The sequence below is a fragment of the Bufo bufo genome, chromosome 6 (genome assembly GCF_905171765.1).
Source record: "Bufo bufo chromosome 6, aBufBuf1.1, whole genome shotgun sequence".
NCBI lineage: Eukaryota > Metazoa > Chordata > Amphibia > Anura > Bufonidae > Bufo > Bufo bufo.
Genome location: NC_053394.1, coordinates 165,961,838 through 166,033,926, shown reverse-complemented (window position 1 = coordinate 166,033,926; position 72,089 = coordinate 165,961,838). Strand labels below are relative to the sequence as shown.

Here is a 72,089-nt window from a genome sequence, read left to right as displayed (position 1 = left end):
TAGAGAATATCCTTATCTCAGTGATAAATCTATAAGGAGACAAGAACGACTCTTCTCAGACTGGTACATCTACAGAGAAGAAATTATATGAACTGTGTCCTCTCCATGAACCTCTTTCGGCCTACTTTAAAATACATGCAAAATGGTGAATATGTCACAATACGGCCTCATATATAATCAAATCCACTATAATTATGATATTTAGATATAAATGTTATATTCCTTTGAAAAAGCACAACAAATCCCCCTTTCATTACTATCTAATCCATTGAAATAAATTGGTTTATATTGGAATGTCAAAAGGGCTTTTCATACGGGTTCCCCAAGAACTGCGATGTTTGTAATGTTTCAGCCAGAGCTTTTCTTTGCTAAAATTTGTATCCCACTTTGTATTTCATCGTGATAGATCTGTGTATGGAAATTAATACGCTCCTTTAGGAATATAAGTTCTTGTTTAAATTGTTTGTTACTCTCATGAAGATTTATTAAGTAGGTCAATAACTTTGAATGCAAGTTGTTGGTGATGATAGTGTCCTCCACAATGGAATATAAGTCCGATAGATGTTCTTCTGATTTTCCATCTCTGCATGAATAGTCATCAGATTTATTTTTAGCAAACCAATCTCAAGTTCCAATGTCTTAATAGAGATGGAATTAGCAGCCGATACACCGGTGGCAACGATAGCGCCTACTACGCCAAAGATTAGGGCAGCTGCAATCGCAGAAATGAAAGTGTTGCCTTCGGATGAAGCTGGTCAAATAAAGTCAATCTGGATGTCTGACCATGGCATGGACATCCCTCTTTTCATCAGCGGTACCCGACTAGTGGATGCTTGTGGCTGGAATTGAGGACAGATTAAATATCCTTGACAATATGTACAAACGTCTTGCAACATATGAGGCCAATAAGCGTAATCCTGTAATAGTTCATACGTTAACTTCTCATCTCGATGACCAGCCATTGGGGCTTCATTGGTATGCTTTTTCACAGTCATTGAACTTTACCTCAACCCGTGATAAGGACTTGTTGGCATAGGCTATGATCTTATTCAGGTTTCCCTGTTTCTGGAAGAGGACTGCACTCAAGCTTTTGTCGGTGAAGCCTGTTTCAATGAAGAAAGGTTTCCCACCTTCTGGGTAAGCAAGGCATGGGGCTTGAGTGAGTCTGGCTTTAAGCTTATTCACAGCTTGCTCGTGACGTTCACTCCATTCCCATTTCACCCCTTTCTTCAGCAACTGCAAAAGAGGTTTCGTAATCTCTGCATAGTTGTCTATGAACTTACATGAATAGTTCATCATACCCAGGAAGGATATCAACTCCTTGAGATTGGTAGGTGACTTCATATTGGTCACTGCTTCCACCTTCTTTTTCTGCAGGTTGATTCCATCAGCAGTGATTTCGTAACCTAGGAAATTGACTTTGGTACCACACCTTTGCCTTCTGCAAAGAAAGTTTCATAACAGCTTTCCTCAGTTGGTTTAGTACATGCCTCAGTTCCGCAATGTGTTCCTTAAAAGTCATACTTTTGATCAGGACGTCATCCACATAATATAAGGTACCTCGTTCAGTGGCATCAGGCATCTCCTTATGCATGAACACAGCAAACACTGGTCAATATACGGCACGGGCCATCCGGACATATATACCCGTTTATTTAACTGCCTTAGGTCCGAACAGAGGCGAAATTGGCCATTGGGTTTGAAAATCTCAAGTATAGGATGCTTGAACGAGCTGTGCACCGGACGGATGATTCCCCGCCTCTCCAAGTTGACGATTTCCAATAGCGACTCGTAAGCTGCCAGCGGAAGTCAATACTGTTTGACATATACAGGGGGTGCTTTGGAATCCATCTGGATTTTTGCAATGTGCAGGTCAGTTTCCCCACAGTCATAAGAGTCCTTAGCAAACATGTCCTGGAATTCTGCGAAGAGCCCCTTTAGCTGTTGACGCTCCGACTCATCGGAGCATGCGTCAGCTATAGAGATTTGCTCTTCCACCCGTTCCAGAAATTCTGGAAAGATTTCAGGTTGACTTAACGCGTAAGCTTCTTCAAGCTCACTAGTTAAATCGTTTTGTTGTTGTTCAATTTCTTTTATTCGAAAGAGCCAAGAAAAGAACAATACATCAAGAGACGTAAACAGCTCGTTAACAAGTCGTAGCAGTGTACAAGTAAATGCATACAATCAGATGGTCATAGATATGAAGAGTAATAAGATGCACAGGAGGGCGTATCCAGTAATCAATTCTTACAAATAAGTGGCACAACATAATCTGAATATCATATGCCTAGGAGTAAGCGCTCTGATGTATACATACAAAAGAAACAGATGACATAGACGAGGACATAGACAGAGAAACAGATGAGGGGGGAAGGGGAAGAGAACTCCTGATCACAAACATAGAGAAACAAAAAAAACTGCAAAATAGATTTCAACTGAAGTGAGCCAGTCTAAAAGAATAACATAAAAATATATACCCAGTTCAAAAGGGATTAATTTCTAGATATAGGATAGGGGATATCCAGGGAAGGGGCCGATATCTCCTTAGGGACTGGCACCATCTTTGTTCAGCCAATTGATAAATTCGCTAGAACCCTTAAACATAATCCAGGGAGTCCAGATTTTCAAGAATTTGGTGGAAGTACCCAAGTCCTCCGCCCAGAGTTCCTCCATTCTATAGATTTTCTCAAAGGTTATTAGCCAGTCCCTAAGGAGAGGGGCAGATGTGGCTTTCCAGAATCAAGGTATAACCAGACGAGCGGCTTGGACAAAGAATCTCAATAGGCCTTTTCTCAGGGTGGAGACAGAGCCAGGGAACATGGAAAGTAAAGCGCCCTCTGGCGTCCATCTAGTAGACCTGCCACAAACCAAATCATAGAGGTCATTGATAGCTTCCCAGAACGGTGTAATTCTGTTACAAAACCACCAAATATGGGACATATTGCCCTCCTCACTACCACATCTCCAACAAGTGTCAGGGCATGTGGGAAGGAAGGAATGCAACAAGGCCGGGGTCCTGTACCACCTAGATAACACTTTAAAATTATTTTCCTGAAGTCCACAGCTGATAGAAGACTTATAAGATAGCTCAAATGCCTTCTCCCACTGGTCAGCAGGAAATGTCTTCTCCAGTTCTCTCTCCCATACCTTTACATAGGGTAAAGTGGAGATGGTGTCGTCTTTCCCCTGGAGTAGCCCGTAAGTCAGAGACACTAAATGTGTAGGAGGGGACGTTTGAGTACACAATGATTCAAAAGAGGTAAGATCTCTAGCTAGAGCTGTCTTGGGGCCTAAAGAGGATATGTAATTTTTAAGACTATTGTACCGAAACCACGCCCCTTGCGACGAACCCTCCGCAAAGAAGGATAGCGGTCGTAAAGTACCCTTCTCCATAACTGAAGATAAAGTAGGATTACCTGCCAGTTCCAAACCCAGAAACGACTTACTCTTCATGCCCAGAGGGAAATCAGGGTTATTAAAAAGAGGGGTTAGGGGGCTAGGGAGTTGGGTAAGGCCAAGTGGTATTGCAATTTTATCCCAAATCTTCAGAACACCTGGAGGTCAAGAGGGGGAGATGCGGGGGTCTTTTAGACCGAGAGGTCCATAGCAGGTTATGGGCTGGGAACCCAACCTCGTGTTTCTCAAACTGGATCCACCTCTTAGATTGACCGTTATGAAACCAATCCAGTATGTATGAGAGGATGGACGCTTTGTGGTAATTTGGCAGGTCTGGGACTCCCGCGCCCCCCCCCCCCCCTTGATCTGCATCTCACCAAAAAAAAAAATCTCATCCCTATCCTAGGAGAAGATCCTGCCCAGATAAATTTAAGGAACATAGATCTAAGGGTTCTGAAGAAGGTGCCCGGAAGAGGTATGGGGATAGTGCGGAAGAGGTACAAGATGCGAGGGAGAATATTTATTTTGAGCGTATGAATCCTACCAAACCAGGATAATGGAAGCCCTTTCCAGCTCCTTAAGTCCTTTTTGATGTCCTCTATAAGGGGGGTAAAGTTCAGGGGAAATAAATCTGCCAGGTCGGAAGGAATAGCCGTGCCCAGGTAAGATATATGGCCATACGCCCACCGAAAAGGAAAAGAGGTTTGTAAGTTGTTGACCAGATCCTGGGGTAAGGTGATATTAAGGACCTCCGATTTATGGAGATTAACTTTAAAATTGCTGAGGTCTCCGAAGGTCGAGAACTCACTCAATATATTTGGAAAGCCAATTAACGGGTCTGTACAGTAGATAAGGAGGTCATCTGCGTATATGGCTATTTTCGACTCCAGGTCTCCCATCTTAAGGCCTTTGATAGACTCATTAGCCCTAAGAGCTCTAGCTAAAAATTCCATGACCATAATGTACAACAGAGGGGAAAGAGGACACCCTTGTCTGGTGCCATTATGGATACGGAAAGGAGTCGATGAAGATCCATTAACTCGGACCTGGGCGCTAGGGTCACGGTAGAGTGCTAAGATTCTATCTATCATACCGGGGCCAAACCCAAACGCCTTCAGGGACTCATGTAGAAAGGACCAGTCCACGCGATCGAACGCTTTCTCTGCGTCGATCGATAAGAGACACAAAGGAGACCCCAATCTTTTAGCTCTGTTAATGATGGCCATAGATCGAATGGTGTTATCGCGTGTTTCCCTCCCCGGGACAAAGCCCGCCTGGTCCACGTGAATCAATGATGATATAAACGGTTTAATTCTGTCCACAAGAATTTTTGCGTATATCTTCACATCCACGTTGATCAGGGATATAGGGCGATAATTGCTACATGCTAACGGGTCTTTCCCCAGTTTTGGTATAACACAAATGTGGGCCATTAGGAGGGAAAGACGAGCCATCTGCTAGAGAGTTACACATTCTGGTAAAAGGAGGGGCTATCTCTTCCATAGAATGTTTAAAAAACGAGGCTTTTACCAACTATTAATCCTCTGATCGTTTTGTGAACCTCCAATTCCGTTATCTCTCCCTCTAATTCCTCTCTATGATCAGAGGATAATTTAGGGCCGAGTAATCCAGCCATATAGTCCCTAATCTTTTTGATTTTGGATTCATTGGATATATCTGCAAACTTCCCTCTCAGATTATACAACTCCTCGTAGTAAGAGCGGAATTCTTGGAGTATATCCCCAGTTGCGTGGATACGTCCCCCTGATCTACGATTTAGGGCAGGAATAAATGAAGCGTTCGTTTTGGGCCGCAGCATTCTCGCTAGCAATCTACCGCTTTTATCCCCGTGGCCGTAGAAAAGTTTCTGCAGCTTGTCCCTAGCGCCCAGGTATTTTTGATCGATTATCTTCCGGAGAGCTGTACGGGTCTCACAGAGCTCCTGGAAATCCTCACTAGACATTGACCTCTTATGCTTCTGTTCCAGACCCGCCAATTTCAGCAGTAATGCTTTGATCTCCCCAACTCTGATTTTCTTAAGTCTAGAAGCGTGTAGAATAAGTCTACCTCTAATCACACATTTTAAGGCCTCCGATTGAATGGTCGGGCTAGAGGGGTCGGATTCATGGTTCAGGGCAAAGTCAGAGAGGGCGGATTTAATGTCAGCTGCACAGACAGGATCTCTAAGTATATTATCATTAAGTTTCCAGGAACTAAATGATCTGGAGGAGTCTCCAATGTCTAGGGCTACCCAGGTCAGGGAGTGATCTGAAAATAATGCAGGTTCAATGCCCGCACCCGGGTGCGAGTCAAGCAAAGAATGAGAAATAAAAATATAGTCTAAGCGGTGGTACGTGTTGTGGGAGGCAGAGAAGAATGTGTAATCCTTCGTGGTGGGAAAAAGTATGCGCCAAACATCTATTAGTCTGAGGGATCAGAGATGTCTCTTAAAACCACGGGCCACCCCAGGGAAAAGAGAGGACCTACCGGAGGAGGCATCCAAGGATACATCAAAGGGGAAGTTAATATCCCCACCTAGGACGATCGGCAAGCCATCAGCGAAGTTGGTCAGTGCAGAGAACATCTTGGAGGCAAAGCGGGAGTGCCCTGTATTGGGAAAGTAGACATTAGCAATTATTAGGAGTTTAGAAGCTAGAGAGACCTTAATGAAAAGAAAACGACCAGAGCTATCAGAAACCGTGTCCAATATTTCACAGGGTACTGATTTGTGTATGGCAATGGACACACCCCGGGATTTAGACTCTGAGTGTGTGCAGTGCGACCAGGTCGTGTAATACCTATTTTTGCAGGATGGCACATGTCCAGTTTTGAAATGGGTTTCCTGCAAGAGAGCTATCAAGATCTTTTGTTTATGCATGCTATAGAGAATTTGGTTACGCTTGGCTGGCTCATTGAGACCGTTCACATTGTAAGAGCTGATTCTAATAGACGCCATATAGAATAGCACATATTAAGAATCTATAGGTAGGTTTGTCAGGAATGGACAGGGGGAGGGAAAAACAAAAGGGAAGACTAGACATGACAGGGTAGACAAAGCAGAAGCACACATTAAACAAATAAAACAGTAACCAGTGGCGTCCAGCCTGAGGTATTAACATCTCAGGGATATCTTCAGCCACACTTAGGAGATAGAAGCGATGAAAGCCCAAGGTGAGCCAGCATCCTCCCACCACTCAATACTAAGGTATAACTGATATAGAGCTATTTGGTAAACGTGGTCCTGCCCCTATACTAGCCCAACCAGTGGAACTAAGGACAAGGGCAGAGCCATAAAGAACTAAAAACTTCACACAACACCCGCAGGGGTAAAAAGGCTAGTGGCTTCTAGTTATGTACTAGAGGTAGAAACCGAATACATGAACCACAATTAATGCAAAACGGTTGCAAGAGACCCACTTAGAGAGTAGGCACAATAATGTCCAGCACAGACTAAATATACAGAGCTTCTCACGGCGTCTTCCTCGCTTTCGACGAACGTGGTGAGACTTGCGTCCACTGCGCTCTATCTGGCAGCTGTGCAGGGGGTGGCATCGCCGGCCAGTCTGGGAGGGAGACCTTGGGTAGCGAGAAAGTCTCTAAGAATTTAGGAAGGTCTTCAATATCACGGAACGTCGCCATCTTGCCGTCCTTCTTGGCGTGTAGTTGAAAAGGGAAGCCCCAGCGGTATATTATGTCCTTCTCTTTTAGCAGGGCAAGAATAGGGCGTACTGCTCTGCGGAGCTGGAGTGTCGTTCTCGACAGGTCAGGGAGAATCTGGATTTGAGCCCCCTGATAGGATAAATCCTCAGATTGCCTTGCGGCCCTCATAATGTCCTCCTTAATTTTGAAGAAGTGCACGCGGCAAACTATGTCGCGCGGTCTTTTGGGGTCGACAGATTTGGGCCCTAGAGCCCTGTGCACTCGATCAAGCTCAATGGGGGTATCTTCTGACCTTTGTAACAGAGAGCTGAATAGCGCCTGGACAGTGGCTTCCAAGTCAGACGGCACGACGGACTCCGCAAGCCCCCTTATCCGAAGGTTATTCCTCCGGTGGCGGTTATCGATATCATCGATATGAGATAATATTTGGGAGATCTGCGTGGAGTGCGCAGAGATCACTTGCTGGTGGTCTGCAAGGTGTTCAAATACTGCCTCCTGCGTTTTCTCTGAGGCCTCCACCCGGTGACCCAAATGAATAATTTCCCCCTTTAGTACCTCCATCTCCGATTTATAGGTTTGTTCAAGCCGGGAGACCGAGTGAGCTAAGTCCTCTTTTGTAGGGAGCGCACGCAGCTGCGCTTGTAGGTCCCAGCCGATATCGGAGGCACTTGAGGAGGGGCTCCTGGAGTCGGTGTCCGAGGGAGCCGAGCGGGAGCCGCGGTCTGGAAGCGGCGTGGAGGAGCCGGCAGCCATCTTGGGAGCTCCTTGCTGTCCCACTGTGTTCTGCTGGGAGCCGAAAAATCTCTGGATTCCGGCCCCGTCACCTTGCTGGTCGGTCTCTGCAGTGCTCTTTGCAGTTTTCCTGCCCATTTTGATCGGGTTATGGCAGCTTTAATAGCCGGAAAATAGCTGTGTAAGCTCGAGTGGCGGGAGAGCTGCAGCGACACACGTCCTACTCAGCCATGAGCAAGCCACGCCCCCCCTAGTTAAATCGTTTTGAGTATAGAGTACTTCTCTTTTCCTTGTTGGCATGACTCCTACTCCTTCTCATCGATCTCATGATTGAAAACCAAAAATGATTCTTCGATGTGGCATGTACCTTCTTCAGGACTAAAAGGATAAACAGAGTGGATATTGAATAACCCCTCAGGTGTTGAGGAAAAATGTTGTTCCACTACTTGTTCTTCTGTCAAGTATTTATCAGGAATGAGTCCAATGACATAATTCTGGAATCCAAAAGTGTAATACTCCGAATCCATACCTAGACCAATTATTGTACCTTTTTGTAAGGATATGCTATGGGGAGCCTTATTATGAATTACCATATGCAATGGCTTCTGATAGATGTTTACCACCGGAGTGGGCTTTACCTTCAGGCCGAGTTGCTGTATCCGGTTAGACAAACAGATCAAACCATCTGCATTCTTCAATTTTTGCCCCTTCTTTACTTGAATGGGAAGAAGAAATGACTTGCCTCCTTCAGGAATTTTAACCTCATCAGTAACCATGATACTTATGGCATAGGTCATCTGTTGTCCCCATCTCAAGGCTTGCTCTCCTCCGGGTTTCCAGGTAATTTGGACTATAGAGTACTGTTGACCAGATCAATCTGCACAGCAAATCGGTGTAGAAGGTCATTACCTATGTACATCTGGTACTGTGGTTCATTAAATACAATGAATAAATGTTCTGTAGTCTTATCTCCTATGGAAATAGACAATAGACATCTTGCAATCACATAATAACTCTGAGAATCGCCATCCAGATCATTAATCCATTGGTCCTGTGGAGAGGAACCTTTAATCACTTTAGGGCTAGCGACCTGTTTTAAGAGACCTAGGCTTATATAACTGGCTTCAGATTTTAGATCCAACTTGGCATATTTCACCCGGGCTATATGGTTTACCTGTATGGGAATCAATAGGTTATCACTAACCTTCTCAATCCATACCATGTATTGAGTATGCTTGGTCAGGTCGGCAACTTCATAATTTCCCCCTTCAAGAGAAATAGTTAATACATCTCCATCCAAGGTTACCTTTTCAATTCTGTCCTTCTGGATGGTTATGGTATGAGCGGTGCCATTGACATCTTCCCCAGGCTTACCATTTTTCAGGATTGTGATATCAGGCGTCTGGTTGTTCCTAAAACTAACTTCAACAGAGTTAAACCTTTCTTCAATCACATGACAACTACGTTGGGGTTGTGCATTGCAAGAGTACTCATAGGCAATAGGTGCCTTTACCTGAGTCCAGATTGCTTAATTGATGAAGTCTACTATGGAACTTAATCTTGTCAGGAGGTCGATTCCTATGATCAGCCGATCATAGGGAAGGTCCACAATGAGTGTGGGATGTCTAATTTCTTGCCTATTTGAAATTTTAACCATGCTGTACCTCTTACCTGCAAAGCGTCTCTGCCTACACTTCTCAAAGAGCCATCAAACGATTTCAATTTCGGCCTCTTTGCTATCACATCTATAACCTGTTGGAAAAAACTATATGACAATATAGTAGCTTGTGATCCCGTGTCAAGTAAACCCCTAATTGGCCCGATAAGTTCATCTTGGAGATAAGAATTAACAAAATATCGGCCTTCAACCTGTAACAAATCACATAAGAAATTAGGATGTTCACTCATCTGACGTTTTCTTTTAGGATTTAATCCTTTTGCAGCGATGCGACTTCTGGAGAAATCCGGACATTCTTACTGCATGCGGCAGCATTCCCCACTTTTGGGGAAAACTGGATTATATCACAGTTTACAGACGGCAGCTCACAGATTGACGCTGAGATGATGGGATCACTCATTGGAGAAAACACATTAGTGCACAAATCTACATGGTTAGACTGCAAGATAGACAACACGTTAGACACCTCCTCTTTGGCCTCAATTTTAGGGAACGCTGCAAGGCAATATAGGATTAGGAATCACATTACATTCTTATACAACCAGCTCAGTAGCCTTGCGTTGGCCTGGGATCTGACCCCGCCATGCCTGCTTTATAGGGCTGAGCTGGGACCTGCAGCAGCCCCCAAAAAGGCTCAGGTTGTTTTTCGATGGACACCTGGGACATCTTATTAACTATTTTGCTTAATTTAGCCACTTTATCTGCCAACTGATCAAACCGATCATTTGATTTGTGCACAGTTTGGTTTTGTGGTGTACCCTTACTAGAGGTGGGTGACCGACTTCTAGATGAAGTAGAGGGTTTAGGCCTACCTTCCTTCCGTTGTCTGGGCCTGTTATTCCAGCGCCTGTATCCAGGGGGACTCCTATTGTAATATTGGGAATGGTAGTTAGACCTCTTATCACCATTATTATCCCCCTCTGACCCGTTGGGGCTATGAGACTTTGTTTGCTTGGGTCCTACCTGTTGTCGCTGGGTTTCGTTGGAAAGGTCCTGTAGACGGAGGGAACCTGCGTGTCTGCGTTTCAAATCCCAGGTTAGGGTTTATTTTAGATTCTGCTATCTTTTGTTCTGGGGACCTTTTGTATCTTCTCTCACCCGTAGCATGGCACTCACTGATGTTATACAGTGACAGCTGTCACCAATCTGTCCAAGGGAGCTTTAAGATCAAGATCTCTAGCTAGGCTAAATCTAATTTGCATAGGCAATGCATCATGAAACAGATTCCCCAGATTCCCAATTTGGGGACCTATACGCTAACCCATAGGCATTTTTAAGGATAGAGAGAAATTCCTGGAGACTTTGATTGGGTCTACATGTGAGTTTATAAATATCACGTTTTGCAGCAGTAATAGTCCGGTAAGGGCCGAATTCTAATTTCACCTCGTGCAAAACATCCTGCCAATCCCGGATCCCCCTGTCTCTGAAGGAAGTGGCGATACTTATTTTCAAATGCCCATGGTAGGAATCTGATCCTGTCCGCATCATAATACAATTTTAAAGAATCCATGGAGGACTGGTACAGTTCTAAGTGATCAGCAATTTCAGAAGAACCTCTCTTAGAGAATTTAGGTACAGTGGCATTTAGAAATTTTATGATACTCGAGGAACTCTGATCCCCTTCTGAACACTGAGCATTTTTCTTTCTAGAGACCACCTCAGCATATGACGGTCGCCTGGAACTCTTATGCCTGCGCGGTAGGGAATAATTCACACGCTTTTCCACATCACGTCATAATTACTCATACTCCGATCACTTCCATCGTACCCACTTGGCAAAGGTGACTTAACCCGAACATTCCTCTCTAGAGGAAGGTGTGGGGGGACACTTCTGTGGCCATGTGTGTCGCTAGCGCCTAGTAAGGCGGTTACAGCTTTAAACACCTGACTTAATTGGGTTAATGCCTCCTGTATAATCATGCCATCAACCTCGGGTGGCTTAGAGTCTCGGATGGATTTCGCTTTAAGAGCACGTGATGATGACATATCTGTATTTTCGGGTGTGAGAGCTGAAGGATCCAAAAATCTCTCATTGTCAGACAGATCACTTTCAACATTGACTATAGTATAGCTTGGTCCGTCTGTTTGCTGAAGTCTGCAATAACGGAGGTTAGTTGATGATAGGCAACATGGCAAGTCCTTGATCAGATTCTAACTCTGCTTCTATACAGGATATATAGGCCTGCATGTCTGTTATATGCATATTTCTACACTTTAACAGGGTACTGACTTCTAGTATTGCATACAGGACTGGTGGCAACATCTTTAAGAGGTGTTGGTCTTTACTGGCATTACTTTTAAGCACACCAAAATATGTTAGATGTCTCCTGACTGTACCAAATGATGTCCATACATCCACACATTCTCTCATGGCTTCTGCCTGCAGCTCACTTAACCATGCAGTTACATCCTGATCCAAACCCAACCGTGAATTTACATATTTAACAATGTTATGGATTAACTGTTCAGGGCTAGAAGGACTATCTCCTGTAGCTTCACCAGAACCCGCTTCACTAATGGCTGCGATCATTTTCCCTACCAATAATTAGTACACAGATATATGAACAATCTGGTTAGCCAAGAAAATTGTGGAACGTTTACTATTTGCACAAATGATTAATAAATTAAATTGATCTCAGCAGTTCCTCCAAGTTATGTCGGGGATATAAAGCAAATGCTTTATATAAAAGAAAGGATCAAAGGAAAAATTTCAAGGGGAATTAATCCTAGAGGTGGACATATAAAACACCTCAAAAATAATTAGTTAATGTAATTATATTGTGCAATTAGTAAAACATGGTACAAGCGTCTAAATTATAAATGATTTATTATACAATAAATTAAAATACAATCGAAGCTTAATCAATAGAAAAAACTCAATAATATGCAATAATACACAGTTATATACAGTGCCCTAAATTCCCCACTAGATGGCTCTCACACAAATACCATCGTTCCTTATTACCTCAAACATAAAAATGTAATACAACGTCCCGACCACAATTATTAGATATAAAACTCAGTAGTGATAAGGACAGATACGAACCCTTGCTCTGCTCAAACTATGGCCAATCTCGGATATCGGGTAGTATTGTGACACAACTGATAAATTATCAGGCCAGATATTGACTATGGAATTGAATATTCCAATTAGAGAGTTTCTCTGATATCAATATTAGATCTTTTATTCAGTAATATGCATCTTTACTGAATAGTGATAATATTGATGTAGAACTTTTAACATTATACATCCACACTAAAGCGGGGAGTTACTAAATATCAAGCCAATTAATTCAATCAATACTACACATAATAAAGTTATACGTTACCCGAGAATGCAGATGATATGCAGAGTCTAAGGGAAGTCGGCTTTAAAGTCTGTTCTGATCATTGGGATTTTTCTCCTGAGGTGTCTCTCCTTTCTTTCTCTCTCTCTCTTCTCTTTGTCCTCCCTGTGTTTTTTGTGCTTTTTGTGTGTGTGGTTTATGATCATAAAAGTATCAGTTAGACACACCTTCCTAACTTGGAGTTTTCCCAATCATTGTCGGTCAGGCGCGTAAATATGATAATGACTGTGATGTCACTATTACTCAGAATGCATTTCTGCTGTTGGTGTTATGTTACTCGTTCGTACGTAGGTGGCACTATTGCATGAGCTAATAGCATCATCACTAGTAAGTGTTAAAGGGGTTGTCCGGGTTCACCCCCATTTTCACCCAGGCAGCCCCCCTGACTTTAGCATTGGGGAAGTTCATGCTCCGATGCTCTCCTTTGCCCTGCGCTAAATCGCGCATCCATGGGGCTTCCAGGAAGCCCAGTGACATCACCGGCACTGATGGGTGGGCTTTAGCGCTGTACTAGCCAGTAAAACAGCTAGGGTAGTGCTAAAGCACGCCCATCATAACCGGTGACGTCACCGAACACACTGCTGGGCGGAAGCCTCTGCCCGGCAGTGTGTTATTGTAAACAAAAGAGCCTGAGCCCTGCACGATCTAGCGCAGGGCAAGGGAGCGCATCGGAGCATGAGATGCTCCGATGCTAACATCAGGAGGGCTGCCTGGGTGAAAATATGGGTTCTGAACCCGGACAACCCCTTTAAATGTCCAGGTCTGATTTAGTCTTACATTCCATACACATAACATAAGGAATCCTAAATCAAAGCTAAGGGATTATCTTGGACACATATACCAATTAAAGCATAGACGTTAAGGTACCATTTGAGATGTTTCCCTAGCTACCAAATTTATGGTACCGATAAGAATACAATAGACCTTGTACTCTCACAGACATGTGTGTCTCCTCTGTTACTCCAACGGTTGGTTGATTGTTAGTTAAAATAACACTATCTTACTAACAAAGTTTACACTTAAAATTCTTCTCATCATGCTTTAGGAGTGTATGCGTTCATAGTGAGAAATATATAAGATAATAGATGTATTGACGTCCTTCATAATATTCAACATAGTACAATACATATGTCCTATTGATTATCCTATACTAAAACTTAATGTTCATTATGCATATACATCACAGATTTTCTGCTTCATCAATAGACATTAAACCATAGGGATAATTTTAGAGAATATCCTTATCTCAGTCATAAATCTATAAGGAGAAAAGAACGACTCTTCTCAGACTGGTACAGAGAAGAAATTATATAAACTGTGTCCTCTCCATGAACCTCTTTCGGCCTACTTTAAAATACATACAAAATGGTGAATATATCACAATATGGCCTCTTTTTTATTTTACTTTCCCACGGCCAGTAAAAAAAATACTGAAATGTGAACAGACAATTAAATCAATGGCTACGTGTGCTGTTCGCAGAAAATGCAGAAGGCACACGTCAGTGAAAAACGGAAATGTGGACGAAGCCTGACTTACCTACATAGCGGTAATTATCTGATATTATTAGCGGTAGCTTGTAGCAAACTAATCAAATATCATTGTGCACTGCCACCGAAATGTTTTGCCAGATACCTGGCCTCTTCAGGGGTATTGGGTAATGACCATACCAAATAAGACCATACCAACAATAGGGAAAGTAGCTTTTTCCTATATAACAGGCAGTCTTAACTTGTATTGGATCCTCACCTTATCAAATAAAGCAGAGTTCCTTAAACCTATTCTCTATGTACAAAAGATTCATCGTGCACGTGGGTCCAAACATGTTAGGTTTATTAATGTTCTGCCATAGTTAAAGGAATTTTCAAGTCCTTTCTTGTTAATGCTCCAAACTGCTGGAAACCAATTAAAATTATTTAAAAAAAAATTACCTTCCTGAGCTGCCTCCTATCCAGCAGTGCCGCTCTGTCCTCTCTACTGGGCTGTAGCTGTGATATATTGTTTTGCCTGCACTGGTGACATCCTGTCATGGCGGTGCGTGGTTTCATGCAGTACTTCACTGAGGCCAGCAATTGGCTGCAGCGTTATAAAATACGTCACCAATACAAAATAGCAGAGAGGACAGAGTGGTGGTGCTGGATTCAAGGGGGTTCAGGACGGTATAATTTATAAACTATTTTAACAGGTTCCCAGAAACAATAAGAACTTAGATGATCCCATTTAAGCCATAAGGTCCCATAGAATTATTATGGTATAGAAGAGGCATTATTTCCCTGTAGAGTGGAGACTGCAATGTGTGAGAAGTTCAGAGTTGCTCATAAAATATGTGTCACACTCCGTGCATTTGAATGGTTTACTTATACTGTGAACTTCTTGGTGCTTGAAAAGACTGGAACTGTATCTGAATGATTGACCACATTCAGAACAAGTGTATGGTTTTTCCCCTGTGTGAAGTCTACGATGCCTCGACAGACTGGATTTATCATTGAAACGTCTACCACATTCAGAACACACAAACGGCTTCTCGCCAGTATGGATTCTTATGTGACGGACAAAGTGCGAACGATCAGAAAATGACTTTCCGCATTCTGAACAGGTGAACTGTTTTTCTTTGGAGTGGTATTGCTGGTGCTTGACAAGGAGTGCGTTATTCCTAAAACAAGTCCCACACTCAGAACAAAGAAAAGGCACATCCCCCGTGTGGACCTTCTCATGCTTGAGAAGATGGTAATTTCTAGTGAATCGTTTGCCACATTCTGAACATTCAAAAGGCTTCTTCCCTTGGTGGATTTTGCAGTGAGCCACAAGTTCATACTGGTTCATGAATCGGATCTCACATTCAGGACACTTAAATGGCTTTGATATGAGATCAGCGTGCATTCTCTGATGTTTGCTGAGGTATGAGCGGTCACTGAAGGACTTCCCACAATCGGGGCACGTGTATGGCTTCACTCCAATGTGGACACTCTGGTGTCTAATGTAGTGAGAGATGTTAGAAAAAGATTTTCCACATTTCGAACATAAAAATAACTTCTCCCTGATGTGGATACTCTGATGAAGGGCAAGAAGCTGCTTATCTGGGAAATCTTTATTGCATTTTGAACATGTGAAAGTTTTTACATTTTTATCTTGATTTTCTGAACTCACACCATTTACTAGGTTTCCTTCAAGAGGAACGGTGTTCTCCATGTTTTTGTCCATTTGCTGGCTATTAACTTTGTCTTTGACCATATGATGTGACCTAACCTCAACTTCTGTGGATTCATCATTTTTGGTTTGGACAAAACATCTGTTGTGATGTGGGGCTGTAAGATTGTTTTTCATGTAATCCACATCCAAATGTTGAAAGTTTTCTTCATCACATGAGACTGGTTCCTCCTTAATCTGAAGACCTGAATATTGCTGTGCATGATCTGTGGGTGTTGACATTTTGGGGTTTCTTCCATCACTTGAGACCGATTCCTTTTTAACCGGAGGTGATGGATACTGCTGCACATGTTCTGTGGGTGTATCTAAGTTCAAAGTGTTAGGCTTCTTAATATTTCCCATGTTGGATGACTTCAATTCCACAGGCTTTATTTTCTTCAGTTTTGAAATATCATCCTTAAATCTTTTGACACTGTTACCCATCCTGGCAAACACTGGTCCATGATCTCCTGCAGCTGAATGTATACTATTTGAGTCACCTATTAAGAAAGAAAATTCATGTAATATATTTATACTACTCATTATTACTCATTCATAGTTACACAAAGTCACTTCTTAGGCCATACTATATGACCCCCATTATCAGGGCCGGCTCCAGGTTCATGTGGGCCCTTGGGCGATAAATCCCAGTGGGCCTCTTGAGGCATTTTTTTACATTTACATGTCCCCCTGTGGCTCCCACATGGTATAATGACCCCCAGTGGCCCCTATACAGTATAATGACCACTAGTGGCCCTTCACACATTATAATTACCCCCCCCCCCAATGCCCCCCTCACACTGTATAATGACCCCCCAGTGGCCCCACACACAGCACAATGACCCCACAGCGGCCCTCCATTCAGAATAATAACCGCCAGTAGCCCACACACTGGGGGAATACTGTGTGGAGGGGGCACTGGGGGTCATTGTACTGTATGGTGGTCACTGGGGTCATTATATTGAATGGGGGCTCTGGAGGTCATTATACTGAATGGAGGGTCATTTGGAATCATTATACTAAATGGGGGACACTGGGGGTCATTATACTATGTAAAGGGCTCTCACAGCATAATGACCCCACAGTGGCCCTCCATTCAGAATAATGACCCCCAGTCACCCCCACACTGGGGGTTATACTGTATGGAGGGGGCACTGGGGGGGTCATTATACTAAATGGAGGGTCAATGGGGATAATTATGCTAAATGGGGGGCACTGGGGCTCATTATATTGTGTAAGGGGCCCTCACAGTGTAATGACACCCCCAGTGGCCCCCTCACATACCTATCATTGCTGGAGCGCAGGGGAGCCGGCGGTCCTGTCATTAACTAACCGCAGCTTCCTGCGCTCCTTCTCTCCTCAGGCCCGCTGCAGCAGTGAGACACACGTCATTACGTCACCCCTGGGCCGTGCCTGGAGGAGAGAAGGAGATGTGCAGTGACGTAGCTAGAACTGACTGGGCCCCACAGCAAATTTTTGTACGCCCCATTCCCCCAGTGGGTTCACATGACGTTTTTTCCTATCGGTTTGATGTATACAAATGTGCAGCACTCCAAGTTTTTGTATCCTGCAGAGTCCAGTAAAAAATGCATACGTTAACGTATATGTTTTTTTACAATGGAACTGTATGGTGATCGGACGCCACTGTACTGCATCAGTCTGAGGCATCTGTTAATGCATACATTTTTGGTATACATTAAATGGATGGCACAAATCGGATGTGAACCCAGCCTTAGTGTCAGAATAAGCACCAGGACACAGCGGAGGGGAGGCTGCCATGTACTGACAGAGCGCTACCTGGTCCTGCTGGTCATGGATAAAGACTGTGTTTCCCAAGGATCATTTATCTACTGGGAAATACAGGGCACAGTATAATACACTAGAATCTATATAATATAAAGATATTATCCCTACCACCGAATAATAATACAGTTAGGGGGTCATTTATTATATAGAAAAAAGTCTATATAAGGCGTATTTCTGACACAGATATGGCGCAAAGATCCTTAGCACCGCAATCTATATCTTTTCCCGCTCATACCAGGTCTAAAAAAAGTGGCGTGGGCAGGGAAGGGGATACAGTTATGGCCATACAGTTATTGGATACCACCGCCATACAGTGATAAAACCACCATACCATGACCGGATAAAAGGGTATAAGAGGGCACAGTACAGGGAATGACTAGGGGCACAGTCATTACCCTGTGACGTTAGAAGGTCCTTATGGTGAATGCGGTTCAGATGCCACCATAATGAGAGGCAGAGGAGTGAGACAGGGGCCCTGGATGGACAGGAGGGGCAGACACATCAAGTTGGTGGAAGGGGCTCTGAGGGGGATTCATACAACAAGTAGTGGCAGGAGGTCTGTGCAGGGCAGCAATAGGAGATAGGAGGGTGGAACATGAGCTCTGGATACATGAGGGAGGAAAGGAGACAGCAGGGGCTCCATGAGGATGAGATAGGACAGGATATAAGGGGGGGGGGCAGGTGTCATGGAGGCAAACTGATTAATGAAACAGTAAAACAATTAAATAGAATGAAGCAGCATCCAGCAGCAGATTGAAGAGTTCCCCCCTCCTGTCCCACAGAGAAGAGAGAGTCACAGTGCAGACTCACTGACAACCTGTGTTCACATTTCTGCTCCAGCGCTGCCGGTCTCTCTCCTCAGGCAGCATGTCCTGTGTAGAAGGGGCGTGTCTGAGTCTCTGCAGCAGTTGGCCTCATGTGACTCAGAGTGCCCACCAAAGGGGTACTGCGTAAGTAAAATGACAGCAATGAGAGCTTCCATCTGTATTGATGGAAGTGCTCATAGCAGCTCAGTGGGCCCCTCCAGGAGCATTGGGCCCCAGCACTTGCCGGGTTATGACGCCGGCCCTGCCCATTATTCTAAAGCAGGCATGCTCAACCCGCGGCCCTCCAGCTGTTGTAAAACTACAACTCTGACAATGCCCTGCTGTAGGATGATAGCTGTAGGCTGTTTGGGCATGCTGGGAGTTGTAGTTTTGCAACAGCTGGAGGGCCGCAGGTTGAGCATGCCTGTTCTAAAGCATATGGCCAGCTTAAAGGGCGTCTGTCAGCAGATTTGTACCTATGAAACAGTTTTAACTGTTGCATGTGCGCTTAGCAGCTGAAGACATCTATGTTGGTCCCATGTTCATATGTGCCAGCATTGCTGAGAAAAAAACGATGTTTCAATATATGCAGATCAGGCTCTAGGAGTAACAGGGGCGTTGCTGTTACTCCTAGAGGCTAAGCTGTCTCTGCAATTGCTAGTGTGAAAGTAGTTTAAGCTAATAACATGAGATCTAAACATTTCTCTCTGAGAATAAATATTATGGTATTTTATGGTCGCTTGTACTATTGATTTATGCAAAGTTGTGTGAAAAATTTGTAACCATTTAAGGCTAAAATTTGCTTGGTTATTAAAGAGAGTTAAATAGGCACTTAAGACACCGGAGTTATGCACTAACTTTATGTACATGAGACATAAATTCAAGATTTACAATTAACAAAAGTGAACATTATTGGGAGGGTTTTTCCAATTTAATGTGACTGTTGGGGAGTTAAAGTCAGGTATTATAATGCAAAAATATTTACCTGGTGATGTGAGGGGCTGGTGGTTCTCCATCGTGATGTTCTTGTACAGATCCTTGTGTCCTTCTATGTACTCCCACTCCTCCATGGAGAAATGGACAGTGACATCCTGACATCTTATAGGAACCTGACACATACAATGATAGTCATCATCCAGATATGAGACAGATTTATTATAATTGTCTAAAATAAAGACAGCATAAACCAAGAGGAGACAGGTAAGATATACACCAAGTTTATTACAGTGTTGCATCTCCTGTAGCAAATCTCTTGTGTCCCAGCAGCGCTCACCTCTCCAGTCAGAAGCTCAATGATCTTGTTGGTGAGTTCCAGGATCTTCTCATCATTACTTCTCTCGTGTATCAGTGAATCAGATGGTGACTCCTTTGAGATGCAGCTCTGGGTCTTTCTCCATCCTCCTGACACGTGGGTATGGCTACTGGGAGTCACACACTTAGCAGATTTCTTCTTCACGGCTGTGTAAACCTGTACATGGGGGAGCGACACCCATCACTATATACATTCCCAGTATCCCTCACCTCTCCAGTCTGGTCTCTGGGTTATTAATACAGACTACAGTCCAGCCATGTGTCATGTTTCCCAGAATCCTTCACCTTCCTGGTCATGTTGCTAGTTAAAGAGGTTTTCCCGTGTATTACGTTTATTGGCCTAAACTTACAACTGTCCGTCAATGTGTGACTGGACCCAGCGGCTTGAATGTGAGGGTTTCTGCAGTAATAAGACTGTGGTGCCCACTGCCCATTTCTTCTGCTTATAAATGAGGGTCTTGGAGTCAAGACTACCCCCACTAACCACAAACTGAAAATAAATACAAAATGAAAATGAAAAAGTGATGTCATATGACATTATTCCATTCTTTCTCACCTCTCCAGTTAACAGGTATATGATCTCAAAGGTGAGGTTAAGGATCCTCTCAGTCACCTCGTGTGTCTCCTTTGTCAATTTTAGTGACGTAGTCTTTGGTAACATCTTTGAAGTATGGACGACAAATACATCAGATGATCATCCTCCTGTGAACTAAGGAATTGACACAACTGCTATCAAGTGTCTGAAGGACATGAGAAAAAGATACCGTGACTCTGCTTCTTCACCATGGCTGTGAAAAAAGACCAGAGGGTCCTGCTAAAGCCATCTTGTAGGCCTACAATTATATGTGTGCTCATCAAACATAAATAAGGTTTGTTTTAGAAGCTTAATACAAGATACATTTTGTTTCTATCAGTCAGGCTCAAGTTCCCAAACACGTATCATTAAATATCGCAACTAAGCTGTCCTTCCTACTGAACGTGCCAACAAGATAGCCAAATAGTCCAATTGATGTATCTTATCTATGTGTCAACAAAGTAAGGACTGTATTAGGCCCCTTTCACACGAGTGAGTTTTCCACGTGGGTGCAGTGCGTGACGTGAACGCATAACACCCGCACGGAATCCTGACCCATTCATTTCAATGGGTCCGTGTACATGAGCGTTTTTTTTTCACGCATCAGTTCTGCGTTGCGTGAAAAACGCAGCATGTTGTATAATCTGTGTTTTTCATGCAGACCTGGCCCCATAGAAGTGAATGGGGCAAGCAAGTGCGGATGTAACGCGTTTTTCACTGATGGTTGCTAAGAGATGTTGTTTGTAAACCTTCAGTTTCGCGTGCGTGAAAAACGCATCAAATGGCATTGCACCCGTGCAGAAAAAACTGAACGCAATCGCAGACAAAGGCCTCATGCACACGACCGTTTTGTGTTTTGCGGCCGGCAAAACACAGATGGCATCCGTGTGCGTTCCGCCATTTGCGTAACGGCACGGACAGCCATTGATACAATTGCCTATTCTTGTTCTCAAAACAGACAAGAATAGGACAGGTAATATTTTTTTTGCGGACCACAGATTGGAGGAACGGATGCAGACATTCATTGAAGTGAATGGATCCGCATCCAAGCCGCAAAAATTGCGGCTCGGATGCGGACCAAAACAACGGTCGTGTGCATGAGGCCAAAACTGTTTGAACTTGCTTGCAAAATGGTGCGAGTTTCACTGAACTCACCCTGAACGCATCCGGAGCCAATCCGTCACGCTCGTGTGAAAGAAGCCCTACTCTGGCAGATGAGGCTGATGATTGTCGGGAAGGGAACGTTCCTTCCAGACAATCACCTGCTCGTCAGTGAAGGAGACTGCTTCATGTAAATGCAGCGATCTCCTCCACAGTATGGGGAGAAGTGACCGCTAATACCATTGCTTGTCCCCATACACAATCATTATTTGCCGGCAGAAGAGCTTGATTAGACAGCATGATCTGCCGCATGCCGACATTGATTTTTTAGCCTGCATAAAAATTGGGAGAGCCTGATGAAGGAGTTTTCACAGGCCTATCATCGCTAACGAATGATCTGGCTGACCCTCTGCACGTCTAATATAGCCCTTAGTTTCCAAATGTCCAGTTATGTGTCAATCTTTATCTTAATTTTAGATTTTCCCATATTTTTGCAGACATGCATTAGAGACACAAAATGCGGACCAATTGACTTTAATGGGTCCGTGAACGCCATGTCCTACCCTTTGGTGGAACCGACATATGTATGTGGAAAGCACAGTCAACAGGTCTGCAACAAAAAAAAAAGAATACAACATGGACGTCATCCTTATTTGGTGGATCCGCGTTTTGCAGACCACAAGATATATACAGTCGTGTGAATGCAGGAGTCACCCAGAGCTCATTGAAGAATTGAGCTAATGGTTTAAGCGCTAACAGGTACGTGCTGACCGGAGAGTAACTGTCTTTTTTATATATGGATTTTATCATCATGACCCAATAGATGTGCATGCTATGACTTTTTAATGGATTCTAATAGATGTGCATGCTATGACTTTTTAATGGATTCTAATAGATGTGCATGCTATGACTTTTTAATGGATTCTAATAAACACACTAAATTTTTAACCCCTAGAGTCCCAGAGCATTTTTTCGTTTTTGCTTTTTCATTTTCCTCCCTGCCTTCCCAGAGCCATAGCTTTTTTATGTTCCATTCATGTAGCCGAATGAGGTCTTGTCGTTTGCGGGACAAGTTGTAATTTGTAATGACAACACTTAATATTGCATACTTTGTAGTGGGAGGCGTGAAAATTTTTTCAAATGGGGTGGAATTGGAAAAAAAATTCTATTCTGCCACAGTTTTTTGGATTTATCTCTACAGCGTTCCCTATGCTGATACTCCAGCAGCCTAAGTACTATAAGGCTTGTAATATCTTATGGTCCTAATGCTGAAAGGCCCATTATAGCCTTTATATTTCCAATACCTTGTATAATACAGTCTATTATATCTCCTGCTGCTATTATTAGAAATCCCATTATAACTCCCTCTCCTGGTATCAGATCACACACATATCATTAGCTTTTAGTAATAAAACAGTCTCTTCTACTCCTATTTTATTATAATGCAGATCATATATTCCACTTATTATAATGCATGTTATATTCCCCCCACCTATACACACCTAGTATTATAACGCAGATCAGACTCTTGTTATTACCTTCCTCTGTAAGTTAGATTGTTTCCCACATGAAGCAGGGATAGAAAGCAACCTGGAAGTAGTTGCTGGTGCAGAGAGTTATGGGAGTTGTAGTTTGTGGCTGTAGCTAGAAGTCGCCACTAGAGGGTGCACTGTACTTCATCATTTGTCTTGTGTTTTGGAGCCATCTTGTGTATGATGTGAAATCTACAGCACTGATCAAACTCTGAGGCTGGTACATTTCAAGGTATGTTCATGTTTAGTCAGGCCTCAAGATTGAAAAATTGACCAACTGTCACGTCAGCAGAGCTTTACAGCTTCTTTTTTTCTTTAACCCCTTCCCATCCTAAACAATTTTTATTGTTTCGTTTTTTACTCCCTGCCTTATTTCCATTTCCATTTTCCATTCGCATAGTTGTATGAGGGCTCTTCTTTTATTTTATTTTGCTGAACAAGTTGTATTTTCTAATGGCACTATTTAACATTCCATACAATGTATTAATGGGGTGGAATTGGAAAAAAATGCAATTGCACCATTGTTCATTGTGCTGTAAAAATGACACATTACCTTTAGGGTTCATGCATACGACCGTATGTATTTTGCGGTCCACAGAAATGGATGCGCAAAAAATATGGATGACGTCTGTGTGCATTCCGGAAAAGCTGGCCCCTAATAGAACACTACTATCCTTGTCCGTAATGCAGACAATAATAGGACATGTTCTTTTTTTTGCGGAACAGACATATGCACATGGAGTAACTTCTGTGTTTTTTGCGGACCCATTGAAATGAATGGTCCCGCATACGGTCAACAAAAAAAAAAGTACATGGAAAGAAAACACATTCGTGTGCATGAGCCCTTATTCTGAGAGTCAGTATGATTATAGCAATGAAAAGAATTGGGGTTACTCAGCACATCCCAGTGCACAGGTGCATGTCACCATGGCTGGAAGCACAAAAGCAAAAACAAACACAATGTAATGCAAACATAAATAATAAAGTAATACAATCGTGTCATACTAGAATGTACTAGTGCTACGTTATAAATGTGAGATTCTTGGCAAATACATTTTGTACAACATTTTTTGAACTTGTCTGCCAGCATCAAGGCGATCTCTTTAGGACAGGAACCTACACTAAATACTACCTCCACTGGTGCCGTAGGGGCCTCCATTAAATTCTGGGATTGCAGGTTCCACCTTCATGCTGTGCCCACACTGTATTATACCTCTTTTGGTGCCACAATGGCCTCCATCAGTGGCGTAGCGTGGGTTGCCCGCACCCGGGGCAAGCCAAGTATTGCGCCCCCCAGCCTTTTTTTTTTTTTTTTTTTACAGATAATGCAGTAGATATCACTTACAGTCATACGTAACAGCACAGATAACACAGTAATAACTCTCTGAGTACAGATAATGTAGTAGATGGGTGTGAGCCCCTAAAGATTCAGAACACGCACAGTGTGACCTGAAATCTGGGGCCAGGATGCGGCAGGGTGGGCCAAATTCTATATCCACCCTCCCATCACTACAGAACATACAGGGTAATACAGCGCCCCATATCTCTTACATCCAGTGACGTCTCATTGATGTAGATGTTCTCTTTCCTCATCTTCTCCTTTCAGACCTTCAGACCAGACCACCAGTTTTCAGCCATTTCTCGTCTCTGCAGTTTGACAAACAAAATCTTAGTTTACTACTTTTCCATCATCCTCCCATCTTCTGGACAAATCATCCTACCACCCCAAATACTGAGCTCCCAAAAGTCCCACTGTTATAATTCTCTGCTAGAGCACATATGGTTGTAATAGTGCTCCTACAGTGCCCCCAACATGTCCCCACTGTGCCCCAGAAGTAATAATGCTCCCAGTAGATGCCCTCATTGTCCCCCATAATTTGCAAGTATAAAATACCCTTTCTTAGTGCCCCCTATAGATGAGCCCATAGTACTCCTCTCTCCCCTTCCCCATGGTACCCATCATAATGTGCCCCAGTATAAAATGCCCCTATACAGAGCCCCCCATATAAAATACCCCTTCTTTGTGGCCTCAGTAGATGCCCCCAATAATTTGCCAGAAGTGCCCCATAGATGCCCACCAATCATGTGCCAGTAACAGGTGCCCCCATAGATGCCCCCCAATAATGTGCCAGTAAAAAGTGCCACCAATAATGTGCCAGTAACAAGTGCCCCCATAGATGCCACTAATCATGTGCCAGTAACAGGTGCCCCCATAGATGCCCCCCAATCATGTGCCAGTAACAAGTGCCCCCATAGATGCACCCCAATCATGTGCCAGTCACAAGTGCCCCCATAGATGCCCCGCAATCATGTGCCAGTAACAAGTGCCCCAATAGATGCCCATCAATCATGTCCCAGTAACAAGTGCCCCCATAGATGCCCCCCAATAATGTGCCAGTAACAAGTGCCCCCCCCCCCCCCAATCATGTGCCAGTAAGTAGTGCCATATAAAAAAATAAACACTTATACTTACCTCCATCAGGCTGGCAGCGATGTGATGCAGGCCTCTTCCGGCATGTGTCCCGTGCTGTACGGCTCAGGCGGCTTGATGACGTCATCACGCTGACTGCACCGGCATCTGATAGAAAGTACTCTGTGTGCATTCCGTATCCGTATGTTCGCAAGTCCGTTCTGCCAAAAAATAGAACATGTCCAATTCTTGTCCGTTTTGCGGACAAGGACAGGCATTATTACAATGGATCCGCAAAAAATATGGGTGCAACAAGGATGTCACACGGATGTCATCTGTTTTTTTTTTTTGCAGATCCGTATTTTGTGGATCGCAAAATACATACGGTCGTGTGCATGAGCCCTCATTCAGTGTTTTGTCAGTGATTTCCATCAATGATTCAGCCAAAACCAGCTGTGGAGGCTACACAGAGGTGAGATATAATGGGCCAGATTTATCATTAGCTCAGGTCAGAATAATGGAGTGAAAAAGCCCCAAAAAAAGTCCCAAACGCTAAAACTGCGCACAAATTTGCGACTTTTTTCTGGTCTGCACTATGCTCACCAGTTTTCTGAAAGTGGGCGTGTTTTCTTATGTAAATGAATCTCTAGACAGATTTACTATTGGGACTATTTAAAAAGTCGCAAAAAAGTCGCAATTTCACTCCAGTGAGGACCATGCTTATCTTATGAGACTTTTTAATAGAACATGCAACTTTTTCATAAAAACGTGCGACTTTTTCGTAAAGATGTGCGACTTTTGTAAAGCTGCTCACTGACGGATAAACTGCTACCGTCAAACCACATTTATTACAGTCTTAAAGGGCCGATCATAAATCTGACTTGGCTAAAACTGACTTTAGCCATATGTGAAAGGGGAGTGAGCTGTCAAAGTAATGATAAATCTGGCCCAATGTGTTTTTGAACTGCACCTGGTTTTGGCTCACAATCATTGATGGAAATGTGGCGATTATGTGGCTCAGGTCCTGAGCAGAGGCTTTCACAAACCACAGGGGAACCTATACAGTAAACAACTATGCTCTGGATTTAATTATATACAGGTAAAACTCGAAAAATTAGAATATCGTGCAAAAGTCCATTTATTTCAGTAATCCAAATTAAAAGGAATTGCATTAATGCAGCTTAAAATTAGAATTTTGTTAAAAGGTTCAATATTCTAGGCTCAAAGTGTCACCCTCTAGTCAGCTAATTAATCCATACCCCCTGAGCAAAGGGTACCTCAAATTGTGACTTTGGGGTTTCATAAGCTGTAAGCCATAATCATCCAAATTATAACAAATAAAGGCTTGAATGAGTCTATCTCGCTGTGCATGTAATGAGTCTATCTCATATGTTAGTTTCACCTTTTTAAAGGGGTTGTCCGGGTTCAGAGCTGAACCCGGACATCCCTCCATTTTCACCCCGGCAGCCCCCTGACATGAGCATCGGAGCAGTTCATGTTGCTCTCCTTTGCCCTGCGCTAAATTGCACAGGGCAAAGGCATTTTTAGGAGTTCCGGTGAAGTACCGGCGCTCTCCATGGGGCTGACAGGAACCCCGGTGACGTCACCGGCACTGATGGGCGGGATTTTGCTCTGCCCTAGCCAGTAAAACGGCTAGGGCAGAGCTAAAGCCCGCCCCTCAGAGCTGGTGACGTCACCGAACACACTGCCGGGCGGAAGTTACCGCCCGGCAGTGTGTTATTGAAAACAAAAAAGCCCGTGCCCTGCGCGATTTAGCGCAGGGCACGGGAGCGCATCGGAGCATGAGATGCTCAGATGCTAGCCTCAGGGGGGCTGTCTGGGTGAAAATAAGGGTATCTCTGAACCCGGACAACCCCTTTAAGTTGGATTACTGAAATAAATGAACTTTCCCACGATATTCTAATTTTTCGAGTTTCACCTGTAGTGTAACTTTCCTAGTTTGGAGTCTGTTTCTACCCCTCTTTTCCCGAGTCTGGGAATTGCCTGGGATTTTTGCTCAGGCAAGAGAGCTTGTGTGCCTGAATAGAAGACTTCCAGCTAACTCCACCGTACCATCATGGTACATGCATATGGTTTTATTACATGATAATTATTAGTCATAGATGAACACATCAGTGACAAGTGAGGCCACCAATAAAAGTGAAGAAGCAGAATTGAAACTTGAACCAATATTTTATTGTCAAACACATAGGTAATATTTTTGGAGTTAAAATGTCAAATCTCCACCAGCCGTGAAAAGTTTTATAACGTATATTAGCGGCGTTGTCTTAGATTTGTTTTACTTATGGTCTATCCTCTGGATAGGTCATCAATATCCAATCGGTGGGAGTTTGACTCCCTGCACCACCAGCGATCATCTTACCAAGCACAGCGTTGTACATTGTATAGCGGCTCTGCTTGGTACTGCAGCTCAGGCCCATTCACTTGGATGGAACTGAGCTGCACCTAAGCTATGAGACCGATGAATGTGACATCACAGGCCTGGAATAGGCTGCGGCACTCAATGAAGAGATGTGGCCTCTTCAAACAGCTGATCAGCAGGGGTGCTGGGAGTCAGATTGCCACTGATCAGATAATCCTGAGGACAGGTTATCAGTATCAAAATCTCGGACAACCCCTTTAAATGAGATGATGAGTGGTCATTCTAAAAAGCCAGCATGAGTACAACAGAACCTACAACCTATGTGCAGGTGAGGGAACTGTTTGCCCATCATATCTGCAGCTAAACAATAGTTCAAGGATATGTCCAGTGCTTAGAATTTTTATTAGCAATCACATTGTATAAATAACAAAAGGAGTAATAAAATACCTTACCGATACTTTGCTGCCACTGTTTTGCCATTTTCTGGGTTCTCCAACTCCACTGATGTTTCAACAGAGATTGGCAGCAGTAGACACATGTCTATGTCAAAACATCATTGCTAGAGGCCAGGATAGAGAGACTGGTGGCAGAGCCGGGAAGGGCCAGAATGGGGGTGGCGAGGGACCAGTAAGGTATCATTAAGTTTGTTATTTTATACCATTCAAATTTCAAGGACTGGATAACCCCTAATTGACCTGATGAAGAATAAGAATTGAGTCATCAGGGAACATTGTTGATTTAGGCACAAAAAAAAAGGACTAAACAGGATCGAGGAGGAAGAGAGATGCTTCTGAAGGACGTCTGAGGTAGAAAGAATGAACAACTTTTGGCAATATATATTTTTATAGTAAAAAGATTCCTAACACCTCCTTGGGAGAGCAAAATCCCAAAAGTCCAATCCATAAAATATTTAAAACATAGCCACCACACCAAACAAGAGTGAATTCACAGCTTCCAGCATATACATTAAATGTATCCATAGGTCCCCAAACAGCGTGTCTTCCTTTTGGCCTCAGCTGGGTTGGTATCCCTTTTTTTAATCTTTTTTTGCTGGACAGAATACCATAGTTGACTATGCTATTCAATCCAGAGGCATCCAGTCCCACACACTTTTTTAGCATGGGAACCTACTGTGTGGGCAGTGTATGCCCATGCAGTGGCATACATCAAAAGTATATTTTGGGAAATTCTCCCAACGTACACTTCCTACATAGTGTGGGTACACCCTAAGTAATCACGCTGGAAATGTCTCCTTCCTCTTCAACGTCCCACTTCATAACGCCTTCACCAATTCTATTTGCAGATGTCAGCAGTACAAAGGGGAAAACAATCTGTAGGAGACTGTACTTGAGTTTAGCTCATATACAATTTTTTGGGGGCATGGACCCTCACAATACAGCCCAGCATGATATATACTTAAAGGGGTAGTCCTACGATTTAAACTTGTCACCTATCCACATGGAACTGATTGGTGAGGATAGTGCCTGAACGGTGGGGTCAAAGCGGTTGGACCCCCACCAATAGCAATAACGAGGATCCTGTGCTCCCCCATATGAATGGAGCAGTGGTCAAGTATGTGTGCCGCTGCTACGTTCATCTCTATAGGGCTGCCAGAGATAGCTGAGCAGTGTACTCCCTTTTCTTTGGCAGCCCCATAGAGATGAATAGAGCACAGCAAGTATGCACGCTCAACAGATCCCCCCCCCCCTTTATCATGATGGTAGGGGTCCCAGCAGTCAGATCCCCTCTATTCAGACACCTATCACCCATCCTGTGGACAGGTAATACATTAAAATCTTGGGACAATCCCCTTTAATAGGGTTAAAAAAATGATAAACCAAACCCTTCACCTAAGCAGACACCATAAAATAAGCATAAATCCCAATATATCCCCAAAAGCTCCTAGAAAAGGTATTAATGTGATATGTCCTGTATTCACACCTACGCAAACCAAAGGGGTTAACCCACAATGGCTATTTATTACCTATACACAGGCTAGGTGTTATCTGTAACTGTATTGATGACCTGTGGGTAGGTCACTCATAGGGGAAACCAGACAACCCCTTTAAAGTAAATGCAGCTGAATTGCAATACAAAACGAACCTATGGACCAATTCAGCATTCACTAGAATGATTTTTCTAAGACCCTCATTTCTCCTCACAGCTGTCATGAATAGCGTGGTGGTGGGCTGTCTCCATCACTATCATAGACTTTTAAAGGAGCAGCAGTGCACATGTTTGACCACTCAATTCAAATTCCTGACTGCAGGTGTACAATGACTAAGAAAGGTGGTCTCGAGACCCCTGTTCTAGTTTGAGTGGAGGTCCTGTGGATAGGTGATAAATGTTGTTTGTAGGACCACCCCTTTAAAAGGGTTTTTCCTGTTTTGGCAGACCAACATGGGCAGACCTGCAGAGGAAAGCATACTTACCTGCTTCCCCCTGCTAGGTCCTGGCTCTTTTGCTCCCCCGCCACAGCACTTAGGTCCCCGTCTGTCAAGATCTGGTTTGACATGGCAGCGGTGATGTGCTCCTCCCTTGCGTCACGTGACCAATTAACCTGATGCAAGGAGGGCAGGTCACTTCTGCGGCCAGTCATTGGCTGCAACCGTGTTAAATCAAAGGTTGACAGTGAAGGACTAGAGCGCTTCAGCAGCAGCAGGGGAGGCGGACCAGTGGCGCAGGTAAGTATGCGTCCCTCTACAGGTCCATCCATGAGGGGCGTTCTGCCAAAAGACCCAGAAGATGAACAGCCCCTTTAAGCTCTAGATCTATATTCAATTCAAGGTTTGTAACCTATAAATTCATCCTTGTACCAAATGAGACCAACTGCTCTTTCCCACACAGTATCTGAGCAGAAACTAATGCACAGGGTTCCATGAGGCTTCTTCTAGAACAGTGTTTCCCAAACAGTGTGCCTCCAGTTGTTGCAAAACTACAACTCCCAGCATGCCCGGACAGCCTTTGGCTGTGCGGCCATGCTGGGAGGTGTAGTTTTGCAACAGCTGGAGGCACACTGGTTGGGAAACACTGTTCTAGAAGACCTGATGAAGTGGAAAATTGGTAGAGATGCAAGAAGAAGGCAAGATCTGCAGCATGCTAACTTGCATACTGGTAAGTAGTGCATTATACTGTATACCTCGTATAACACCTGGTGACACCATAGCAATATTTTATAGCTTCCCGATTACATCTTATATAGTTAGAGGAGCTGCTGGCCCCAACAGCAATAATGAGTACAACCCCGTGCTCCAGATCGTACAATAGTATATATTTATGTATCGTATATCAAAACTACAATTAAAATGACTTTACCTTATCCCAACAAATTCATACGCTAACAAAAGCCATAGAGCTCAGAAGAGACCTTCATCAAACACAACAGTATCTGGGGATACTTCCAGAGCAAAGGAAACCAAATGCAGTCTTGTTAAACTTTCTTGAGGTCTTAGAGGGGTAATCCCATCTCTGCAGTTTATAGCTGAGATGGGAATACGCATCCTATGCAGTGGCCACCGTGGCCGGAGTTATGGAGACAGGTGAGCAGGCCATGCAGTAGTAGTTTTCTCCTGACCTAAACTTGAAATTGAAGACCCACGATTTTAGTTAAAGGGGTTGTCCGGGACTTTAATATTGACGGCCTATCCTTAGGTGAGGACATCAATATCGGTGGGGGTCTGACTTCCAGAACCCCTGACAATCAGCTGTTCAGCAGTAGCTTTGTTGCCGAAGATAGGTGGTGGTACTAAAAATCTCTGGATGGAGTGGTTACTGCTTTCATTCACTTCAATGGGAGAAGCAGTGCAGTAACCAGCTCCAGCCATTGCCCAGTGGATGGAACTTTGTAGTTCTGCCACTTATTTCCAGAGCTACTATTAAACATCTAAATCGGCAGGGGTTCTGGAAGTTGGACCCTGCCAATCTAATATCGATGGACTATCCTAAGGACAGGCCATCAATATAAGTGTCCTGGACAACACCTTTAACGAAAATTTCAGACAGGATAAAAATTGGGGTGCATTCCAGTGGTTTGTTCATCGTTGGCCCACATAAACATCAACAATCTCACTTACTAATATTGGACCAAGTCAAGATACTATCAGTTTTTACCAGATGGATATCCTTAGTGACCTCAAGCCCACATCATTTAGACTGTTCTGATTGGGTATGTGTTAACATGTGTTTGTTGAGAACAGATTTGGCAATAAAATGTTTTCCACACATGTGACAGCTGTAGGGTCTCTCGCCCGTGTGCTTCCGCTTGTGCATTTCCAACTCTGTCTTACTGAAAAAGCACCTGCCACACGTGGAGCAGTACATAGGTAACGAGTGACTTTTCTCGTGTTTTGCGAGTGACGTTTCACTGTAGAAACATCCTCCGCACACCTGGCACACACACAACTTCAAGTCTGTGTGAATGACCTGGTGTTTCACAAGGAATGACATCTCTGTGAAGCTTTTCCCACATAAGGAACATATAAAGAATTTATCTACGGTGTGAATGACTTGATGTCGAGCAAGATCCAAGTTACTGTAAAAGCCTTTATGGCAACTGGGACAGTGATACAGAATCTCCATTGTGTTGGCACTTTGACGGACTGAGTAGACAGAAGAACTGTTTTTCTCATTCTCAACATCTGTTTCACCTGAATCTGTTGATGTAACTGGAGGCTCTTTAACAGTATTTTTGAGGTTTTTGCGTTTTCTTCCTTTGTGTGAGGCTGGTCCCCTTTGCTTAATAGGAGATGTAGATTGTCTCAAAGGATATCTGCGTGTTTTGATGTGTATATGATCTTCACCTGAGACTGGTTCCTCCTTAATTTGAACAGGCAGGTACTGTGTACTAAAGTTGGTGTCGTAGTGGTCTTCGTTGTTGGATGAGGCTGGTTCCTCCATAATATAATTAGTTGAATGCTGATGCATATGGTCAGTGGGCCTATAACTGTCGGGTTCTGCGAGCTTACCTCTATCACATGAGAATGGTTCCTGAATATTATGAGTATATGGATACTGTGAGGGATCTGTGGATGTATAAACATTGGGTAGAGTGAGATCTCGTCCACCACATGAGATTGGTCCCTCCATACTATGGAGATAAGCATGTTGTGTATAAATGTTGGAGTCTGTGGAGTTTTCTTCATCATCTGAGACTGGTTCCTCCTTAATATGAACAGAATGAAATTGAACAGTTGGGTCAGTAGTATTTGGGAGATTTGCTCCATCCCATGAGACATCACATGGTTCCTCCTTAATATGAATAGAGGAATAGTGTAGATCCTCTACATGACTGATATTTCTATTTTCGTATCCAGATATTTTTCCGGTAGTGACTTCTCTTGAAAACGTTTGTATATCTAGAGGGCTATGTATTTTTAAACTTTCAGTCTCAGATTCAGTTTCCATAGCTATGTCATCTCCATTTAGATATTCTGGAGTTAAATTACGGAAAATACTATTTTTGCAATCGGGGCCATCTAAAAGAAAAAAAAAAAAAAGGAAATCTTTACACTTTGTGACATCTTGAGAATCTGATTTCGAAATAGACACCTCTGGGACCTGCGTATCTCACCTCTGGGACCTGCTCCTATCTCCAGAAGTGAAGGATAGCACACAGCACATGCACCAGTGCTCTTCATTCCCTGCTATGGAAGTGCCAAAAATAGCCGAGCGAGCATGCTTGGCTATTCTTGGCAGTTGCACAGCAGTGAATGGAGGGTGCATTGCACATGTACAGACACTTCTGCATTCACCTCTACAGGACTGCTAGAAATAGGTGAGCCAGCACTTTGCTATATCCAAATCTCCAATAGCAGTGAATGGTGGGTGGCTGTGCTTGTGCGCTGCGCTCTCCTTCACTTCAGGGACCTGTTCTGGAGATAGGTGCAGGTCCTAGAGGTGGGACCCACATCGGTCTGACATTGATGGCCTATCCAAGCGATATTCCATAAATGTCTGAGATGAGACAACCCTTTTAACCTCACATGCATAACAAAGACTGAACAAGCATTGGTGCCTTCAATAGGAATAACATAACAAATTCTGCAAAGTAGACATTCCTCTCTTACCTGGTAATACAATATTTTGTCTGTTCTCCATCAGGATGTCTTTGTAGAGATCCTTGTGTCTTTCTATATATTCCCACTCCTCCATTGAGAAACAGACAGTGACATCCTGACATCTTATAGAAACCTGACACACACAATGATACAGTCATCATCCATACACAGTGACCCTCTGTTACGGTATAGTGCCCCAGCATTCCCAGCGGCGCTCACCTCACCAGTCAGCAGCTCAATGATTTTGTTGGTCAGTTCTAGGATCTTCTGTTCATTGTCCTCTTGAGGTGTCACAGAGTGAGGTGGAGTCAGTAAAACATTTCCCAGAGTTCTACAAATCCCTTCTACGACCTGAAGTCTGTTGTTGTGTGTGGCATGTCCACCTGGCTTCTTCACAATAATATAATCCTGTAGAGAGGCAAGAGACCTCAGTATAGATATGGGCCTGAAAACATAATATACACCTGCATGATACAGAAGAGGATGTATCATCACCAGATTTTACAATACAGTCTGCATACTCTATTAAATAGATCTCTAAGAGCTGGTGAGGCTGGTGTACTTACTTTGAAATCGGTGTCGGAATGGCTGTACAGTCCTTTCTGAGTGTTTTCCAATCTGACACTGAAGTGAGCATTTTAAGTGTCCAGCTACAGAGTGCTTAAAATGGCCATTTTAAAATCGGGCAGGAAAAAAATTCAAAAAAGATTACATAACCATTCTGACATGGACAAGTAAGTGCACCAGCCTCATCAGCCTTAAAAGGGTTATCCCCATCTCAGTTTTTCATGGATGAGATCGGTATAAGGGCTCATGCACACCACCGTGTGCCGACCGTGCCTGTATTGTGGCTCGCAAACAGCGGGTCTGCAATAAAGGGGTACCGGCCGTGTGCACACCGTATCACAGATGCGGATCCATTAACTTGAGTTGGTCTGCAATTCGGGAGATACAGTGCGGTGTGGAACAGAGACACAGATCGGAAAGCACTATGGTCATGTGCAGGAGCCCATATCGATAGGATATGCCACAAATGTCCAATATGTGCGGGTCCCAGCTCTTGAACTTGCTCCTATCTGAAGACTTCTATCCCCACCACGAAATATGCGGCGTCCCCTTTATTCACTCCAATGGGACTGCCAAAATTTGTTGGGCTATTGGATCTTTGACTGTAGCAACACAAAAACAAATAATTAATAGTTTTTATTGTACAAAGATAGAAAAACTAAAAATATAGTGGAAAACTTTTACCTTAAAAAATATAGTAGATGACTTTTACCTACTGGAATACCCCTTTAAGTGGTTTAATGAGTATTCCCACTACAACAATCACTTCTGATATGAAAGTACTTTTATAAATATTAGGGCTCTTTCACACTTGCGTTGTCCGGATCCGTCGTGCATTCCATTTGCCGGAGGTGCCCGCCGAATCCGGAAAAACGCAAGTGAACTGAAAGCATTTGAAGACTGATCCGTCTTCAAAATGCGTTCAGTGTTACTATGGCAGCCAGGACGCTATTAAAGTCCTGGTTGCCATAGTAGTAGTAGTGGGGAGCGGGGGAGCAGTATACTTACAGTCCGGCTCCCGGGGCGCTCCAGAATGACGTCAGAGCGCCCCATGCGCATGGATGACGTGATCCATGCGATCACGTCATCCATGAGCGTGGGGTGCCCTGACGTCACTCTGAAGCGCCCCGGGAGCCACACGGACGGTAAGTATACTGCTCCCCCGCTCCCCACTACACTTTACCATGGCAAACAGGACTTTAGAGTCCTTGCAGCCATGGTAACCATTCAGAAAAAGCTAAACGTCGGATCGACGCTTAGCTTAAGGCCGGATCCGGATTAATGCCTTTCAATGGGCATTAATTCCGGATCCGGCCTTGCGGCAAGTGTTCAGGATTTTTGGCCGGAGCAAAAAGCGCAGCATGCTGCGGTATTTTCTCCGGCCAAAAAACGTTCCGGTCCGGAACTGAAGACATCCTGATGCATCCTGAACGGATTTCTCTCCATTCAGAATGCATTAGGATAAAACTGATCAGGATTCTTCCGGCATAGAGCCCCGACGACGGAACTCTATGCCGGAAGAAAAGAACGCAAGTGTGAAAGAGCCCTTAATGTCATCCTGTCATTAAAGGGGTTCTCCAGGAATTAAGAAAATGAAAATACTTAAATATCACCTTATTATAAATATATTCCCAAATACCTTTTTATTAGCTATAATAACTCATTTTGGCTAGGGGGCAATCATCCGGGGAAACAAGATGGCTGCTGCCCTATTAGTACACACAGAACCTGTTTAAATCACACAGCAGGACAAGTTACTTCACAGCACTGAGCTGCAGAGCTGCCTCATCCTCCTCAGTACAGTTTAATATGATCTTCAGCCGAATCTCTGTAGGAATGGAGTTCATGAGGAGACATGAAGTACAGAGAGGAGGTAGGGATGTGGCTGAGGAGCAGCAGCTCTTGTATGCAGTCTCCATTACCACAGTCTATCCTGTCCGTCCTCTCTGTACTTCATGTCTCCTCATGAACTCCATTCCTACAGAGATTCGGCTGAAGATCTTATCAGCTGTATTCAGGATCATAATCCCTGACAAGCAGAGCAGAGAGGAGGAGGCAGCTCTTTAGCTCAGTGCTCTGAAGTAACTTGTCCTGCTGTGCGATTAGGACAGGTTTTGTGTGTACTAATAGGACAGCGGCCATTTTATTTCCCCTGATGATTGCTCCCTAGACAAAATGAGCCATTGTAACTAATGAAAGGTATTTGGGAATTTATTTAGAATACATTAATATTTAAGTATTTTCATTTTCTTAATTCCCGGAGAACCCCTTGAAGTAATTAGCTGAAGCATACATGTCACTAGAAAAAGTCCAGTGAAACCCACCTTTTGTATCATTACATTCCTCCTTTAAATTTCCTTTAGAGTTGTCTGAACTCTTATAACAGTAAAATCGTGCGTCCACAATGCTAAACCCAAAGTGGAGCAGATTTACTAATCCTGTCCAATATTTTGACAGTCAGTCTATAGATGGATGCAGTGTCTCATGCTGGATGATAAATTTGGTGCATCTTAAACCAAACTTTTTTCCTGCTAAGCCACGCCCCTTATCAAGAGAGGCACAAAAAATGCCTAAAAACATTATAAATGTGGTGCAAAGAATTTATGCAATTTTTTGGCACAAATTAAGCCAGAGTTTTGGAGCATTTAGCTTTGTAAATCTCGACCACTGACTTCTGCCTACCCTCGTGACCTGAGCCATCATCTACTGCCAGACTGACCCCTCATCCCTTCAATAACTGAAACGGGACACCCGCAGACCTGGTCCCTCTGTCTCCGTAGGACTAGTGGAACTGCGTTCCAGATAGGTGGATTCTAATGAGTTGTGGCGATAGAAAGAAAAAATGTGCAGATAATATATTGTTTAATTAAAAGGCGGATGTTGGAAAAACCCTTTTAAGCATTTTAAAGAGAATGTCCGACAGTGGACAACTATCGGCAGGAGTCTGGACAGGTTGTAACGAGAAAAAGAAAACTCACTTTGTCATAGTGTCCAAGTTCCAGCACCACGGCCCCCGTCCCCGGCCGTTCCTGCATATGTCAACACTGAGGCCATTGATTGGCTGGCAGGGATCACATGCATGTAGACTGCATGTCACACATCTGGTCCAGCAGGGATTGGAAGTGGAGATGTTGGGAGACGTGGCCCTGGAAGCAGGACACTGATGTGCTGAGTGGATTCTTTTTTTCTTGTTACATCATGTCCAGCCCCCTGCCAATATTTGTCTAGTTTCAGATATTCCATTTAAATAAACCATATTGTAGGTTCCAGGCTAGAGAGACCCAATCCCCAAAGATCTGTAGACAACAATTTTATTTCTGTCATTATGCCCTCGTCTGACAAGGCAAGGCTATAAGCACATTTAAAAAATGTGGGTGATTGAGTCAGCACAACCCTGTATGTGGTGCACATCACTATGGCGAAATACATATACAAACGCAAAATACAAATGTGATAGCACTCTACATCCAGCATTCTGCCCTGCCTCTATGCTGGATGAGGCATTGGTGTACATTTTGGCCAAAGCGTAATAAGCCACTCACCATGTCAAGGTCGCCTCTATGGAGTGGTCCCTAACACTAGTTCCTACCTGTTTATGGGCCATGATAGCCACACAAAGTCCAGGGAATGCAGGTCAGCATGCACGCCAAGCACACTCTGCTTTTAACCCCGTCCGGTGCCATTACAGCTTTCATCGGATCCAGGGATGCAAGTACCAACATGCATGTTGGTACTTGCATCCCTGGATCCGATGAAAGCTGTAATGGGTTAAAAGCAGAGTGTGCTTGGCGTGCATGCTGACCTGCATTCCCTGGACTTTGTGTGGCTATTATGGCCCATAAACAGGTAGGAACTAGTGTTAGGGACCACTCCATAGAGGCGACCTTGACGCGGTGAGTGGCTTATTACTCTTTGGCCAAAATGTACACCAATGCCTCATCCAGCATAGAGGCAGGGCAGAATGCTGGATGTAGAGTGCTATCACATTTGTATTTTGCGTTTGTATAAGCACATTTAGCATGTGGGTTGGGAACTTTCCCGGTGGCACATTAAACATGGCGTGCACATAGTCTAATAGAGCTAACAGTGAGGTCATGTGACATATTTCCCAGAATCCCTCACCTCTCCAGTTAGCATATAGAGGATCTCAAGTGTGAGGTTTAATATTTGCTCTTTTATGGCGCTCTTGTTCTTCTCCATCCTTAGATGATCAGCTCTGGGGTCTATCTTGTAGAAAGGAGTCTGTGATTGGTTGTTTTCCTGGAAATGTAGAATAATAATAATATGATAATCAGGAAGAAAAAAGATTATAAAGGTTTATTGCAGTGCAAGAAAAAAGCTGCACATGCCGTCAAAAATAAAAGAAGGTATACTTGCCAACCTCCCACCGCTGTCGTTCCAACAGTGCCGGGGTTCCTAAAGCAATCCACCTCCTATTCCTGTCACAACACGGCAGGAAATCGGTGTGTTTCTTCAGTGGAATACCCCTTTAGGATTATTACATTTGGGGCTTCTACAGAGGCGTAAATATAATTCATAGGGTCCCATAGAAAAATAAGATATGGCCCCCACTACCTAGTGTGAGAAAATTTTAAAGCAGTATAAGTAGCAATATTTAAAGGTATGTATAATAAACCATCTATCAGAAAAAACACATTATAGCGAAAATGCAGCATATTGTTATTCCCCACATACAGGTCCAATCTTTTATGGCTGCTATAGTTACGCCCATGGGCTCCTAGTAGGGCTGGGAGATTAATTGAATTAATTTAATTAATTCGCTCATGAGGCCTTCGACTATTGTTTTTTTTTTTTTACTGAATCAGCAAATCGATTTGGCTTGCCACTAACCCCACCAGCCTGCTGCGTTACTAAGCCCGCCCGCTGTGTCGCTTACTTGCTCACCCTGCCGTCTTCTCCTGCACTGCTAATCTATATATGTGTAGTAACGCCTGCACTGCCAATCTATATACACTACTCACAAAAAGTTAGGGCTATTTGACTTGTGGGTAAAATTTCAGGATGAACTTAAAATGCACTCTAACCTTTACAGGTGAACTTAATGTGACCTTCTCTAAACCTCTGAATGCACATGTCCAACTGTTCAGAGTTTCAGTACTTTTTGCACAACCTGCTGTTCTCTAACAAGGAGTTAATGGCAAAATTCACAACAGGTATTTGATCCATGAATCACCTGTTACATTTCCTGGTTCAGTTAGAATTGGTATTTAAACAGTCCTCCTCCTCATGCTGTTCACATTTTGACATCATGAGACCAAGATAACACCTAACAACTGATCAACAGTACCTCGCCATTGCAAGGCTTCAAGCAGGATGTTCTCAGACAGAAGTGGCCACTGAGCTTAGAGTGTCAGAGTGTCATCAGCAGGTTGCAACAGAGATACAGAGAGACTGAAAGAGTCACAGAAAAGCATAGATGTGGACGTCCTTTGGCCACATCCCACACTGATGACCGCTTCATTGTAAACAATGCCCTGCGGGACCGGATGATGAATGCCACATAACTCCGGGCACATTTAAGGGAGGTCTCACATCAGACCATTCTAAACCGTTTACCATAGCGTGGCTGCGTGCTAGACGACCTGCAAGGGTACCTGACCACACCACCAGGCACAGGCATCATCGTCTTCCATGGACCAGGGAGCATCCATGCTGGACGAGGGACCGTTGGCCTCAGTGCTGTTCACTGATGAAAGTTGATTCACGCTGAGCAGAAATCATAGCTGTCAACAATGTTGAAGACGCCAAGGAGAGTACTATGCATCAGCTACTGTTGTCACCACACAAACCTTTGGTGGTGGTGGTGTTACAGTGTGGGCAGGTGTGTCTAGTCAATACAGAACTGCCCTACACTTTGTGAATGGTACAGTGACAAGCCTATACTACTTGAATAACATCAATCCAGTAAATGTGCCTCTGCATGAACAACACAGGCCTAATTTCATCTTTATGGAGGACAATGCTCCAGCTCATCGAGGTCGCATCATTAGGGAACAGCTGCTGGAGACTGGGGTACCTCAAATGGAATGGCCTGCGGATCCCCCCCCCCCCCCCCACCCCATGACATCTGTATGCCTACATTAAATATGGAAAGGGACATGTCCGGTCTCGGCGCGGCTGTGGCTCTCAAGTGAATAGGAGGAAGATAGGACGCGGCTGCCGATGTTTTTTTGGCAAAATTTTGGCGTAGCTGTCCACACCAAAATTATGCGATAAAAGCTGCTGTGTAAATGGCCCCTTACAGCTCCAGCACATGCTAACAAGTCCTGATATTCATGAGCTCCTGCCTTTCTGTGCCCCCTGCCACTGACTGACAGTTTTTTCCAACTGAATCAGCAGCAGGTGGGCAGAAAAAGCCAGGAGCTTATGAATATGGGACTCATCGGCATGAAATACAAGGTTTTAGCAAAGCGGCTGGGTCAACTAAAGAAAGTAGGGATCTGTCACTAGTTTGTTTTCCTTAGGACACCAAAAAACTGGTGACAGATTCTCTAACGGTCAATACTTTCTCTAACTAGCTAATATAGCCATGAATACAGCTCCCACAAAGGATGCAACCCAGATCTTCTACCCTCCCCACAGTCCACAACTAACAAGATTTGACCATAATATACCAGACAGAAAGCACATGAGCTGAGAGAAAACGATTTTATTTTTTAAGAGTTAATCAAATAAAAATAACAATAAATAACGAACATTAAATCCGTGAATGCTTGAAAACTCTCAGATGATATGTTCAAGGTATCTCCAGCCCTGCAGGTCTTATGTCAGGTGCCTGGTCACTGATGAAGATGGTAAGTCCAATATTATCTTTCAATACTGATGTTAATATGAACGTCTGATGTTATCATGGTGGAACTGTTTTTGATGTTTAGTTCTTTATTCCAATGTCCTGATGTTGCACTTGCAACAGCAGAAGACTGCACTAAGAAATCCCGATTTCTGGGCCTTTGCTCCTCTGCTGTTGTTGTTCTTTCTGAGACATTTTGGAATCCACCACTTTCTTCTCTTATGAATCTTTTCAATTTCCTCCTCTTCCTCACCGATTTTATCAAAGCAATTTTGGAATCTTCTTGGTCCAATGATGTTGTCTTGCTTGTCCATATCTCCATTCTCTTCCTCGTCATCCTGCATCCACTCTCCTTCCTCATTTTCTTCCTCTTCAGGAATGGTCTCTAGACTGGGCCGAAAGACCTCTCCAAATTGAGAAGGCCAGAATGCTGGCTCTGTCTCCTCGACTTTCTTTCTCCATTTCTCATCTGGGTAGTCCTCACTGTCCATATTCAATGCGTACAAACTGCTCACCAACACTGAAAATACTCCACTGTCAACTACAACCCTCAAGAGAATGTTAGCTCTGCAGCTCCTTATATAATGTGTCTGATGTCACAATGTCCAAAGAACCAAAGATGGACAGCCAATCAAATTCTCTCTTGTTTGCATGTGGTTCACAATCTCACACTGAACACAATATTCACTTATTTATCAGAACATCAACAACCATATAACCATATATAACAACCACAAGTTCAGTATACTAGAAAACATATTTACCCAGATGTATGTGTCTGCACCTAGAATCTGTCTACAAAGTAGAGCATATTGACACAATTATGGATTCTACAACTTTTTCCAGCCTGCTCACTGGAAGTTTAGGCCACCTACAGGCTTAGTAAATCTGCCCCATTCTGCTGTTTTGATAAAAACAATGACTGACAAGATTGATTTATGCCTGTATACATCAGTGCCCTTCAATTCCTGGAAATTGTAAGGGGGGTGCAAAGGAAGGTGCACCAGGCTAATATACACTGCAGACTTTAACCCCTTAAGGACACGGCCATTTTTCACCTTAAGGACCAGGCTATTTTTTGCAAATCTGACCAGTGTCACTTTATGTGTGAATAACTTTAAAACGCTTTTACTTATACAGGCCATTCTGAGATTGTTTTTTCATCACATATTGTACTTCATGACACTGGTAAAATGGAGTAAAAAAAAATAATTTTTATTTATAAAAAAAATACCAAATTTACCCAAAATTTCAAAAAATTTCCACATTTCCAAATTTCAATTTCTCTACTTTTATATTAGAGAGTAATACCTCCAAAAATAGTTATTATTTTATACTCCTAATATGTCTACTTCATGTTTGGATCATTTTGGGAATGCCATTTTATTTTTTGGGGACATTAGAAGGCTTAGAAGTTTAGAAGCAAATCTTGAAATTTTTCAGAAAATTTCTAAAACCCACTTTTTCAGGACCAGTTCAGGTCTGAAGTCACTTTGTGAGGCTCACATAATACAAAACACCCAAAAATGACCCCATTTTACAAACTACACCCCTCAAGGTATTCAAAACTGATTTTACAATACAAACTTTGTTAACCCTTTAGATGTTCCACAAGAATTAATGGAAAATAGAGATAAAATTTCACTTTTTTGGCAGATTTTCCATTTGAATCCATTTTTTTCAGTTACAAAGCAAGGGTTAACAGCCTAACAAAACTCAATATTTATGGCCCCGATTCTGTAGTTTACAGAAACACCCCATATGTGGTTGTAAACTGCTGTACGGGCACATGGCATTGTGCAGAAGGAAAGGAACGCCATATGGTTTTTGGAAGGCCATATGGTTTTTGGAAGGCAGATTTTGCTGGACTGGTTTTTTGACACCATGTCCCCTTGATGCACCCCTAGAGTAGAAACCCCAAAAAAGTGACCCCATTTTGGAAACTACGGCATAGGGTTGCAGTTTTGTTGGTACTATTTAGGGTACATATGATTTTTGGTTGCTCTATGTTATACTTTTTGTAAGGCAAGGTAACAAAAAATAGCTGTTTTCGCACCATTTTTTTATTTACAACATTCATCTGACAGGTTAGATCATGTGGTATTTTTTTTAGAGCAGGTGGTCACGGACGCGACAATATCAAATATGACAACTTTTTTTGGTTATTTGTTTCAGTTTTACATAACAAAGCTTTTTTTTTGGGATGAGATGATGCTTCGATTGGCAATATTTTGGGGTGCGTATGACTTTTTGATCGCTTGCTATTACACTTTTTGTGATGTAAGGTGACAAAAAATGGCTTTTTTTTACACCGTTTCTATTTTTTACGGTAGTCACCTGAGGGATTAGGTCATGTGATATTTTTATAGAGCAGGTTATTACGGACGCGGCGATACCTAATATGTCTACTTTTTTTTATTTATGTAAGTTTTACACAATGATTTCATTTTTTAAACAAAAAGTGTCTCCATATTCAGAGCCATATTTTATTAATTTTTTTGGCCGATTGGCTTAGGTTGGGGCTCATTTTTTGCGGGATGCGGTGACGGTCAGATTGGTACTATTTTGGGGGGCATACGTCTTTTTGATCACTTGGTGTTGCACTTTTTGTGATGTAAGGTGGCAAAAATGTTTTTTTTTTTTTTACACCGTGTTTTTTTTTAATGGTATTTATCGGACAGGGTGGATCATGTAATATATTTATCGAGCCGGTCATTACAGACGTGGCGATACCTAATATGTGTGTGTTTAGTTTTTTTTCTGTTTTTTTTAAATTATAAAATAAGGGGAAAGAGGCGTTTTTTACTTTATTAATTTTATTAAAAACACTTTTTTTTCCTTTACTTTATTTCTGATGTTCACTTTTGGGGGTCTGATCCCCTCTGCAATGCATTATTTACAATACATTTGTATTGTAATGCATTGCCTGTTCGTGTACTACAGTGAGTAGTACACAAACAGGTTGCCTAGGAGACCCAGCCTGAGGCGGCATAGAAGGGGTTAATCCGCAGCGATCGCCGATACGGGGGGGGGGGGGGGGGTCAAAGAACCCCCCTTGGCATTGACCCAGGGTGCCTGCTGATTGATTTCATCAGGCACCCAGTTCCGATCACCGCCCGCCGAGCTGCGGTGATCGGAAATACACAGGGCGTACAGGTACGCCCTGTGACCTTAAGTACTGGGACATCAGGGCGTACCTGTACGCCCTGTGTCCGTAACAGGTTAAAGGGGTTTTGCTGGATTTTTACTATTGATGACCTATTCTCAGGATTGGCGGGGGTCAGACACTTGGCAGTGGCAGCCCCTCCGACCAGCTGGTTGAAGAGAAGGCTCGCGCTGTGCCAGCTCAGCCTTACCGTCATTGTTTACCTGCTCGCAGTAGTGAGTAGGTGTAATTACAAGACGCCGTCCTATTCACTTCTATCGGACAGTTCTGTAGTATTCAAGTATATAGGAACGAGCCGTCCGATAGAAGTGAATGGGACGGCTTCTTGTAATTACACCTGCTCATCGCTGCAGTGTCAAAGACAAGCAGGTAAACAATGAATAGAAGGCAGCGCTCGCACGGAATGCGGCCTTCTCTTCAACCAGGATTTGGGTGAAAACTACAAGAAAACAAGTTTTTGCAAAAACTTTAGACTATAGACAAATTGGGATGATGGCAACATGCCTTGGATTCCTTAAGGGGGTTGTACAGAGGGACAAATCTTTTTAGATAAGGAGCAGAATGGGTTAAAAAAAAAAAGCATTACTCCCGCACTTGCTGTTCCAATGCTTACAGAATACCCGCTGGTCTCTACATCCTGGCTGCAGCTCACACAGGAAATAGAAGAAGATGATGCTGCAGTCAGTTATTGGCTGAGCATGCATCTACTGTTTCCTATGTATCAAGAAGGGACCTGGTAAACTTTGGAATGGGAGCGGTAGGCTTGATGAGGTATCACTTCTTTTATTTTTTCTATAATTCTCTATGCTGGACAAGCCCTTTAACGGGAGGCAGGCCCTGCTCATGAATATGGTATGGTGCTTGCCCACACATATTAGAATACCATTTTGAAACTTGGGCAGAACATTACAAAAGTGACCTAAAGTATGTCTACAAATGTACCAAAGTATTCTTCTTTTCCAGAAGAAGCAGCATAGTAGAACAATGTGCAGTGCTTCTGGAACTCCAGAAGTTATGGCAGCAGCAGTCCTGCTACGCTGTTGGTAAAGCTCCCATTCGCTACAATGGGAGAAACAGCAGAGTGATAGCCCGCTTGGTTGTTTGGGACTGGCGCTTGGTCCCATCTCACCCTGGAAAAGGCAAGATGGGTCAACTCCTTTAGCATTGTTATTCTTAATTGGGTTTTTTCTCTGTCATGTGACCCATCTCTCTGTCACCAACCTATTAAAGGGGTTGTCTCACTTCAGTAAGTGGCATTTATCATGTAGAGAAAGTTAATACAAGGCACTTACTAATGTATTGTTATTATCAATATTGCCTCCTTTGCTTGCTGGATTCATTTTTCCATCAAATTATACACTGCCTGTCTCCATGGTTACGACCACCCTGTAATCCAGCAGCAGTGGTCGTGCTTGCACACTATTGGAAAAAGAGCCTCTCTGGTGGCCGGGACCATGGGGTGCACATAGGCTGGTACTTTTTCCTATAGTGTGCTATAATTACCGCCACCACGGATGGATTACAGGGTGGTCATAACCATGGAAACGAGCAGTGTATAATGTGATGAAAAAATGAATCCAGCCAGCAAAGGAGGCAATATGGACAATCACAATACATTAGTAAGTGTCTTGTATTAACTTTCTCTACATGATAAATGTTACAAAGCAAGGGTTAACAGCCAAACAAAACTTAATATTTATGGCCCTGATTCTGTAGTTTACAGAAACACCCCATATGTGGTCGTAAACTGCTGTACGGGCACACGGCAGGGCGCAGAAGAAAAGGAATGCCATGCGGTTTTTGGAAGGCAGGTTTTACTGGACTGTTTTTTTTTACACCATGTCCCATTTGAAGCCCCCCTGATGCACCCCTATAGTAGAAACTCCATAAAAGTGACCTCATCTAAGAAACTACACCCCTCAAGGTATTCAAAACTGATTTTACAAACGTCGTTAACCCTTTAGGTGTTCCACAAGAGTTATTGGCAAATGGAGATGAAATTTCTGAATTTCAATTTTTTGGCAAATTTTCCATTTTAATCCATTTTTTCCAGCAACAAAGCAAGGGTTAACAGCCAAACAAAACTCAATATTTATTGCCTGGATTCTGTAGTTTACAGAAACACCTCATATGTGGTCGTAAACTGCTGTACGGGCACACGGTAGGGCGCAGAAGGAAAGGAATGCCATACGGTTTTTGGAAGGCAGATTTTGCTGGACTGGTTATTTTGACACCATGTCCCATTTGAAGCCCCACTGATGCACCCCTAGAGTAGAAACTCCAAAAAATTTACCCCATTTTAGAAACTACAGGATAGGGTGGAAGTTTTGTTGGTACTAGTTTAGGGTACATATGATTTTTGGTTGCTCTATATTACACTTTTTGTGAGGCAAGGTAACAAGAAATAGCTGTTTTGGCACAGTTTTTATTTTTTGTTATTTACAACATTCATCTGACAGGTTAGATCATGTGATATTTTTATAGACCAAGGTGTCACGGACGCGGCGATACCTAATATGTATACTTTTTTTTTTTTATTTATGTAAGTTTTACACAATGATTTCTTTTTTGAAGCAAAAAAAAAATCATGTTTTAGTGTTTCCATAGTCTGAGAGCCATCATTTTTTCAGTTTTTGGGCGATTACCTTGGGTAGGGTATGATTTTTGCGGGATGAGATGACTGTTTGATTGGCACTATTTTGGCTTGCGTGTGACTTTCTGATCGCTTGCTATTACACTTTTTGTAATGTAAGGTGACAAAATTGCTTTTTTTACACAGTTTTTATTTTCACTTTTTTACGGTATTCACCTGAGGGGTTAGGTCATGTGATATTTTTATAGAGCAAGTTATTACGGACGCTGCGATACCTAATATGTATACTTTTTTTTTTATTTATGTAAGTTTTACACAATAACAGCTTTTTTAAAACAAAAAAAATTATGTTTTAGTGTCTCCATATTCTGAGCCATAGTTTTTGGGCGATTGTCTCAGGTAGGGGCTTATTTTTTGCGGGATGAGGTGACGGTTACTTCTGTATTGGAATGCATTGGCTGTATGAATAATACAGTGTGTATTACTCATACAGCTTCCGGCCTGTGAGATCCAGGGGGCTGGATCTCACAGGCTCGTCACCAGAAGGCAGCGCAATGCCTTCCTTAGGCATCACGCTGCCTTCCATGCCATCGGGTCCCCCCTACAGCCGCATGGGGACCCGATGGCACCTCCGATCACCGCCGCAACCACAGGTAAAAGCCGCAAACCGCAGGTCTGAATTGACCTGCGGTTTGCGGCGATCGCCGACACGGGGTGGTCGCACATTTAGCCAAGGTGCCGGGCGACGGTGATCAGAACTATACATGACGTACCGGTACATCATGTGTCCTTAAATACCAGGACAACATGCCGTACCGGTACGTCATGTGTCCTGAAGAGGTTAAAGACTGAATTGCACACCCAGTGGGGAGATTTATCAAAACTGGTGTAAAGGAAAACTGGCTTAGTTGCCAATAGCAATAGTCAGCTTGCACCTTTCATTTTTCCCAGCTCCTTTGGAAAATGTAAGGAGGACTCTGATTGGTTGCTATGGGCAACTAAGACAGTTTAACCACTTCAGCCCCCAGTGCTTAAACACCCTGAAAGACCAGGCCACTTTTTACACTTCTGACCTACACTACTTTCACCGTTTATTGCTCGGTCATGCAACTTACCACCCAAATGAATTTTACCTCCTTTTCTTCTCACTAATAGAGCTTTCATTTGGTGGTATTTCATTGCTGCTGACATTTTTACTTTTTTTTGTTATTAATCGAAATTTAACGATTTTTTTGCAAAAAAATGACATTTTTCACTTTCATTTGTAAAATTTTGCAAAAAAAACGACATCCATATAGAAATTTTGCTCTAAATTTATAGTTCTACATGTCTTTGATAAAAAAAAAATGTTTGGGTAAAAAAAAAAAATGGTTTGGGTAAAAGTTATAGCGTTTACAAACTATGGTACAAAAATGTGAATTTCCGCTTTTTGAAGCAGCTCTGACTTTCTGAGCACCTGTCATGTTTCCTGAGGTTCTACAATGCCCAGACAGTACAAACACCCCACAAATGACCCCATTTCTGAAAGTACACACCCTAAGGTATTCGCTGATGGGCATAGTGAGTTCATAGAACTTTTTATTTTTTGTCACAAGTTAGCGGAAAATTATGATTTTTTTTTATTTATTTTTTTTTCTTACAAAGTCTCATATTCCACTAACTTGTGACAAAAAATAAAAAGTTCTATGAACTCACTATGCCCATCAGCGAATACCTTGGGGTCTCTTCTTTCCAAAATGGGGTCACTTGTGGGGTAGTTATACTGCCCTGGCATTCTAGGGGCCCAAATGTGTGGTAAGGAGTTTGAAATCAAATTCTGTAAAAAATGACCTGTGAAATCCGAAAGGTGCTCTTTGGAATATGGGCCCCTTTGCCCACCTAGGCTGCAAAAAAGTGTCACACATCTGGTATCTCCGTACTCAGGAGAAGGTGGGGAATGTGTTTTGGGGTGTCATTTTATATATACCCATGCTGGGTGAGAGAAATATCTTGGCAAAAGACAACTTTTCCCATTTTTTTATACAAAGTTGTCATTTGACCAAGATATTTATCTCACCCAGCATGGGTATATGTAAAAAGACACCCCAAAACACATTCCTCAACTTCTCCTGAGTACGGGGATACCAGATGTGTGACACTTTTTTGCAGCCTAGGTGGGCAAAGGGGCCCATATTCCAAAGAGCACCTTTCGGATTTCACTCCTCATTTTTTCCTGAATTTGATTTCAAACTCCTTACCACACATTTGGGCCCCTAGAATACCAGGGCAGTATAACTACCCCACAAGTGACCCCATTTTGGAAAGAAGACACCCCAAGGTATTCCGTGAGGGGCATGGCGAGTTCCTAGAATTTTTTATTTTTTGTCACAAGTTAGTGGAAAATGATGATTTTTTTTTTTATTTTTTTTTTCATACAAAGTCTCATATTCCACAAACTTGTGACAAAAAATAAAAACTTCCATGAACTCACTATGCCCATCAGCGAATACCTTGGGGTCTCTTCTTTCCAAAATGGGGTCACTTGTGGGGTAGTTATACTGCCCTGGCATTCTAGGGGCCCAAATGTGTGGTAAGTAGGTAAATGACCTGTGAAATCCGAAAGGTGCTCTTTGGAATGTGGGCCCCTTTGCCCACCTAGGCTGCAAAAAAGTGTCACACATCTGGTATCTCTGTATTCAGGAGAAGTTGAGGAATGTGTTTTGGGGTGTCTTTTTACATATACCCATGCTGGGTGAGATAAATATCTTGGTCAAATGCCAACTTTGTATAAAAAAATGGGAAAAGTTGTCTTTTGCCAAGATATTTCTCTCACCCAGCATGGGTAAATGTAAAATGACACCCCAAAACACATTCCCCAACTTCTCCCGATTACGGAGATACCAGATGTGTGACACTTTTTTGCAGCCTAGGTGGGCAAAGGGGCCCATATTCCAAAGAGCACCTTTCGGATTTCACAGGTCATTTTTTACAGAATTTGATTTCAAACTCCTTACCACACATTTGGGCCCCTAGAATGCCAGGGCAGTATAACTACCCCACAAGTGACCCCATTTTGGAAAGAAGAGACCCCAAGGTATTCGCTGATGGGCATAGTGAGTTCATGGAACTTTTTATTTTTTGTCACAAGTTAGTGGAATATGAGACTTTGTATGAAAAAAAAAATAAAAAAAAAAATAAGCATTTTCCACTAACTTGTGACAAAAAATAAAAAATTCTAGGAACTCGCCATGCCCCTCACGGAATACCTTGGGGTGTCTTCTTTCCAAAATGGGGTCACTTGTGGGGTAGTTATACTGCCCAGGCATTTTCCAGGGGCCCTAATGTGTGGTAAGTAGGTAAATGACCTGTGAAATCCTAAAGGTGCTCTTTGGAATATGGGCCCCTTTGCCCACCTAGGCTGCAAAAAAGTGTCACACATGTGGTATCGCCGTATTCAGGAGAAGTTGGGGAATGTGTTTTGGGGTGTCATTTTACATATACCCATGCTGGGTGAGAGAAATATCTTGGCAAAAGACAACTTTTCCCATTTTTTTATACAAAGTTGGCATTTGACCAAGATATTTCTCTCACCCAGCATGGGTATATGTAAAATGACACCCCAAAACACATTCCCCAACTTCTCCTGAGTACGGCGATACCAGATGTGTGACACTTTTTTGCAGCCTAGATGCGCAAAGGTGCCCAAATTCCTTTTAGGAGGGCATTTTTAGACATTTGGATACCAGACTTCTTCTCACGCTTTGGGGCCCCTAGAATGCCAGAGCAGTATAAATACCCCACATGTGACCCCATTTTGGAAAGAAGACACCCCAAGGTATTCAATGAGGGGCATGGCGAGTTCATAGAATTTTTTTTTTTTTTGGCACAAGTTAGCGGAAATTGATATTTTTAATTTTTTTCTCACAAAGTCTCCCGTTCCGCTAACTTGGGACAAAAATTTCAATCTTTCATGGACTCAATATGCCCCTCACGGAATACCTGGGGGTGTCTTCTTTCCGAAATGGGGTCACATGTGGGGTATTTATACTGCCCTGGCATTCTAGGGGCCCTAAAGCGTGAGAAGAAGTCTGGAATATAAATGTCTAACAAATTTTACGCATTTGGATTCCGTGAGGGGTATGGTGAGTTCATGTGAGATTTTATTTTTTGACACAAGTTAGTGGAATATGAGACTTTGTAAGAAAAAAAAAAAAAAAATTCTGCTAACTTGGGCCAAAAAAATATCTGAATGGAGCCTGACAGGGGGGTGATCAATGACAGGGGGGTTGATCAATGACAGGGGGGTTGATCAATGACAGGGGGGTTGATCAGGGAGTCTATATGGGGTGATCACCACAGTCATTGATCACGCCCCTGTAAGGCTTCATTCAGACGTCCGGATGCGTTTTGCGGATCCGATCCATCTATCAGTGCATCCGTAAAAATCATGCGGACATCTGAATGGAGCTTTACAGGGGGGTAATCAATGACATGGGGGTGATCAGGGAGTCTATATGGGGTGATCACCACAGTCATTGATCACTCCCCTGTAAGGCTTCATTCAGACGTCCGGATGCGTTTTGCGGATCCGATCCATCTATCAGTGCATCCGTAAAAATCATGCGGACATCTGAATGGAGCTTTACAGGGGGGTAATCAATGACAGGGGGGTGATCAGGGAGTCTATATGGGGTGATCACCACAGTCATTGATCATGCCCCTGTAAGGCTTCATTCAGACGTCCGGATGCGTTTTGCGGATCGGATCCATCTATCAGTGCATCCGTAAAAATCATGCGGACATCTGAATGGAGCTTTACAGGGGGGTGATCAATGACAGGGGGGTGATCAGGGAGTCTATATGGGGTGATCACCACAGTCATTGATCATGCCCCTGTAAGGCTTCATTCAGACGTCCGGATGCGTTTTGCGGATCGGATCCATCTATCAGTGCATCCGTAAAAATCATGCGGACATCTGAATGGAGCTTTACAGGGGGGTAATCAATGACATGGGGGTGATCAGGGAGTCTATATGGGGTGATCACCACAGTCATTGATCACTCCCCTGTAAGGCTTCATTCAGACGTCCGGATGCGTTTTGCGGATCCGATCCATCTATCAGTGCATCCGTAAAAATCATGCGGACATCTGAATGGAGCTTTACAGGGGGGTAATCAATGACAGGGGGGTGATCAGGGAGTCTATATGGGGTGATCACCACAGTCATTGATCATGCCCCTGTAAGGCTTCATTCAGACGTCCGGATGCGTTTTGCGGATCGGATCCATCTATCAGTGCATCCGTAAAAATCATGCGGACATCTGAATGGAGCTTTACAGGGGGGTGATCAATGACAGGGGGGTGATCAGGGAGTCTATATGGGGTGATCACCACAGTCATTGATCATGCCCCTGTAAGGCTTCATTCAGACGTCCGGATGCGTTTTGCGGATCGGATCCATCTATCAGTGCATCCGTAAAAATCATGCGGACATCTGAATGGAGCTTTACAGGGGGGTTGATCAATGACAGGGGGGTTGATCAATGACAGGGGGGTTGATCAGGGAGTCTATATGGGGTGATCACCACAGTCATTGATCACGCCCCTGTAAGGCTTCATTCAGACGTCCGGATGCGTTTTGCGGATCCGATCCATCTATCAGTGCATCCGTAAAAATCATGCGGACATCTGAATGGAGCTTTACAGGGGGGTAATCAATGACATGGGGGTGATCAGGGAGTCTATATGGGGTGATCACCACAGTCATTGATCACTCCCCTGTAAGGCTTCATTCAGACGTCCGGATGCGTTTTGCGGATCCGATCCATCTATCAGTGCATCCGTAAAAATCATGCGGACATCTGAATGGAGCTTTACAGGGGGGTAATCAATGACAGGGGGGTGATCAGGGAGTCTATATGGGGTGATCACCACAGTCATTGATCATGCCCCTGTAAGGCTTCATTCAGACGTCCGGATGCGTTTTGCGGATCGGATCCATCTATCAGTGCATCCGTAAAAATCATGCGGACATCTGAATGGAGCTTTACAGGGGGGTGATCAATGACAGGGGGGTGATCAGGGAGTCTATATGGGGTGATCACCACAGTCATTGATCATGCCCCTGTAAGGCTTCATTCAGACGTCCGGATGCGTTTTGCGGATCGGATCCATCTATCAGTGCATCCGTAAAAATCATGCGGACATCTGAATGGAGCTTTACAGGGGGGTGATCAATGACAGGGGGGTGATCAGGGAGTCTATATGGGGTGATCACCACAGTCATTGATCATGCCCCTGTAAGGCTTCATTCAGACGTCCGGATGCGTTTTGCGGATCGGATCCATCTATCAGTGCATCCGTAAAAATCATGCGGACATCTGAATGGAGCTTTACAGGGGGGTGATCAGGGAGTCTATATGGGGTGATCACCACAGTCATTGATCATGCCCCTGTAAGGCTTCATTCAGACGTCCGGATGCGTTTTGCGGATCGGATCCATCTATCAGTGCATCCGTAAAAATCATGCGGACATCTGAATGGAGCTTTACAGGGGGGTGATCAGGGAGTCTATATGGGGTGATCACCACAGTCATTGATCACGCCCCTGTAAGGCTTCATTCAGACGTCCGGATGCGTTTTGCGGATCCGATCTATCTATCAGTGGATCCGTAAAAATCATGCGGACATCTGAATGGAGCTTTACAGGGGGTTGATCAATGACAGGGGTGTAATCAATGACAGGGGGGGTGATCAGGGAGTCTATATGGGGTGATAACCACAGTCATTGATCACGCCCCTGTAAGGCTTCATTCAGACGTCCGGATGCGTTTTGCGGATCCGATCTATCTATCAGTGGATCCGTAAAAATCATGCGGACATCTGAATGGAGCTTTACAGGGGGGTAATCAATGACAGGGGGGTGATCAATGACAGGGGGGTGATCAGGGAGTCTATATGGGGTGATCAGGGGTGATCAGGGGCTAATAAGGGGTTAATAAGTGACGGGGGGGGGGGTGTAGTGTAGTGTAGTGGTGCTTGGTGGGACTTTACTGAGCTACCTGTGTCCTCTGGTGGTCGATCCAAACAAATGGGACCACCAGAGGACCAGGTAGCAGGTATATTAGACGCTGTTATCAAAACAGCGTCTAATATACCTGTTAGGGGTTAAAAAAAACACATCTCCAGCCTGCCAGCGAACGATCGCCGCTGGCAGGCTGGAGATCAACTCTCTTACCTTCCGTTCCTGTGAGCGCGCGCGCCTGTGTGCGCGCGTTCACAGGAAATCTCGCCCATCGCGAGATGACGCATATATGCGTGACTCTGCGCAGGGCTGCCACCTCCGGAACGCGATCCTGCGTTAGGCGGTCCGGAGGTGGTTAATAAATCTCCGGCAGCAGAGGTCACACTACATTTTTTCCAGAAGAGTAAAAATACTCGTCTTAATTTTTTGTATTGAGTATTTTTAGCCGAGGAGGAGTACGAATTTTGCGGTAATTTATATATATTATGCGTAGGCTCACATAGCGTTATGAGGCCGCTATTTCTGCAGGGAAACCATTGCTAGTCTCCCATGCAGAAATAAATGTAGACAATTTTACATTTATCCAACATCATACACTAAACATAAGACCACTGCTGCCATACACAGCGCCCACGTGAAGCTGCAGCTGGCAGCTTCTGATACAGCGCTCCTGACTAGAAAAAGACCATGCGTAAAAATACGCATAAGTCTTTTTCCAGGGAGTAAAATGGCCTGAACATTTGTACAAGCATTATCGCGACCTCTGTCCAGACCTGAATCCCACTGAAAACCTATGGGATCAGCTGAGTCGCCGTGTAGAGGCTCTCTGTACCCCAGAACCTCAATGACCTGATGGCCGCCCTTTAAGACGAGTGGGATGCCATGCCTCAGCAGACAAGTCGACTTGTGAACAGCAGGAGACATCAAGGCCACATGACAAGTTTTTGAGACACTGACATTTTTGTGGCGGTATACCCACCACTGGTGTTGGCTTTTGTTTCAATCAATTATTTGAGATGAGGAAATCACCATTGCTGCTTCTACTTTCATTATATAATATCACTGTAGTGTGAACTTTTTACATTTTCCATAAATTTCACCCAAAAGCCAAATATTCCTAACTTTTTGGGAGTAGTGTATACATAGACTGGCAGTGCGGGGGTTACTATATATATATAGACCGGCAGTGCAGGGGTTGCTACATATACAGGTGAAACTCGAAAATGTGAATATCGTGCAAAGTTCATTTATTTCAGTAATGCAACTTAAAGGGTTTCTGTCATCTGAAAAATGGGTATTGAGCTGGCTGACATTAGGGACGTGGTGCCATAACTGTATTAGTGCCATCTCCCTGCCCGCCGCCGTTATTGAGAAAAACGATAGATATAATATGCTAATTAGCCTCTAGGAGAAAATAAAAATCGAAGACATAAAAAACACGCATTTTTTTCAGTATTTTTTTCCGTGGTGATTTTTCTTCACATGCTATGGGCACAGAAATGCACTGCAATAAAAAAGGCACTGAAAGGCATGTGTGTCTGAGACCAGGGACTGCCTGCAGTGCACGGAGGGTGACATGAGCAGCAGGGGGAAAAGAAGCGAATATGGCTCCTTTTGATATTTTATTACAGGGGCTGCCTGAGGTTTTTATTTAACCCTTTTAAGGGGAAAATCAGAAATTGTGCAACACACCAGTCAGAATACAGATGATAATAAAGCAGCTGGTGATATGTAATAAATAGTATAATATTTATAGATCACTATCGCGATACAGACCTATTACAGAGTAGCAGCATGTACAGCCTGCTCATCACCAGTCCTCGTACCTTTCATAGGGACAGCTGATCTTGCCGGGGCGACCCCAGGAAGTGTTGCTATGGAGGCGCGGAGGATTCTGGGAGGGATCTTCTGTCACTAGTGTCAGGGTAGAGGCTTCTTTCCTAGTGGGCGAAAGGACCTTCGATGACGTCATGCCCATGTGACCAGACTTTCGTTTGGGAGGAGCTGCTGGAGTTTCTGCTCGGAGGCTGAGGAGAGTAGTTATTCTGAAGGGGGTTTTCTTTCTGGAATCTCAGGGACATCAACAGGAGTTGAGCCACAGCTACAATGCTGTTCAGGGACTCGGGTACTGTAGTGCAATGCTCTGCACAGACTGAGTGCACTGGGATGCAATGCTCTGCACAGACTGAGGACTAGGGGTGCAATGCTCTGCACAGACTGAGTGCACTGGGATGCAATGCTCTGCACAGACTGGGGACTAGGGGTGCAGTGCTTTTGCAGAACTGGGGAGTCTGTATTCACGACGGGGTGGAATGCACGGTGTGCCCTTTAGGACAGTGCCCTGTGGCACCCCAGATAATACCGTGAAGCTGGTTTCTTATTCACATCCTTTGTATTTTTAGTTGTCCCAGTAATAAAATAAGTTGCACATCTGTCCTGAGGTAAAATCCGTTGAAAACAGAATGACTGGCACAAAAATGGGCGTAAAACAGAGTGTGATTTAAAGGGTTAAATGACTATGGGCCACGGATCTCCCAGTGCCACTGCCAGCACACAGGGGGTGATGCCTCACATCATATTCGGTTGAGTTCCTCCTGGCCCCTAACACCAGTTACTTATCTGCCCCCGTACATGCCAGTTCTTGTTCTGGGCATCGCCCTCTGTATGTCAGCAGAGTGAAATCAGTGGGCCACAGGCACACTCTTTTATGCCTACTTTAATGCCCATTGGTGTGCCAGTCATTTCTCTTTTCATGTTGCTTTCAATTGATTGATAAGTTGCCCAGTGCAATTTATTTCACGATAGGGAAAAGGTCTCAGAGTACAAATTTTGTTATCAAACAGAAAGACGCCTAAATTAGGCGCATTTCTGGCACAGATTGCAGCGCAAAGGTTATTGGTAGGCCCGTCTCACCATTTTCTACGCCTGTTTTAGGCCTCATGCACACGAACACATTTTCATTCCGTGTCCATTCTGTTTTTTTTGCGGACCGTATACGGAACTATTTATTTCAATGGGTCCGCAAAAAAAACAGAAGGTACTCCGTGTGCATTCCGTTTCCGTATTTCCATTCTGCAAAAAAAAAAAGAACATGTCCTTTTATTGTCCGCATTATAGACAAGGATAGGACTGTTCTATTAGGGGCCAGCTGTTCCGTTGGACACAATGCAAACTACATACGGTCGTGTGCATGAGCCCTTAGGCCTCATGCACACGACTGTTCCGTTTTTTGCGGTCCACAAATTAGGGATTCGCAAAACACGGAAGCCGCCCGTGTGCCTTCTGCAATTTGCTGAACGGAACAGGCGGCCCATTGTAGAAATGCCTATTCTTGTCCTCAAAACGGACAAGAATAGGACAGGTTATAGTTTTTCTTTGCGGGGCCACGGAACAGAGCAACGGATGTGGACAGCACACGGAGTACTGTCCGCATCTTTTGCGCAAAAACTGCGGCACGGATGTGGACCAGAACAACAGTCGTGTGCATGAGGCCTTAGGCATAGAAAATGGTCTAAATGTAAGCAGGGACAGCAATAACTCAGTGCAGCAGAACCAAATACCACAGTACAGCATTAAAATACTGCCCCAGCAGAACGAAATACCACAGTACAATACTGCCCCAGCAGAACCAAATACCACAGTACAATACTGCCCCAGCAGAACCAAATACCACAGTACAATACTGCCCCAGCAGAACCAAATACCACAGTACAATACTGCCCCAGCAGAACCAAATACCACAGTACAATACTGCCCCAGCAGAACCAAATACCACAGTACAATACTGCCCCAGCAGAACCAAATACCACAGTACAATACTGCCCCAGCAGAACCAAATACCACAGTACAATACTGCCCCAGCAGAACCAAATACCACAGTACAATACTGCCCCAGCAGAACCAAATACCACAGTACAATACTGCCCCAGCAGAACCCCAAAAAAGTAAAGCACAAAATACTCCCCCAGCAGAACCAAATACCACAATGCAGCATAAAATACTGCCCCAGCAGAACCAAATACCACAGTACAATACTGCCCCAGCAGAACCCAAAAAAAGTAAAGCACAAAATACTCCCCCAGCAGAACCAAATACCACAATGCAGCATAAAATACTGTCACGGCAGAACCAAATACCACAGTGCAGCATAAAATACTGCCCCAGCAGAACCAAATACCACAGTGCAGCATAAAATACTGTCACGGCAGAACCAAATACCACAGTGCAGCATAAAATACTGTCATGGCAGAACCAAATACCACAGTGCAGCATAAAATACTGCCCCAGCAGAACCAAATACCACAGTGCAGCATAAAATACTGTCACGGCAGAACCAAATACCACAGTGCAGCATAAAATACTGCCCCAGCAGAACCAAATACCACAGTGCAGCATAAAATACTGCCGCTTCCGTTGCAATATTCAACTGTGTCACTGTCCTGAGGACAGCCATACAGGTACATCAGGAGAGCCGCTGTGGCTGCTAGCCAGGTATAAAAGTACCTGATGCTTCTAGCATTAATTACTGACGAGAGCATCAGACTGTTATGTACCTGGCCGGAGCCCCCTTGAGGAATTTCCCTGTACAGTCTATGGCCAGTATGCACACATTAGCCACAGCACATTAGCAAATCGGCTGACACCAATGACTCGGTACGCCATAATAACACTGGACCACCAATGACTATTTGTGACATTACAATAGTGATATCACTGTGTCATTTTCATTTTTATTCTAATTTGCTTGCTTATATGGCAGTATCTTTTTTTTTTTTTTTTGTGTGAGCCATACCACAGAATCAAGAGAACAGGTCTACATGAGATGTCTATCCCTGTCAATCAAAGGGGATGGGGGAGTGTACAGTACTCTGGGGCAAAGAGGTAACAGGGCGCCAAGCCCACAGCCAGCCCCTCTGCACGAAATAACTCATTTGCATTAAAGTAAAGATATCTCCGTTCAAGCTAGAAACCGAAAGAAAGGTATCGTTTTAGGCTACTTTCAGACTAGCGTTCAGAGCGGGTCCGTCTGGTGTCTTCACAGACGGATCCGCTCCTATAATGCAGACGTTTGGATCCGTTCAGAACGGATCCGTCTGCATTATAGTTCAGAAAAAATTCTAAGTCTGAAAGTTGTTCAGATGGATCCGTTCAGACTTTACATTGAAAGTCAATGGGGAACGGATCCGTTTGAAATTGAGCCATATTGTGTCATCTTCAAACGGATCCGTCACCATTGACTTACATTGTTTAAGTCTGGACGGATCCGTTTGCCTCCGCACGGCCAGGCAGACACCCGAACGCTGCAAGCAGTGTTCAGGAGTCCGCTAGCGGAGCAGAGGACAAACGGTGCCAGACTGATGCATTCTGAGCGGATCCGCATCCATTCAGAATGCATTAGGGCTGGACGGATGCGTTCGGGGCCGCTTGTGAGAGCCTTCAAACGGAGCTCACAAGCGGAGCCCCGACGCTAGTGTGAAAGTAGCCTTAATCAGCATGATCTACAATACCAGGCAGTATGCTGGGTTTATTAGGGTTGATCATGCTGACTGATTACAGTCAGCCACAATTTATATTTTTTTTTTCCTGAAAACACAGGTGGCAGAAACCCACTGTTCATCCATTTATGTCCATGATGACATCTATGATAAGACAGTCAGTGGATCATCTGTGAAGAAGCCATGTGTTTGTTCCATGTATCATCTGTAATCAGTCAGCATGGTCAACCCTATTAAACCCGGCATACTGCCTGATAGGGTTGTAATGGTCAGTGATGCTACAGAATGGCTGGTTATCAACATAGTGATAGCAGTTTTGCAATTTGTTTCTTTTTTTGCAAAAATTAGATTTTTTTTTGGCCGGGTTTTGCCCTAAACTGTTGTATTATTATATTTTTTTATGATTCTTTGGTCTCTTGCATAATATATTGCACTACTTGAGCAGGGTCTAAATGAGTCTGTACTTTGCAGACTTTGAGGTTATTGTTAGCTCTCTTGGTGCCATGGGGGCCATTAGCATGGATGAACAGTTGGCGTGTCAGAGAGCGCCCTCTACCTTTGCCTAGCTGCATAGATTAAGAAGCATCTAAAAAGACTGGAATTGGAGCAAACAAATTACAAGGAGTGCGGAGGAAGTTTAGCTGTATATTACACCTGGCTTCCACTGCCGATGGCAAGGATGTGCACAATAACTGTACAGTAGATTGAGCTTCTTCAAGTTAGTCACATGTTGAAGTACAGTTATGTTAAAGGAAATCTTGGACTTGGACTATTATCTGCAGTAATACATGAGTAGTCCTGCAGATCAGATCGCTATATATTTTTTGTTTTTCTACTGCCCTCTGTTCTGCCCACCATCGGCATTTAAAACTATGCAGAAATGTATTGTCGGGACCGCTGTGCGTGCATGTTTCAGTGCAGCTTTAAAGGGTTTCTATCACTTCGTTTCACATAATTAGCTGTCAGACACTAGCGATCTGCTAGTGTCTGCTCTGCCAAACCATCCTAATATAATTGCTTTTGGGGCAGCCGTTTCGCTAAAAAAAGAACTTTTATTAATATGCTAAGGAGCCTCTAGGTGCTATGGGGGCGTCATTAGCACCTAGAGGCTCGGTCTACCTTCACAAACTGCCGCCGCCCAGCGTGTCCCTCCAGCCCGCCCATCTCCTCCGGAATGCGATTTTCCCTGTGAGCGTATGTATTTGGCGCATGCGCAGTGAATGTCTGACCGCTTCCCTGCTCAGACATCTCCACTGCGCCTGCGCGATGACATCATAGTGCTCCGAGGAACAGGCGCAGTGGAGATGTCTGAGCAGAGAAGCGGTCAGACATTCACTGCGCATGCGCCGAATACATACGCTCACAGGAAAAATCGCATTCCGGAGGAGATGGGCGGGCTGGAGGGACGCGCTGGGCGGCGGCAGTTTGTGAAGGTAGACCGAGCCTCTAGGTGCTAATGACGCCCCCATAGCACCTAGAGGCTCATTAGCATATAGATATAAGTTCTTTTTTTAGCGAAACGGCTGCCCCAAAAGCAATTATATTAGGATGGTTTGGCAGAGCAGACACTAGCAGATCGCTAGTGTCTGACAGCTAATTATGTGAAACGAAGTGATAGAAACCCTTTAAAGGGAACCCGTCATCAACTTTATGCTGACCTCACTAAGGGCAGCATAACATAGTGACAGAAATGCTGATGTCAGCGGTGTGTCACTCATGAGCTAAAAGTCAGTGGTTGCTGAGGACCAGCATCATAATCATTGCAGCCCAGGCCTTGAGAAGAGTCACATCTACCTGAGAAGAGTCATGGATATTCATAATCTCCTGCTCTCCCCGTCCATCTGCTGATGATTGGCAGTTCTCTCCTAGGGAGAAAACTAGATAGAAGACTGTCAGTCATCAGCAGGTGGGCAGGGAGAGCAGGAAGTCATGAATAACCAGGACTCTTCTCAGGTGGCCGTGACTCTTTTCCAGGCCCAGTCTGCAATGATTTTAACTTATAAATGACAGACCGCTGAAATCAACTCACCTGTCTCTACTTTATGCTGTCGTTAGTATGGACAGCATAAAGTTGATGACAGGTTCCCTTTAAAGGGGCTGTCTCACTTCAGCAAATACCATTTATTATGCAGAGGAAGTTAATACAAGGCACTTACTAATGTATTGTTTTATCCATATTGCTTCCTTTGTTGGCTGGATTAATTTTCCCATCACAATATCAACTGCTCATTTCCATGGTTACAGACGACCCTGCAATCCATCTGTGGTGGTCATGCTTGCACACTATAGGAAAAAGCACTAGCCTATGTGAGGTCCCATGATCCTGGCCACCAAATACATTAGAAAGTGGCTTGTATTAAAGGAAGTCTGTCATCAAAGTTTCACCTTTTTAACCCTTCCCATAGCTTTCTAGCAGCCTTACAGTTAAAGGGAACCTGTCACCTGGATTTTGGGTATAGAGCTGAGGACATGGGTTGCTAGATGGCCGCTAGTACATCCACAATATCCAGTCCCCATAGCTCTCTGTGCTTTTATTGTGTAAAAAAAAAACGATTTGATACATATGCAAATTAACCAGAGAAGAGTCCTGTCCCTGATTCATCTCAGGGACAGGACTCATCTCAGGTTAATTTGCATATGTATCAAATAGGTTTTTTGACATAATAAAAGCACACAGAGCTATGGGGACTGGGTATTGCGGATGTACTAGCGGCCATCTAGCAACCCATGTCCTCAGCTCTATACCCAAAATCCAGGTGACAGGTTCCCTTTAATAAAAATGTTACCTTTATGAGCAATCCTGGACTTATAAAACCGGCAAAAAACAACTTAGTAGCATATGCAAATGAGGGCCCGCAAGTGCCCAGGGGCAGCGTTACCCTCGTAGGTGCCCAGCTAGCTCAGCCTTATTGTCGCTTTCCCCCCCGCCCATTCTTTCCCTCTGACCGCCCATCTACTTACTTCATGTTTCGCCGAGATCCTGCGCCTGCGCACTCAGTCTGTTGGCCGGCGCATGCGCACTGCGATGCCCATTCCTTGTACGGCATCACAGTAATTAATGCGCATGCACCGGCTTCGCGCCGTTAGTAGCAAGAAGTAGATGGGCGGTCAGAGGGAAAGAATGGGCGGGGGGAAGCGACGATAAGGCTGAGCTAGCTGGGCACCTACGAGGGTAACGCCGCCCCTGGGCACTTGCGAGCCCTCATTTGCATATGCTACTAAGTTGTTTTTTGCCGGTTTTATAAGTCCAGGATTGCTCATAAAGGTAACGTTTTTATTAACTGTAAGGCTGCTAGAAAGCTATAGGAAGGGTTAAAAAGGTGAAACTTTGATGACAGACTCCCTTTAACTTCCTCTATATAATAAATGCTCTTTGCTGAAGTGACACAACCCCTTTAAATGCTGGCAGTTAGGGTTGTAGCGGGTATCGAATTATCGATACCCAATCTATACTTTTGTACCGCTATCAATTCGATACCGGGATTTGACATTTACCGATACTAGGCTGCACTACTGCGCAGCCTAGTATCAGAGAACATGGCACACGCTGCTCTCAGCGCGCTCCATGTTCTCCTCAGCAGCATAGGGGAGAAGGAGTCTCTCTCCCTACCCCCTGTGCCGCTGCTGCCGCCATTAAGAGGAGAGAGGGGCGGAGGAGGGGAGGAGCTGTGGCCACTGCACCATCAATGATGATAACTCACCCATAAATACAAATACAGGAGGCGGGTGCCGGCGGCAGAATCACATAGCCGGCACCCGACCTCTATTACAGGGCGATGCAATCCGTGACAGTTATCCAGCCCTGTCATAGAGGCCGGGTGCCGGCTATGTGATTCTGCTGCTGACACCCGCCTCCTGTATTTGTATTAAAAGGTTATTCATCTTCATTGGTTGCGCAGTGTGCACCCCATCCTTGCCCCAGTACTAAAAACATTGGGGGCGCAGTGCTAAAGTCATTGGTGGCAGTGGCTCCAGGGTCTTCTCCCCTCCTCCTCATTGGTGGTGTAGTGGCAGCTTCTGATTGGAGCCCCAGCAGTGTAATCCTGGGGCTCCGATCGGTTACCATGGCAGCCAAGACGCTACTGAACCCTTGGCTGCCATAGTTATCTCCCTGATGCACAGGCACAGGGCAGCAGGGAGAGTGCGAGATCCTATTCACCCTAATAGATCTCTATTAGGGTGAATAGGACAAGGGATGAAAAGATCCCAGGTTCTAGCCCCTAAGAGGGGAAATAGTTATTAAATAAAAAGTTTTAAAAAAAAAAAGGTAAAAAAACAAACAAACACCAAAATATTAAGTTTATGGGTCCATTCACATGTCCGCAATTTCATTCCGCATTTTGCGGAACGGAATTGCGGACCCATTTATGTATACCCGCAATTCCGTTCCCGAAAAAAATAGAACATGTCCTATTCTTGTTCGCAATTGCGGACAAGTTTAGGCATTTTCTATTAAGTGCCAGCGATGTGCGGTCCGCAAAATGCGGAACGCACATCACCGATGTCCGTGTTTTGCGGCTCCGCGGCTCCGTGGATCCGCAAAACACACACGCCCGTGTGAATGGACCCTTAATCACCCCCTTTCCCAATTTTACAGATAAAATATATAAACAATAAATAAATAAACATATCGCCATGCCCAAAAAAGTGTGAACTATTAAAATATTTAAAAAATCTCCTATGCGGTGAACGTCATAACAGAAAAAAAAATTCAAATCCACGCGATGATTCGCCATTTGTTAGTCACCTTGTCCCCCCAAAAAATAGGATCGGACTGTTCAATTATGGACCGAACGTTCCATAAAATGCGGAATGCGTGCTGCTTTTTTGGTGTTTTATTTTTTTCTGCGTGGTATCGAATGTATCGAGTATCGCAATACCTTTTTATGGTATCGAAATCGAATCAAAATTTTGGTATCGCAACAACCATACTGGCAGTGGGGAAAAGGAAGGCAGATCTTGGTCTGGCGACTCAACTTCTAAGGATAGGCTCTATTCCGTGCGAGGGCGACAGACTATTTGGGACCACATTGGAAGATATTTTAGAGAAAACTTCAGACAGGAAAAAAGGCATTCCAACAGAGTCAAAGTTTTTTTTTTTTACCAAAAAAGGTATTTTCGTTCCCAGAGACGTGCTACTGTAAGTTGGACCAAAAAAAATAAAATAAAGGTTCTACCTGGCAGTCCTCTAAAGGAAGAAGCAGGGGTTTCCTCTTTAACCCGGACAAGTCTGCTCGGCCTTCTTCCCAATGAGGCCAGTTGTCCAGTTGGGGGAAGACTAAAAAATTATGTCAAGGCTTGGTAGGGGATTTATGCCCCTCCTTGGGTAATATCAGTAATAAACTCAGATCTTCAGTTAGTATTTGCAAGTATTCCTCCCAACAGGTATCTAGCAAACAAGAAACTATCAGGAAAGAGCCAGATGGCATTGGAGCTTCAAATTTATCTTCTTCTCCAAAAAGAGGCTATAACTTCAGTCTCTGTACATGAAAGAACAAGGGGGATTACTCCTCAATTTTTTGGGTGGAAAAAAATGAACGGATCATTCAGAGCAATCATCAATCTCAAGACCCTCAACAAGTACATATACGTATACAAGAAATTTAAAATGGAGGCAGTGAAGTCCACAATAAATCATTTATCAAAGAACTGCTTATGGTAACAATAGATCTAACTGATGCCTATTACCATAGTCCGATTCACAATCAATATAAAAAATATCTAAGGATGGCAGTTTGGTTTTGCGGCAGTTTGCACAATTTCCAATTTCATGTCCTACCTTTTGGCCTATATTCAGCTCCGAGAGTATTTTCAAAAGTGATGGCAGAAGTATTGAGTTATCTGCACCAATCAAATATTGTTGATTCCGTATCTGGACGACTTATTATGGCTCCAACGGAAGAAATCCTAATTTAACAGCTACAGGAAGTAAAAGACACCTTATCGGACCTGGGATGGCTGATCAATGCCCAAAAATCAGATCTCCTTCCAACTCAGGAAAAAATATTTTTGGGGATACTCCTAAATTCACATTTTTTAATGTTATTCTTTCTCCCAGTAGAAAAGCAAGTCTCTTTGATTCAGAATGTAACAAGGTTTTGTCAATCAGACAGAACATCATGATGATCCTGGGTTTTATGACCGCTGTTGAGGAAGGGTTGAGACGTATGCATATATATATATATATATGCTTGAAAACACGTGCATGCATGTATAATATATATGCATGCATTAACAGCCACATTACAGGATGATGTGCCCAGCATCTGCGCACATCTGCCCTTGGTTATCCACAGGGGCTCATTGTGGCCCCTGTGGGGAATATGTGCCCCCTCATATGTCCCTTTGTATATATATACACTGCTCAAAAAAATAAAGGGAACACAAAAATAACACATCCTAGATCTGAATTAATTAAATATTCTTCTGAAATACTTTGTTCTTTACATAGTTGAATGTGCTGACAACAAAATCACACAAAAATAAAAAACTGGAAATCAAATTTTTCAACCCATGGAGGTCTGGATTTGGAGTCACACTCAAAATTAAAGTGGAAAAACACACTACAGGCTGATCCAACTTTGATGTAATGTCCTTAAAACAAGTCAAAATGAGGCTCAGTAGTGTGTGTGGCCTCCACGTGCCTGTATGACCTCCCTACAACGCCTGTGCATGCTCCTGATGAGGTGGCGGACGGTCTCCTGAGGGATCTCCTCCCAGACCTGGACTAAAGCATCTGCCAACTCCTGGACAGTCTGTTGTGCAACGTGACGTTGGTGGATAGAGCATCAATGCCTTCGTCTTGCAGGAACTGCTGACACACTCCAGCCACATTAGGTCTAGCATTGTCTTGCATTAGGGGGAACCCAGGGCCAACCGCACCAGCATATGGGCTCACAAGGGGTCTGAGGATCTCATCTCGGTACCTAATGGCAGTGAGGCTACCTCTGGCGAGCACATGGAGGGCTGTGCGGCCCTCCAAAGAAATGCCACCCCACACCATTACTGACCCAATGCCAAACCCGTCATGCTGGAGGATGTTGCAGGCAGCAGAATGTTCTTGTCACAGCCAGACAGCTGAGAAGCGCTCACAGGAGCTTCTCAGATCCTCCTCCTTGAATTTCTTTGTTTTGGTTTAGTTTCTCATCTCGTTAGTCTATCTCAGCTGTCATGCAGTCAGACTGATCGCTACCCTTTAAGTTCCTCCCCATAATGCAGTAGTGTGCGGCTGATACAACTTCCTGGAGTGTGTGTGCATGCAGTTCCCAGCTCCCAGTCCTCAGTCGTCTGCAGATAAGTGCTGTTTATGTATTTATGTTTTTGTCTTTTCTGGATCCAGGTGACCCTGACTCCCTCCGTGTCAGTGTAGGGAGCCGGTGGTCGTGTCCCTTCACTATTGTAGGGTCTTCAGGTAATAGATAGCCGAGGAACGTGGATATGCGGCCATCCACCTTTGGGGTGTTCGCATAGGCTGAGCAGTGAGGGAGAGCGGCAGCTCTATTGCAGGGGTCTCCCTTTGTTCCTTAGTTGTGGATCCAGAGAGACATTGTTTATATGGTATTGTCTTGTTTCCTGTACACCATCCGTGACAGTTCTCCACGGCATCTCAAGACTATGTCACGTCTGTCACATGTGCTCAGTGTGAACCTGCTTTCATCTGTGAAGAGCACAGGGCGCCAGTGACGAATTTGCCAATCTTGGTGTTCTCTGGCAAATGCCAAACGTCCTGCACGGTGTTGGGCTGTAAGCACAACCCCCACCTGTGGATGTCGGGCCCTCATATCACCCTCATGGAGTCTGTTTCTGACCGTTTGTGCAGACACATGCACATTTGTGGCCTGCTGGAGGTCATTTTGCAGGGCTCTGGCAGTGCTCCTCCTGTTCCTCCTTGCACAAAGGCGGAGGTAGCGGTCCTGCTGCTGGGTTGTTGCCCTCCTACGGCCTCCTCCACGTCTCCTGATGTACTGGCCTGTCTCCTGGTAGCGCCTCCATGCTCTGGACACTACGCTGACAGACACAGCAAACCTTCTTGCCACAGCTCGCATTGATGTGCCATCCTGGATAAGCTGCACTACCTGAGCCACTTGTGTGGGTTGTAGACTCCGTCTCATGCTACCACTAGAGTGAAAGCACCGCCAGCATTCAAAAGTGACCAAAACATCAGCCAGGAAGCATAGAAACTGAGAAGTGGTCTGTGGTCACCACCTGCAGAACCACTCCTTTATTGGGGGCGTCTTGCTAATTGCCTATAATTTCCACCTGTTGTCTATCCCATTTGCACAACAGCATGTGAAATTGATTGTCACTCAGTGTTGCTTCCTAAGTGGACAGTTTAATTTCACAGAAGTGTGATTGACTTGGAGTTACATTGTGTTGTTTAAGTGTTCCCTTTATTTTTTTGAGCAGTGTATATGTGCCCTTCTTATATATATATATATATATATATATATATATGTGTCCCCTTTATACTTATGCTCCCCTTATATATCCCCCTCCATAGGACATGTCCCCAAATTGACCTGAAACCAGGTGCATCAGTGTGAATGTGCCCCAAGCATTCACACAGATGCAATCTGGTTGATTGCATCAGAATGACTGGACAAGGGTCCGGTCATCCTGATGGCTAGAAAGAACTCAGATTCAACAGAATCTGAGTCCTTTGTTTTAATTATCTCCAGCGCTGCTGGAGATAATTATGCATGATAGAAGGAAGGGAGAAACCTCCCCTCCTTCTATTATGCACATTCCGGCAGCGCGATTACCATTGCGCTGCCCGGAATGCAAAGTGCTACAGGCGGGAGATCAAAGGCTTCTCCCGCCTGTTAGCAAATGGCGCGGCCCTGATGCGCTTGTTCGGGGACGCGCGGGCAGGCGCAGTGACGTCATCTCACTGCGCTGGCCCACGTGTCCCTGATGGTGGCGCGCGCTCGCGCGCCACCGTGTGGGCAGTGCGGGCCGCCGGACATAAATATCCGACGGCCCCTGCACTGAGGCAGAAGAGCTGAGCCACCCCCCACAGAGGACCCCCCTGGACAACGAGCGTACCCTGGATGGGTTGAGTATCCACTACCCCACCAACGATTACCCCCACTATTTACCCTATCCCACCAACGATCCCCTACAGACCCTATTCATTAACCTACCCTATCCCACCAATGGACCCCTCTAATCAGCCCCTACCTACCCTATCCCACCAACGATATTTAACCCTCCCTATACCACCAACCCTTATACATTCCCCTGCTCACCCATACTTGCCCTATTCCACCAACGTGATTACCCTCATATCACCTGTAGGGTATTCTGTACCCCTACCCTTCAGTTCACCCCATGACCACCAATCCCCTACCCTAACCCTGCAGGAGAATCCCTGCTCCCTATTCTGTACCCCTGACTGTATCTGTGTCTGTGGCCTGCATTAACCCCCTGCAGTGCCACCGTTAACCCTCGTTGTTCCCTTAGGGTTAGGATTAGAACCAGGTGGGGTGGGCTGTTAATATATGTGTGTGTGTACTGTATTAGATAGCTTTGTGGGTGGAATTTGGGAACCATGTAGTGTAGTTTAGTGCTGTATTTATAGTACTGTATTGTTAGTGTATTGCGTGCGTAGTGTACTAGGTATTAATAAATATCTTGTTTTATTTGTAACTATCTGTGTAACGTGTGGTTATTAGCAATAGTTAGTTCAGTAAGGCGCATGCAGCTAGTTTAGTGATTAGCGTAAGGCAAAGTGAGAGTAATATTCTTTATTTAAAGGGATTCTGTCACCAGTTTCTTACCCCCCCATTTAAAAATATGGTTATGTTCATGGAGCACTAGCGATTCCTAATGTGGTCTTATAACCGAAATCCGTCGGCTCATTTTGTCTAAAAAACGTTATAACTAACCTGTCATTCATCTCACAAATGTGCCCAAGGGGATGATCATGTCTTCCAGATGCCGCCCGTACCCGCCGCCGTTTGTGCCCAGCTCCTCCTTTGCTGTCATCAGCGCCGCCTCAGAATCCTTTGCTACGCCTCCGGCTCTCCCTCACTCCCCCCTCCTTCTTCTCTAACATCCCGCGCGTGCGCACAGGCCTGTGCCTGATGCGCCCGTGCGGACTTCTCCGTTCGGCTTCATGGAGCGAAGTGCGCATGCGCCGGCAAGTGGTTGAGTGAAGTGACGGCGCATGCGCACTTCGCTCCATGATGCCGAACGGAGAAGTCCGCACGGGCGCATCAGGCACAGGCCTGTGCGCACGCGCGGGATGTTAGAGAAGAAGGAGGGGGGAGTGAGGGAGAGCCGGAGGCGTAGCAAAGGATTCTGAGGCGGCGCTGATGACAGCAAAGGAGGAGCTGGGCACAAACGGCGGCGGGTATGGGCGGCATCTGGAAGACATGATCATCCCCTTGGGCACTTTTGTGAGATGAATGACAGGTTAGTTATAACGTTTTTTTAGACAAAATGAGCCTACGGATTTCGGTTATAAGACCACATTAGGAATCGCTAGTGCTCCATGAACATAACCATATTTTTAAATGGGGGGGGTAAGAAACTGGTGACAGAATCCCTTTAAGGTATAAATAGGCGGAGTCCTCACTAGACGACTCCTCCTATTTATGAATATTAATTATTGATATTTGCATAAATATTGGTAATTAATATTCTCCCTTTACAACCGCCACTATCCCAGCGGTAAAATGATCCCAGGCTCATATGAGAACGTTACAGGCATTTCTGCTAAGATCCTGGGACAAAAAAAAAAAACAGACATCTTTGAAATAAAAAGGGAGAATACGAAACAAAATAAAACGGTCATTGAGCTGGTGGCACTCCCAGAAAAATCTGTCCCAAGGGGTAGAATGGTGTTAGACGGAGCAGCTGGTCATTACGCAAGCAAGCAAGGATAGGGGGCTCATCTGGAAAGCTCAGTAACCCAGGGAATTTGGCAGGAATATTTCTCCCAGGCATCCTCAAACACGAGTGAGCTTTGTGTGGTCTGGCAAGCCCTGAAATCCTTTGCCCCTTCAATATAGGACAGGTACATAAAGATCCTGTTGGACAACACCACGAAGGTAGCATATATCAACAAGCAGGGAGGAATAAGTAGTCGTTCTCAATTTGCTATATCACAGAAGATTTTTCTGTGGGCTGAAAAAACTTGAAGTCCCTATTGGCTGTTCACATGAGAGGAAGAGAGAATCACCTGGCAGACTTTCTGAGCAGGGTGAAATTAAAAGAAGGAGAGTGGAGCCTGAGTCAGTCAGTTTTCAAGATGATCTGTGCAAAATGGGGAGTACCAGTAATTGACCTATTTGAAAGAACACTTTTTCTTCCTCTCTGTTCAGGATCACCTGACTCAGGTGGACACCCTGGCAAATCTATGATCCCAGGGCCTATTATGTCCCTTCCTTCCATTTTCCCTGATTCCCACAGTGCTTACCAAGACATTAGAGGAAAATTCCAGGGTAATTCTAATAGCACCTTTTTGGCCAGAAAGGGCATGGTTTACCATCCTCAGGCACCTGGCGAGAGAAAACTTCTGGACTCTTCCTCTTCTTAAGGACCTGCTATCCCAGGGTCCAGTAATATACTCCAGCATTCCTCAGCTTCGTCTGACGGCCTGGATGTTGAGCGTGCCATCCTAACAGAGAAGGGACTCTCGGACTCTGTGATTACTACCCTGATGCACAGTAGAAAAACTGTTAAGTCAAAAATTTACCTGAGGTCCTGGAAAGCCTTTATATTGTCAGTGAGTAAATCTTGGGATCCGTCCATGCCTCTGGATGCCGGCTTAGTTTTGGACTTTCTACAGTCTGGTCTAGATAAAGGGCTGAGAGTGAACACATTGAAAGTACAGGTAGCAGCTCTAACTGCTTTAACGGGGATTAAATTCGCAGAGCTAGACCTGATAAAAAGATTTCTTAAAGTACCAGTAGATTACGTCCTTCTTTCAGGTCCTCAGTGCCCCCTTAGGACTTAAATTTGATTCTTTCTAGCCTTATGGAATCTCCCTTTGAACCTATTTTAGAAATCTCCTTAAAGTTTTTGACCCTTTAAACAATTTTTTTGTTAGCTATCACAACAGCTAGGATAGTAGGGGAAATCCAAGCCTTCTCAACTATGCCTCCTCACTTGACCGTGAAGCACTCTCCTTTCAAAAGTTGTCAAAATTTCATTCCCAACAAGAAATTTCTCTTTCTTCTTCCTTCCGTAGGTGGTGCAAGAAAAGGAAAAGCTGTTCCATAACGAAGGCTACTTTCACACTAGCGTTTTCAATTCCGCTATTGAGATCCGTCATAGGATCTCAATAGCGGAAGAAAACGCTTCTGTTTTCTCCCCATTCATTGTCAATGGGGACAAAACGGAACGAAACAGAATGCACTAAAATGCATTTCCGTTCCGTTTGGTTGCGCTCCCATCGCGGACAGAATGGCACTGCAAGTAGCGTTTTTCTGTCCGCAATATGGTGCGGAGCAAGACGGATTCATCCTGACA

The 72,089-nt window shown here is 44.1% G+C and overlaps 2 protein-coding genes and 1 long non-coding RNA gene across 7 annotated transcripts; 1 reads left to right on the top strand and 2 right to left on the bottom strand.

Moving 5' to 3' along the window:
* Positions 1–14,732: 14,732 nt before the first annotated feature.
* Positions 14,733–20,976, bottom strand: LOC121004107 (zinc finger protein 773-like). Its single transcript, XM_040436218.1, has 4 exons — positions 20,477–20,976; positions 19,883–20,077; positions 19,595–19,718; positions 14,733–16,497 (listed from the first exon to the last, which is right to left on the bottom strand). Exons 1-4 carry the CDS (start codon positions 20,579–20,581, stop codon positions 15,077–15,079), a joined length of 1,845 nt encoding a protein of 614 aa, XP_040292152.1. The 5' UTR covers positions 20,582–20,976; the 3' UTR covers positions 14,733–15,076.
* On the top strand, positions 19,589–34,111 carry LOC121004146. Its single transcript, XR_005779668.1, has 3 exons — positions 19,589–19,626; positions 21,371–21,385; positions 34,033–34,111. It is a non-coding gene; the product is annotated as an uncharacterized LOC121004146 (long non-coding RNA).
* On the bottom strand, positions 30,960–56,048 carry LOC121004110 (oocyte zinc finger protein XlCOF8.4-like). 5 transcript variants are annotated; one of them, XM_040436224.1, is made up of 6 exons: positions 55,944–56,048; positions 38,921–39,118; positions 38,666–38,803; positions 34,196–34,384; positions 33,986–34,109; positions 30,960–33,394 (listed from the first exon to the last, which is right to left on the bottom strand). In XM_040436224.1, exons 3-6 carry the CDS (start codon positions 38,741–38,743, stop codon positions 32,064–32,066), a joined length of 1,722 nt encoding a protein of 573 aa, XP_040292158.1. In that variant the 5' UTR covers positions 38,744–38,803; positions 38,921–39,118; positions 55,944–56,048; the 3' UTR covers positions 30,960–32,063. The 5 variants fall into 5 exon arrangements, with proteins under 5 accessions (XP_040292158.1, XP_040292161.1, XP_040292157.1 ...); XM_040436227.1 differs by having other exon boundaries at positions 34,196–34,421; positions 38,925–39,118; XM_040436223.1 differs by having other exon boundaries at positions 38,925–39,118.
* Between the last annotated feature and the right edge of the window lie 16,041 nt (positions 56,049–72,089).

Bases quoted from the DNA above. Each gene is read 5' to 3' on its own strand.
- LOC121004107 (XM_040436218.1), bottom strand. From the start codon at position 20,581: ATGTTACCAAAGACTACGTCACTAAAATTGACAAAGGAGACACACGAG. The intron at 20,078-20,476 runs GTGAGAAAGAAT...CCCCATGTACAG, and splicing joins TATACCTGTTAACTGGAGAG to GTTTACACAGCCGTGAAGAA. The intron at 19,719-19,882 runs GTGAGCGCTGCT...TGTATGTGTCAG, and splicing joins TTGAGCTTCTGACTGGAGAG to GTTCCTATAAGATGTCAGGA.
- LOC121004110 (XM_040436224.1), bottom strand. From the start codon at position 38,743: ATGGAGAAGAACAAGAGCGCCATAAAAGAGCAAATATTAAACCTCACA. The intron at 34,385-38,665 runs GTGAGGGATTCT...GCCTCTCTACAG, and splicing joins TCTATATGCTAACTGGAGAG to GATTATATTATTGTGAAGAA. The intron at 33,395-33,985 runs GTAAGAGAGGAA...TTTTTCTTTTAG, and splicing joins ACAAAATATTGTATTACCAG to ATGGCCCCGATTGCAAAAAT.